Source organism: Rattus norvegicus, chromosome 3, assembly GCF_036323735.1.
Source record: "Rattus norvegicus strain BN/NHsdMcwi chromosome 3, GRCr8, whole genome shotgun sequence".
Classification (NCBI taxonomy): Eukaryota; Metazoa; Chordata; class Mammalia; order Rodentia; family Muridae; genus Rattus; species Rattus norvegicus.
The window spans coordinates 34,325,037-34,395,120 of record NC_086021.1 but is presented as its reverse complement, the minus strand read 5'-3'; the positions used below and the strand labels follow the sequence as shown (position 1 = coordinate 34,395,120).

General features: G+C 53.3%; 1 protein-coding gene and 1 long non-coding RNA gene across 4 annotated transcripts; one reads left to right on the top strand and one right to left on the bottom strand.

The window, feature by feature from the left end:
• Positions 1 to 34,077: 34,077 nt before the first annotated feature.
• LOC102554501 (uncharacterized) lies at positions 34,078 to 47,806 on the bottom strand. Of its 2 annotated transcripts, none has more exons than XM_063285239.1 (4): positions 47,667 to 47,806; positions 47,153 to 47,484; positions 45,787 to 45,830; positions 34,078 to 45,304 (listed from the first exon to the last, which is right to left on the bottom strand). In XM_063285239.1, the coding sequence occupies exon 4, from the start codon at positions 35,213 to 35,215 to the stop codon at positions 34,226 to 34,228; it is 990 nt and encodes a 329-aa protein (XP_063141309.1). In that variant the 5' UTR covers positions 35,216 to 45,304; positions 45,787 to 45,830; positions 47,153 to 47,484; positions 47,667 to 47,806; the 3' UTR covers positions 34,078 to 34,225. The 2 variants fall into 2 exon arrangements, with proteins under 2 accessions (XP_063141309.1, XP_063141310.1); XM_063285240.1 differs by having other exon boundaries at positions 47,395 to 47,484.
• A 245-nt stretch (positions 47,807 to 48,051) lies between these two features.
• On the top strand, positions 48,052 to 53,334 carry LOC120101517 (uncharacterized). 2 transcript variants are annotated; one of them, XR_005502073.2, is made up of 3 exons: positions 48,052 to 48,236; positions 50,564 to 50,723; positions 53,017 to 53,334. It is a non-coding gene; the product is annotated as an uncharacterized LOC120101517 (long non-coding RNA). The 2 variants fall into 2 exon arrangements; XR_005502074.2 differs by lacking the exon at positions 48,052 to 48,236 and adding an exon at positions 48,357 to 48,648.
• Positions 53,335 to 70,084: the final 16,750 nt, after the last annotated feature.

Below are 70,084 nucleotides of genomic sequence, written 5' to 3'. Positions count from 1 at the left end.
CTTTACTAGCCCGGTCTTCCACACCACAAACCTAGCTTGAGTTCAGCCGCCAGGTTGGAGACTGGAACTTTGGAGACTTGTTCCCTCTGCTCAACCTTCCAGCCTCAGGGTCTGTTAGACCACTTGGATCTGAGGCCTCACATCAGTGAGTTAGTCATCCCAGTAGGTCCTCAGACACCCTTCTTTAGAACACTTCTGACCCCTGCTGACACCACACACACACTCTCTCTCTCTCTCTCTCTCTCTCTCTCTCTCTCTCTCTCTCTCTCTCTCCTGGGTCTAGCCTGCCTAGACCCCTGATATTTCAGTCTGCTGCCTTCTTGAGGGTACCCAATGCATTTTTTATGACTTGCCCAGCCTGTGAGCTCTGTGGGTTAGCTGTCTCTGGCTAGTCCTGCACTGTGAACCCAGCTTCTCAGCCTGACAGCACCTAGAGGTAGAAGTGAGTTGGGGCCCTCCCCCATGAGTGAGTCCTTTCAGGCCCAAGCACGAAGACAACCTCTTTGTCCTCTTTCCCAGGGCTTCCATGCAGAGTCCCAGGAACCAGAGAGACCAGAACAAGGTTGTGTCATTGTGCTACCCACTGACCTCAGAGCACTCCCAGGACAGAGCTGGGACTGCCTTCTGCCAGTCCCCTCCCTCAAGCCCCTGCTGCAACTAGGTCAGTCCACAAGGAGAGGAGGATAGTGGGTCCAGCAGGGGTGGGTACGAGTAAGAGGCCGTGGCCCCACATCTATTCCTTCTCCAGAATCTGGCCCAGAGCGTTCTCCAACCTTTGCTGGGGGATATCTTAGCCTCTCCTCCCTCCCTGCCCTGTCTTTCCCCTCCAAATCCCTTCTCTTCCTCCCTCTCCTCTCCTCTCCTCTCCTCTCCTCTCCTCTCCTCTCCTCTCCTCTCCTCTCCTCTCCTCTCCTCTCCTCTCCTCTCCTCTCTTCTTCTTTTCTCTCTTTTCCTCTCCTTCTCTGAGTCCTCCCTGGGCCTCCTTCCTTTCTTCTTCCTGGGTTAAAAATAATCAACTTTCTGGGAAGCGGCAGTTCCCGCTGAGCCGCCCTCCCCACACTCGGGAGCCCCTGAGAATAGCTTTCTGCGGCTCTCCACTGAACCCCTCCCTCCCTCTCTCCCTCCCTCCCTCCCTCCCTCACTCCGCCCCCTCCCCGCCGGCTGACTAATAAGCCGGGCAGCCGGCTCTGCCAGCTCGCTGCAAGGGCGTTAACCGCTTCGTGCCCGGGCGGCCTGCAGCACATAGCGGGCGCGGGAGGGTTGTAGGGCACCAGGCCACCCGGAGCCGGAGTTCTGGGCCCATAGTAGACGTTTAACTAATCCAGCTCTGTTAAGCCGGTGGTTTGGCGAATTTGGTCATCTAATTACTGTTGCAAGCCTGCTGCTGCTACTGCTATGGTTAGTTCCTAGCCTAGGAGGAAGGGGTCAGGAGGATCAGTCAGTTGAGGTGCCCAAGGATGGTTCGGGGCTACGTGGAGAGTGTGACTGAGCCAGGGACCCCTTGGCCCCGGACTCTGGGAGCCGTCAGAGCAGGGAGAGGTCAAAGGCAAGGAAAGGCTGCCTGCTGCTCTGGTTCCCTGCAGGTCCCCTACTGGGAGGGACTTGGACAATTAAGAAATGACATCTAGGGAAACTGAGGCCGAGGGGGGGTGTAACTCAGGCCAGGATGTATCTGTACACCTGCAGCAGTGCTTGAGGCTCAGTGCTGCAGGGGGCTGGTGATCCCAGTCCCTCAAGGTTGGAAGAAGAGCCTGGATATCAAGGTCAAAGGTCAGGGGTTGCTAAGGAGAGCAGAAAGCCAGAGGGAGCAGAAGGGTCCACTCAGGCCCCACCCACTCCGCGCGTCCTGGCATTACCTCATCACCAAGCATGCCCATTGGCTGACTCTCCTGGAGGCCGGCCCAATGCGGCGGAGCGCATTAACCCGTTCCTCCCAGCAAGCTGCGCTCCGCCCACACCACCCACCTCTGTGGCCCCCATGTGGCCTGCAGAGCCTGAGAGTTGAGAGGACGCGGGATAAGTGAAGGAGTTGCAGGCCAACGGCTGCATAGTCCCGTGGGTACTGCGTAACTGGGACATCCCTGTCCTCTTCCGGGCTGTGTGACCTTGGGCAGACTGCTGCACCTCGCTGAGCCTCGGCTTGTTTTCCACAGCTGTAAAAAGAAGTGAATGATGTAACTCGCGCCCTTCCTAATCCCTGCCATGTGCTTGACAAATGCGGGGCACACGTGGGCTCTGCGTCCCACAGTGCGCCTGACTGAGTGCAAGTGTTACAGTTGGGAAGTTGGGGTTTTGGGAGAGCAAATGGCTCAAGGTTCTACCAGGCCGGCCATCTCAAGGCTGCCTTTCTTACAGGCTTCTGCTCTACAGGGAGGTGCTGCTTCCCGCAGGAGACTGTGCCCAACTGCTCGAACCCCAACAAATCCCCTGCAGTTGACCATTAACAGAGGCGAGCCCTACTGTCTTGGGAACTGATTCCCCAAAGGCAGAAGACCCCTGGGGCAGGCACAAAATGGGGACTGGGAAGGACGTAGGTAACTTAGGGTTCCAAAGGTGAGCTACTGGCCCAGAAGACTGCTTCTCTGTGGGCTATGGAAACAGGAGTATGTAGAGAGCCAGGCCTGCCTGAGTATTTACATGTTATAAATCAGGCTAGCAAACAGCTAAATCAAGTTCCTTCCCTCCACCCTGACAAATCCGCCTTCCTTAGGAAAGATACAGGCCCCCAAGGCTGTTTGTATTTCCAGCTCTCATTTTTCTGGTACCCAGAAGGGAACACCCGGTGTCGAGCTTCCCCCCACCCCCCACCCAGGCTCCTCAGCGGTATCTGTGCCACCTCTCATTGTCCTCCGAGGGCTGTGCACACACAGGGCTGTGCACACTCAGGACTGAGTGGGCACTGCAGTCGGAGAGTCAGCTTGGACCACGCCCCTGCAGACAGCCATCTGCTGGTCACCTGAGTGCTGAGAGTGCCCACAAGGTAGTTTAGACAACTACCAGGAGGTAGGCTGGGGCCTCTGAGGCCTGAACTGCAGGGCTTAGGGTGGGCGTGAGGCTCCAAGCACGCTGGTCCCTGAATCACCAGACTTAAGTGGAGAGTTCCAGCTAAGCACCATGGGCTGCAAATGTAGGGAGTGGTGGGGGGTGTCTTCACCGGAGCCAGGGGTTGCTTTCTCGGAATTTCCTTCGCCCTTTGCTTCTAACCACACCCACCCTAGCTAGATCGCCACCCCTAGCCACTGTAGACTCTTCCTCTGACCCCCCCAAAGCCAAGCTTCCCATTGCCCAAGCCTGTGATCATCTCTCCTGCTCTTCCCAGGATTCCTCTCCCACACTCCCTGCCCAACTCGTGTCCCTCCCTAAAGTCAGCCATGCAAATCTCCCTGGAACTCAGGCCAGGAACAGAGCTGGTTTCCAAGTCGAGTTCCCTGCCACTGCGTGTCCCCCTGATGGCCAGCTCTCCCCGGAAGCCACCTTCTTCATCATCCCCTATGGCTCTGAGCTCCAGCTCATTCTGTTCCTTTCTATGCTGGGTCTTTGCACTCTCCACTTGCTTGGCTTGGAGCCACGTTTTCTGCTCCTCACCTCCTGGGGGGGGGGTTGTCTCTGATCCCCACCCCCACCTCGGGCCTAGCAGAAATCACACAGCGGGAGCTGATTATCTGTGGAGCATCCGGTGGCCAACTAGCTTCCCTCCTGGCCAGTGTGCAGCAGGAAGGCAGCTCAGCAGCCAAGCTTGCAGCTGCTCCTCTGGGTCTCAGCAGAATGCCGGCATCATGGAGGGCCACTGGGCATTGGAGGGGATCGCTAGATCTCAGCAGGCCCCTGGGTTCCAGATTCATGTGCTCACTAGTCTTCCTCCTTGAAATAGGCTGTTTTTGCATCAGCACTGTCCCTGCACAGCCCCCTTTGTAAAGGGACCTCATGTTTAGGACACTAGGCACAAAGGTTCTTTGACACAAAAGGGGAGACACAGACCCATATCAGAAGCCAGGAGTTCCACTTCCCTCCTTCTAGCTACATACAGAGGGGCAATATCATGCTGTGGGTCTTTAGGCAAATGTCTCAACCTCTCTGAGCTGAAGGTTTTCTTTGTACAGAATAAGACTGGATAGGGGGTGATCCCTTGAGATTCCTCCCAGTTAACATGGGACTGTGTGTGTGTGTGTGTGTGTGTGTGTGTGTGTGTGTGTGCATGCCCGCTGTGTCTCATGACCTTCAGACAGTTCCTCTGATGACCTGACCTGCAGCTAGCACCTGCCACCAGCCATTCTCCCACGCTCTGCCTCTCTGCCAAATAGAAGAGGCAGGGAAGCCTGGTAGCTCGAACTCTAGCTTCAGTGTGGGCCAAGTGCAGATCCTGCCACCTCCTTAGAATAGCAATGTGGCTTCGAAGGCTCACCACCCACCAGCCTTTCTTCACCTGTCAGACTCATTGAGCTCTGGGTGCTTCCTGGGCAGTGAGGACAACTCTGGCACCTGGCTGTCATGTCAGAATGGACAGAAGGACCAACTTCCTATGTTCTCAGCTTATCAGTCAAGTTAACCACATGGTTATAGGACGTCATCTCCACTTAGACACATTCCCCAAATCCAACTGAGAGACTGGACCTGAGTACCTGGTCAGATCACCAAACTCTCCTACCACTCTGTCACATGTCTAGCCTGAGCTGCTAGCACTCTGTCACAGGTCCAGCCTGTGCTATTATCATTCTGTCACGGGTCCAGCCTGTGTTGGTGTTGGCCTACCACCTCCAGGACTGGCCTTGAGCTATCCTGTCCTGGGGTTCAGAGACACAAAGCTAAAGGTTTGGGGGGTGCTGAGGCTAGTTATTTTGGGGTGAGGTGGGCAGGAATTAGAACGGGATCCTTGGATTCCCACGACACAAGATTTATATATGTCACCTTTAGGTGACACTAGGATACCACTCAGGGTCTCAGCAGGGGATGGGGACTTGTCTGAGCCCACAAATAGGAGGGGAAACTCCAAGTTCACTGTGCTTTTAATTGTGTGTGTTTGTGTGTGTGTGTGTGTGTGTGTGTGTGTGTGTGTACATGTGCACACAGAGGCCAGAGGTTCAGGATGCCGTGGAGCTAGAGTTTTGGATAGTTGTCAGCTGGGTGCTGACTTGGGTGCTGGGAACTGAACCCAGGTCCTCTGGAAGAGCAGCAACTCTGAGCCATCTCTCCTGCCCCTGCCTCTGCTGCTGGAGTTTGCTCTGAAGCACCCAGCTCCCTGCTCAGGCAAAGGCACGCGCATCTATTGAGATGGGGAACTGATAAAGAAAATTTCACCATTCTCATTGGTCCATACCTAACATGCTTAAGGGATCCCTATTCCCCAAATTTTTTTGCTTTCAGTTTTTGAGTTATAGTCTCACGTAGCCCAGGCTAGCTTTAAACTTGCTAGGCAGCCAAGGATGACCTTGGATTCCTGGTCCTTCAACCTCCATATCCTAAGAGCTGGGATTGCAAGCCTAGGTCACCATGGCTGGTTTGATGTGGTGCTGTGGACAGAACCCAGGATGTTGTCCACACTAGACAAGCGATCTGCTAATGGGCCCACCATTCCTTGCTCCAAGACATGGTTATTAAGGAGCATGGGGGCTCCTGGGTCACATCCCAGCCGTCCTCCTTCCCACGTTCCTCACACTGTCTTCACTCCCTCGTTTCCTGTCTCTGCTCCACTCTGGATACACTGAGGGCAACTGGATCCTTGCTGCAGACCCTTCATGCACGGTTCAGATCCTAGTGAAGGGTGATGCTGACCTTCCCAAAGACCAGCGCCCACTCTTCCAGAATCTTGGTTTCCCCCATCTCTGCATATGGAAGGATTCTGACTATGGGTGCTAGGTTCCTGCTGGTCCAAGGGAGAGAGGGGCCTTAGTATTCACACAGGGAGAGGTGTGGCTCCTCTGTAGGCCTGTTGGCTGCTTGCACCTACATCTTCTATAAGCTCACTCACCTCACCAATGGGAGGTCTTGCTCATACAAGATTCCCACCATGACATTGCTGTGTTTTTCAAGGTAATTTTCAGTGTTGTCCTATTTTACAGATGAGAAGGTTGAGGCTCAAGGCAGACATGACCTTAGGGCTGTAACCTTAGAGGCCAGTCTCTGAGCAAGACTTAGCACTGGGTTCTAGCACTGAACCAGAAAAGCCTACTTCAGGGTTTCTGCCCTCAGAGGAGATCCATGCCACCAGGGGATAAGGCTGGAGGCCATGGGAGGCCTGTCTGACTTGAGAGCCAGGGTCCTGGGCCATGGTGTGCAGAATGGGCTGTGTGGTGGGGGAGAGGTGAGTCTCCTTCTGTGCCATGTGGATGGAGTGCTGTGTGTGGGTCTGTGTGGTGTGTGTGAATGTGTGTTCGTGGGGTGGTACTAACTGGGAGGCGGGAAGAGCTAAGGAAGATGGAGTCGGGAGAGTTAACTGGAAAAGCAGGGTGAGGCTAGGAGTGTTCCAGAAGTGAAAACCACACCTGCACATGGGCAGAGGCCTTGAGGCTTGAGGAGGAGTTCAGGCAAAGGAGCATGGAGGACTTGAAAGAGCTTCAACTAGGCTGGGGCGGGGAGGGGAGGTCTGGTACAGCAGCTGCCTACAAGGTCCGTTAGCTTCCACAGTGAGGGCAGGGAGCCCCAGCCGCTGCCCAGGTGAGGGGTTTTGCTGCTTCAGGGAAGGATGCTGGGCAGAGGCAAGAAACAGCTGCTGCCCATCCCCACCCCCAACCCGGCCTCATGAGCCTCCGAGGACAGCTCAGCTCAGTCTAGTTCTCCCTCTGTATGCTGGGTTCCCAACAGGACAATGGCAAACAGATTGAGTGCCAGCAAACTGGAGGTGCTTGGTGTGGTCTGTGTGGTCTTCCCTAGCAAGTCTTCCCAGTACCTCTGGCTGGAGGGCAGAGGAGGGGACAGGAGCTGAAGCCAGGACTTGAACCCAGACCTGACATTGGTAGTGCTCTCAACTATAGTCATCTCTTAACAGCTGGCCGGGTGCCGGGTTCCTTTCTCCTTCCAGCCTCTGTTTACCAAGCTTGCACAATCAGCTCCATAAGTCTGCAATTTTGTACTTATTTCCTCAAATTATTGACACCCATACAACCCACTGAGTCCTGAAGGGTTGGGGTTGGAATAACCTATCCACAGGCTCGCCCCTGGAGAATCTCCCCTGTCTCAGCAGTCGCTGGTTGTCCGTGGCTCTTTATCTCGGGGTGGGGCCACGTGAGACTCCTCCCCATCCCCTGGGCGTGCTGGTTTGTCCCAGGATGGTGTCATGAAGGCTTGTTTAGGTGACCATATTGTTGATCTCAAAGCAGACGCGCTGCTCCCAGGCTCTTACCGCCTCTCTGCCTTTCTTCCTCAGTTTCCCGAGTGTTAGATTATACGAGTCTCTGCTGTGGATGTATCGATTGAGGTTGAGCTCTTAGTCTCTAGATTTTGACTGTTTTGTTTGGCTTTTTTGTTTGTTTTGTTTTGAGACAGAGACTCACTGTACAACCCTGGCTGACCTTGAACATACAGCTATCCTCTTGCCCCTAGAGAGTTGGAATTAAAAATGCTCCCACTTCAACTAACTTTATTTCCCCCTCTCTTTTCTGTCTGTTTCTTTCTCTGTCTCTCTCTCTCCCCCTCTGTCTCTCGAACTCCCAGCAATGCTCCTGCCTCGGGAGTACGGGGTGGGGTCAGAGGCGGGAGACAACGCACCTCACAAGGCTGTGCAGACTTGTGGAGCATCTGCTACGAGGCAGACCTGGGAGTCAGAGTCCCCCAGGGACAGAAAGGCCCTGCCCAAGGTCAGGCAGCCAGCTTCGCATCTGAACCTAGAACCGCAGGTGCGCGATCTTCTCTAGCTCCCTCCCTCCGGGGAGTGGCATCGTCCCAGCTGTGCGGCCTGGCGGCCCCGGCCCTGACGTCAGGCGCGGCCAGCGGAGCCTGGTTCTGCACAAACACGTCGCGGGCCAGGGCTCCGGGGGCGGCGATGACTCAGGGCCCGAGGCCGCCGGGCGGGAAGCGGAAAGTTTTGAGCCTCTGACATCAGCGGCCGCGCAGGAAGGCGACTCCGGGAAGGCGGCCTGGCTCACGGCCCGCCCTAGGGCGCGGGGGGTGGAGGGGACCGGGACGCAGGTGTCCCCGGCCTCGCCTCGGCCGTGGAGCCGCTCCACCCGCCCGCGCCGCACAGCGCTCCGGAGGCACCGCATCCATCCTGCTGCGTCCCTGCATTTTAATTACCGCCGCATTAATATTCATGAGCCGGGACTCGAGGGGGACCGCGGGCTGTCATCTCCTCGCCCGCCCGCGCACCCCCGCGCCCCTCTTCCTCGCTGAGTCTTGGGCTTCATCCCCCGCCACCCCCACCCCCCCGCGAGCCAACAGTTGGCGCTCAGCGGAGCAGGGGTGTGAGTGTGCGCAGGAGTGTGAGCTGCTGTGTGTGTGGGGGGTGGGGGGTGCTGCAGAGCGTGGGTGTGCCTGTGTGCTGCAGGCAAGTGTGCCCGGCTCTGTGTGGCCAGTGTGTGGTGTGCAGATGTGTCTGTGTGCACCAGCACCTGGATGTGACCCTGTGCAGAGATCAGAGTGCTGGGGCATTGTGTCTATCTATACCTAAGAGGTAGGGTGCTGGGCAGTGGTCCCTGCCCAGGGGACAGAGTGCAATGGCGACTTTCTATAGGGAGACACGTCTGCAAGCATTGCTCAACACACCGTGAGAGTATAGCCATGTGTGTTCATGTGTGCTGTGGATGTATATCTATGTTCGTGTGTGTGTGTCCTTGTACATGGATTTGTGTGCTGTGGGCATGTTTCTGTGTACATCACTGTGTGCTGTGCGATGATGTCTGTGTGTTTCTGGGCTCTTCTGACATCTGTCTGCTCTTGCGGAAGAGCCAAAGCTGCCTAGGTCAGGAGAGCGTTACTGTGCATGTGCAACTGTGGCCTTCAGGGAGGCTGAGCCTTCTCCAAAGTCACCTGGTAGGCAAGTTTGTGGCACAGTGGGGTCAAAGACAGCAGTTGGCCAGCTCCATTTCCTGGACAGGTCCTCCCCACAAGCTGTCCAATCAGACCTGTACATGCCTGTTGCTGTCTCATTTGCTGAGGGAGAAACTGAGGCAACAGGTCCAGGAAGTAAGGGGTGCCACAGAAACGTCTGAACTCTAACCCCTATGTTTAACAGTACCCCCACAGTGCCACCCTGCTGTCACAAAGCGGCCTCCTCATCTTGTAGTCTGGGTGTAACTGGAAGCTCCTTGGGTGCCAGGCATCTCAGTAGCTGTTTCCCTCTTGAGGAAGCCATGCAGGCCAATGCCTTGTCTAGCTGTCACTGTCCCCTTCCTTGTTTCCCTAGCCCCTAAGTCTGACTGTTGGAAGCCGACTCTGCACCAGGCAGCACAGAGTGCATAGGTCAAGCCAGGGGTCAGCTATTCAGTCACTTGCTTTCCCTTCAATCCATCCACCCGCCCATGTACGGTCGGTCCACCCACCCACCCATCCATCCACCCACCACCCATCCATCCATCCTTCCACCCATCCATCCTTCAATCCATCCACCCGCCCATGTATTGTCTACCCACCACCCATCCATCCATCCATTCTTCCATCCATCCATCCATCCATCCATCCACCCTTCTTTCCACCTTCCTTCCAGCTTAAGTGTCTCCTCTGACATAGTTCAAGAGAGTCCTGGGACTCAGTCAGTCTCTTCCTTCTGTAATGCTTAATTCCCTCAGGTAAATGAGGGTCACAAGGCCCCAAGAAGCTTACTCAGTTCAGTTAACCAGCCCTGTGAATAAAGCAACATTCTGCTCCTGTACCAAGAACCCTTAATTCAAGCCCCTGCTCCTCTTGGTAACCAAGGAACTAACAAGACTTGCCCCTGGGAGGGAGGCCATGTGGCTCCAACAAGTGGGCCAGCCACCAGGGCAAACAGCTTTTTTCCAGAAAAACTGTGGCGCTCGGGTGTTTCTGGGCAGATCTTGTAGCCTGACTTCCACACTGTTTTCTAGCCTCTTTGTCGTTGATCTGACTCTCAGGGGCAGGGCCAACAGAACAGCAGAGAGCTTCTCTGGTGACAGGAGAGCAGCCTTTGTCCTGTGTCCCAGCTGCTTAGGCGGGGAAGTGGGGATTGGAAGCCAGCTTTTGGAGTATCTGGGGGTCCCTCCGCACCTCAGTCCCACTAAGCCTGTCCAGCTACACCTCCGAGGTGCACCCAAGCAAGCCCTTCCAGCTATGCCAAGGAGGCTGGAAATTTCTACTAAACAGCTCACTCTGGCTCCATTTCCACTCTGCTTGGCAGGGGATGGGGCGGGGCCTGGCTGTTCACAGAACAGGCCCTGCATTCTTGAAGTTACAGTCAAGGGTCACTGGGAGTGGGGCTTGTGGGGCCTGGTGAGCTTCTCAGCCATGAGGAACAAGTGCTCCGTGCTGAAAGCTCACCTCTGGTGAGGCCCTATGCTGTCTGGACAGGCTGGACCCTAGAAACTTTATATAGGGAGGCCAGATCTGTTATTAACCTATTTCAGGCTTGCTTCAAGGCTCTCCAGAGAGCCTGCCTGCAGAAGGGCAGAGCCCAGAGCCTCCAAGGGGGAACGGCTATGCAGAGAGAAGTCTGGCTCTGTGACAGGCCAGAAGGTACTGCTCAGTTACTGAGCTGGAGTGAGTGGTGGTCAAGGGGCCTGGCTGGGTAACCTAAGGGACAGAAGTTAGAGGACATGGTAGCTTGATGGGGATGCCAACTCTGATCCCTGCTAGCACCCAGGAGATACTTGTGCACAGAACCAACTCAGAGGTCCAAAGGTTCTGCATCCTGTCTGCTGGCCGGCTCTAGGACTCTCTCTGGAGAAATCTAAGCGTTTCTCACCCACCCAAGCTAGCCCTTGGCTATAGAGACCTCCGGGTCGGATCGGCTAGTGGCTCAGTCATTCTACTCTGTATGCCCTGTGTGTCACTAGGCCCAAAGACAATGGAGAAAAGAAAAATGGAGAGTTTGCGAAGTGTCCACTGGGTACCAACTGCCAGCAGAAAGAAGGGAGGGCATGAAAGGGTCCCAACCTGTAGGGAGATGACCACAGGCCTTGGAGGGGATGAGCTAGGATAGAAGAAGACCGAGTGCTCCGGTCTCTAGGAACGAACCAGCTGGGGGTGGAAGGAGCAGGCAGGGACAAAAGACCACACTAGGGTGTAGAGGGGACCAGCTTGGGGTGGGAGGGACTACCAGTCTGGGGTGAAGGGGACCCGCAGGGAATCTAAGAACCTCCCGGGGGTAGAGGGGGCCGATCCCGCCCCCGCTCCGCAGGCGGCTTGCCCGGGGCGCTGCGAGCGGGGCAGAGCTTCAGCGGAAAGGAATGCCTGGCTCGGCGGGGGCGGCCGCGCCCGGGGCCGGCCTGGTTCGCGGGGCTCTCGGGGCCGCTGGCGCCGCCGCCCGGGCCCGCGCCGGATCGGGGCGCGCCTCGCAGCGGGGGTGCGCGCCGCCCCTCCCCCATAACTCAAAAGCCTGTCAGGCCGGTTCCAGACTCCTGGCGCCGGGCTCCGCTCCAGGAAAAAAAAAAAAAAAAAAAAGGAACCAGAAAAAGGAAAAAGCAAGCGAGGGAGCGAGCAAGGCCCGCGGCGCGGAACGGTCTACCCACGCGCACAGCCCGCGCGCCCACCCTGGGGACAGGGCGAGCGACACTCGTCCATCTCTATACAGCCCCAACAATCGTTCAGTGGCCACGGCGGGGAGGGGGCACTGTGCAGCCAACGGGTCCCAGAACGCTTCCTCCGGGGCCTCGTGGGTCGGAAGGCGTCCCCACGCCAGGGTCCTGATGTGAGAAAGCTGCTTCGGGGCGGGCTCCAGCAGCACCATGGGGGTAGCAGCGCAAGAGGGAGAGGCGGCTGCGGACCTCCCAGCTCGACCGGGGAGGGGGTGAGGTGACGGGGGCGTGGGAAGACCCCGCCTGGTGCTTTTCCTTTTTTCCCTCCCTTCAACGTCCTTCTGGGTGCAACAGCGCCCAGGGTAGGCAGCCGATAGGAAGGGGTTAAGGGCAGCAATTTAGACAGAAAGCTGAGTCCAAATCTCCCCTGCTGTGTGGCCTTAGGCCAGGGGTTTGCCCCTTCCACTTCCTCTGGAGGGGACGGGGGAGGGGCTTGTCTAGAGCTTGACACTGAACACTGGAGTCCTATCTTCGGTGGGGTTCTTTCCACCTTCAACTGCAGTTCTCAAGTAAGCTCAACCATCCGAGGGTCATTCTCAAAGCCAAGTCAAACTTGGGAGCCCTCACTCCTGGCTGGTCTTTCAAAAGACCGTGCATTGGATAGTCAGAGACTCTGCAGGAGCGGATTAAGTCCAGGCCTGTCTCCCTGCTTTCTGCCTGGGTTCTAAAGTCAAGAAGGCCAGATGGCTCAGATAGTTGAGACAGTGGCTTAGCTGATTCTCTGGGGATGCATTTGGTCTGCCCAGGAAACCCTGGAGAGTTTTCTACCCAAGATACTAAAGTTCAAACGGCAGCGCCTGTCGGCAGACTCAGCCTATACAAAGCTGGCCTGTATCTGATGGGATTTTAAGTCCCTGGGCAGACCCGGGTTTGTGGGCCTGAAGCTTGAGTTCCAGGAGACTTAGTGGGCCATGGGATTCTGCAGGATCCATGGGAAAGTTGTATCTGCTTTCCCAGAGGCTGGTAGTTCAGCTTAAAGGCTGGAGAGATGGCTCAGTGGTTAAGAGCACTGACTATTCTTTCAGAGGTCCTGAGTTCAGTTCCCAGCAACCACATGGCAGCTCACAACCATCTGTAATGAGATCTGATGCCCTCTTCTGGTGTGTCTGAAGACAGTGATAGTGTACTCACATAAAATAAAATAAAAGAAAGAAAGAAAGAGAGAAAGAAAGAAAGGGGCTGGGGATTTAGCTCAGTGGTAGAGCGCTTACCTAGGAAGCGCAAGGCCCTGGGTTCGGTCCCCAGCTCCGAAAAAAAGAACCAAAAAAAAAAAGAAAGAAAGAAAGAAAGAAAGTAAGAAAGAGAGAAGTCCGCCACTCTCGGGTCATTCAGAGGGGAAGGACAAAACTGGGGCTCAAACCCACTTTTGACTCCCTAAGCAGTATGCTCAGTGGCCTCGGTACACGGGGCACCTTCCAAAGGACGCGTCTCACCTCAGCTTTGCTCAGAACAATCTGCTCTGGTGGTATTCCCTTCCGGGGTCTTTGTGTCCCCAGGCACAGTCAATGAGGCCTTTGTTTGTGACCTCACTATTCCAGACCTGCCTTTTTTTTTTTTAATTTATTTTATGTACGTGTGTGATTGTGTGACATGACCGGTGTGTGGAGGTCAGAGGACAACTTGGGGAAGACTGTCTTGTCTTCTACCATGTGGGTTCCTGGAGTCCAACTTTGATTGTCTTGTTTGGCGGAAGCACCCTTATCCTCTGAGCTGTCTTGCTCTGCCCCTCTCCCATCAGCTTTTCTAATGGTCCCCACAATAGGAACCCTCAGGTTCCAAAATACTTCACCAGTTGGCCTAGAGGCATGCGGTCACTGCATGTGGCCGTGAGGTGGTGGTCTCTGGAGAACTGGGACTCTGGTTCAGGACTCCAGCGTGTGCACAGTACTAAGCAGGCATGGGTTTTGCTGAAGGCCTGGCCTCCTGCCTTTCTCAGCCAGGCTTTCAGAGGACTGGGCCAGCCAGGTTCAGCAGCACACAGCAGCTCCTTGGGTGCCTGTCAAGCACAGGAACGGTTGAGATTCCTTGAACCAGGTTCCAGGAAGGGCTCATGGCATCTGGAACGCAGCCCTTCTCCAAAGGGCTCCCTAAATGGATGCCCCTAGCCGAGAGTTATACGCTTACTAAAGGACACCGAGCGGTCATTTTCACCTATGTAGCAAGGTCAAGGCCATCTTGAGCTAAGAGAGACCACCCCCAGCGCCATGTTAAACCAGACATGGTGGCATCTGTTTATCATCTCAGCGTTCAGAAAGCAGAAGCAAGAGGTCAAGGGCTGGCAGAGGGAAGCAGCAGAGATTACCCATGAACTCTTGGGAGAGCCAGCCCTCTCACCCTTCCCTAGAAACTCTCTCCCATGCTGCTGAGTGGGGAAGCCTGGCCTAATGACAAGAGTCTCCACTCCTTTCTTTTTTTTTTTTTTGGTTCTTTTTTTCGGAGCTGGGGACCGAACCCAGGGCCTTGCGCTTCCTAGGTAAGCACTCTACCACTGAGCTAAATCCCCAGCCCCCACTCCTTTCTTTCAGTGCTGGTCCAGCAACGGCCTCAGAAGAGGCTGTTGGACCTCAACATACCCATCCATACAATGGGGCCATGAGGACACCTCTTTCTGGGGTGAGTGGGAGGGGCCAGTGGTTTGTAGGGTGTGAGTGGCTTTGCATAGGACCCCATACACACAATGGAACAGAACTGCTGCTGTTACGGTTGTTACTAGGAAGATGCTCATGGGCTCAGGGGCTGGTGACAGATGGGAGGGGCTGGGAGTGCAGCGCTGCAGATAGTGTTTGTCGAGCATGCAGGAGGCCTGATCTATGGCACCAAATAAACCCAGCTGGTGGCAGACACTTGTAAGTCACACACACCTGGGGAGGGTGCAGACAGGAGGGACAAGGAGGCCAAGGTCTTCCTTGGCTGCAACAGCGAGACCCAAGGGACTTATACATGAGTCTTAAAATAAGTAAACAGGTAGATAGCCAACGCTGAGGAGGACCAGCTGAAGGGAAGACCGGTGCTGTGCCTTTCAGATGGGGATTCTGAGGCCGGAGGAAGCCAAGTGACGCAATAGGGCAGGCTTATCATGGAGGAGGAAGCAGGACGGTGAGGTAGACTGCAGTCATGCTGTCTCCTCCCTCAGTATATTCCCCTGCCTAGGTGCCCTAATTGTCCAGGGACCTCTAACTATCGCCAGAGCTATGCACTTTTATCCCAGCTTCAAGAAGCATAGCTTTCGTCGTGCTGGGAGCTGCTGTGTGGACAGTGGGGGGAGAGAAGACAGTAGGAGTTGGATCACGAACGCCACGAACACCAACTTCCCAAACAAGGGCTGCTGACGGGTGCAACCGTGGCATTTCTGTTAAGCAGGTAACCAATCGCTCTGTTTGGCTCTGAGGCCCATTTTGCAGGATGCTGTGAACCTAGTTTAAGGTTCATGACCGAGGAGATCATAGGTTCTTGGGGTAAACTCACTACATTGTTTTGGTGAACGAATGTGTTTTCAAACTGCCTCCTGCATATTTAATTTGGATTGATAGATTAGTTCAGCCTTAGACAAAGAAGCTTCTGTCTGCAGTGAACACCAGTCAGTACAGAGATTCATGACTGCAAGATGCTAAGAAAGGGTAGAAAGATGACGGGGAGGAGGGGTTTGTTGTTCTGGGGTGTTTGTTTGTTTGTTTGTTTTTGAGCGGTCCTGGAATTCACTACCTAGGCCAGGGTGGCTTCGAACTTAGAGAGATCTGCCCTGTCTCTGCCTTCTGAGTATTAGGATTAAAGTAGTACACCACTATGCCCAGCTTTTGAAATACTATTTTAGGGGCTCGGGCATTTCTGAATTCGTGGGCACCCCCGTTATTTGCATAGGGTCAATTTAGGACTGAGTCTGGCTGGGCAGTGGTGGTTCACGCCTTTAATCCCAGCACTCAGGAGGCAGAAGCAGGAAGATCTCTGTGAGCTCAAGGCCAGCCTGGTCTACAGAGTGAGTTCCAAGACAGCCAGAGCTACAGAGAGAAATCCTGTCTCAAAAAACAAAAACAAAAAACCAGCCTAAAACATTCAGTCAGATGTGAGAGGGGCTCAGGGGGCCAGGGAACTCTTGGTATGGAGAACTGCTGAGAGAAGAGGAAAAGCCGAAATAAATAAAATAAAGATAAATTAATTAATTTTGTAAAATCCCGATCTCTCTCTCTTTTTTTTAAAGAGACTTTTAAATTGAAAGGATGACTTGGTGAGAGGATAGGAAGGTCAGGGGTTAAAGGGAACAAAGAAGAAGTCCGGGGCATGGATGTTACCCGAATATACATGTGTGTGAGATTGTCAAAAAATAAATGAAGAAAGCCTATCAGACACAGAGGGCTCTCCATGAATTTAGGCAGGAGGCTCTGCAGCAGCCTTATCCAAGTCTTTCCTCCCCGGGGGTCTCTGGAGCCCTGGTCTAGGGGGAGTTGTGTTTGTAGAAGGACTTGATGTGTTTGCTTTGGGCAAATCTTTGTCTTTCTCCGCTGCTGTTCCGGTGAGAAGAGATCCTGTAGGCCAGCCAGCAGGAGGGAGAAGCAGATCTGGGCCCGGCTGCCTGGGCTTCTCAGCAGTGAGCATTCTGTCACCGGCTCCCGGGAGCCTGCACTCTGTCCTATTCCAGGAGAGGAGTTGCTCAGGGATCCAGGGGGGAGAAACTGATTTCATGGTTGCTGCTCTCAAGACAGAGGCACTATCTGGTCTGGCTGGTCCAAGAGAGGCAGAACCAGAGATGAAAGAGTTAAAAAAGGGCCGGATAGCCTCGTAGGTAGTGAGTGCTTAGCCTGGGGAGATAATCAAAGGCAAGTTGGGGCTCAGGATGCTGTGTGAATGGCAGGACCCTCTCTCAGAAAAAGAACTGAGAGCCAGTGGGGAGAATTTGAAGCTCTGTTTTTAATATCATTTTTAGGAGTTTTAAATTCTGTGTATGTATGTGTCTGTGTGTGGCTGTGTATGTGCAGGTGAGTGTCCTTCCTGTCCCAAAGAAGCTGTAGGATTTCCCCAGAGCGGGGGGGGGGGGGGGGGGCTAGAGGCTGTTGTGAGGCCTCTTCAGGAAAGGAGTGTGTCCTTGACTAGAGAGCCATCTCAGGTCCAGATCATTTTAGTTTTCTGAATTTTGCAATGCTGGGGATAGACACTCAGGCCCTGTGTGTGCTGTGGGGGGGTCCATCCCAAGCCTGGGGGTTTCTTCAATATTGAGATTCCTAATACACTGTGACCAAGAGGAAGGCTGCATGCTCAGACCCAGGCCCCGTGAACCCTAGAGAGGCACACTAGGGTACAAGGTCAAGTTCCAACCCTTTCTACTGCCACCACCAAAGACTGCATAACCACATGTATTCCTTTCTCTTTAGTTGGTTGGAAATGAGTGTTAGCCCTCGTTATATGAGTCATATCAGCAGCACTGATACTTGACAACCTAGCCTGGAGTTAATGGGACATTTCTGGATCGGGCTGTATCGAAGCTGTATTGGTATTTGTATCAGCCACCCACTCGTAAGACTATGAGGAAGAGCTGCAGTTTGCCCGTGATGCCCTGCTGTGAAGGAGAGAGAGACAGAGACCCTTTTAGTCTCTGGGACACTTCTGTCTCTGTCACTCAGCTCTGAAGCAGGGTTAAGGGTCCCTGAATATCCACGTATTATGAGGTCTTATAGGAAGCTCAAGAGGGGAACTGGGACATTGGAGCGGGGACAGGAACAAGAAGACGCATGTGGCTCCTATCACAAGTCTCTTCCTGAGGGCCAGAGAGAACTAGAACCCAGAAAATGTACAGGGAGAGCATGGCTTTACTTATCCCAGGGAAGCAGGTATCTGGCTGCAAGAGATTTAGCTAGATCATGGGCAAGCCAGGCAGCTCCAGAGCCCTCCTCCTCTTCCTCATCTTCCTCTTCCTGTGTCCCTGTCTTAGTTAGGGTCTCTATTGCCCTGATTAAACACCAAAACCAAAAGAAGTTTGAAGACGAAAGGGTTTGTTTGAGCTCAGAGCCACAGATAACAGTCATCGCTGAGGGAAGTGAGGGCAGGAGCTCAAGGCAGGACACTGAAGGCAGGAATTGAGAGAGAAGCCACAGAGGCATGCTGCTTATAAATGTCCCTCTTGCCGTCCTCAACCTGCTTCCCTATACCACCTAGAACCACCTGCCCAGAGATGGCACCGCCCACAGTGAGCTGGGCCCTCCCTCATCAGCCATCAGTCAAAAAAGAATGCTCTACACACAAGCCCACAGGCCAAGCCTCTGGAGGCATTCTCTCAATTAAGACTCCCAGATGTCCCTAGCTTGTGTCAAGTGGACATAAAAACTAATCAGGACACACCCCTCCCACTTCCACTGCTACACACACACACACACACACACACACACACACACACCCTTAAATAGTATCTGAACACTAAGAAAGTGTTGTTTAAGGACTACAAAGGCCCACCTTGTGATGAGCCACTGTTCAGGTGAGGTAGTTCCTGAGTGTTCTCTCACTGTAAACAGGACAGCTGGATGGCTCCTCCACTGACTTCCAGGAAAGGGGCAGGGTCAAAGGTGACAGTAGACTGGGATGGCATTTTATAAACACCACTGCTCCTCACAGCAGGGACACCTAATGACATTTAGGGTTTAGAAGTCACCAGTTCTTCCAGGCTTGGTCCCTCCCTGGGACCACCCCAGACCACTGACTGATTTATTACATGCTCAGCACCTGCTGTGGTCAGGGCCCGTTCCCATTCAGCCCAAAGACATATGTGCATACATGTGGCTGGCTGGCTATCCGTCTATGGCGTCTGTAGACGCCAAAGAATTCAGGCTGTCTTTAATTCTTTTGTAGTTGGAGCTGGCTTGAACTCCTCCTCTTCTTGCCTCCACCTCCACAGCCTGGACCCAGTCTCGTTCGTTTGCTATCCTTACTGAGGCTCTGGGTCTGGCTTTGGAGGCTGTCCCACCACCAGTTGTTCTGCCTGTTAGAGGCTTTCCTGTTGTTAGTCTCGGAAAATGGGGCCCAGAGCCGAGGCTCTTTCTTTATACACCATCTTCTGTGCACTAGGCCAAAGCATGTCTCCTCTTCCTCCCATGCATGCTGGTGGGGACCCAAGCAGGGCTCCAAAGTTCCCTAAAGTCACAGGTACTTCCATTTCCTTTTAAAGGCAAACTGGAGAACGCTGAAGTCATCACCCGTGTCCCATTGGTCAGATGTGATCACATGACTACCCCTAGCTGCAAAGGAGGCTGGGACATGTAGTAGTTAGACTGGCAACGAGGCGCCTCATTGGAACTGGCGGGTGGGGAGCTCTGTTCTATGTTACCAAAGGTGAAATGGTAGAGAGAATACTGGGCAGAAGGCCCACAGGTTCGGGTGACACAGCAGCACAGCACAGGGAGGCACAGGCTGAGATCACTGGTTTTACAGCTGAGTCCCTCACGTTTCCAGGGGCACAGTGCGTAGGCCTGAGCCTGGGATGGCTTTGGCAGCTTTGCAGAGGCATCACCCCATGTCTTGGACCCTCTAGGTAACAAGCAGACTGATTAGAGGCTAGTGTTCAGAACCCACTGCCGCTTGCAGAGAAATCCTCAGACTTCCAATCTCCTTCAAAGGGAAAACAGGGCAGACTTTAAACGCCTCATAGCCTCACATCCGACCTGAAGCCCAGGTAGGTAGGTGTCTTTGCTGACTGGCTCCTAAACACTCCAGTCTGGGCTCAAGGCCATTCCCAACCCACAGAGCACAGGCGAGGGTGGGGGTGGGGGGAATGAAGGACAGGACCTCCAGTGTCCCAGCAGAGCTGGCTTGCTTGCTGTGGAGTACCTCTCTATGCTGTAGACACTAGAGCATCCTCCCCACACAGACGGACCCTCACTCTCCCCAGCACAGGAGCCTGCTCTCTGGCTGCAGGTAGGATGAGAATTGCATCCAGTTTAGTCTGAGTCTCATCCATTGTAGACATCAGTAAACAGCCCAAGCTGGCCAGCAGCTCTTGGACAGAGCCACGAGACTTCTCCAGGAAGGCTGATGGCTGGTTTTCATTTTTTTTTTTTCTTTTTCCTTCCTCATACCTTGACTTTCTGTCTTCTGGACAAACCTCCCTGCTGGTGACACCCTTCCAGCCAGCAGGGTGCACATTTAACCTCTGCCAGTCCCCCTGAGCCACCAGGTTCCCATGGCCTTCTGCACCCCGGTATTTCGCTGCCAGCCATGTCTGAGTGACATTCTGACGGGAATGCCAAGTTTTTCCTTCTTTGCTGCACACACAATGCCCAGGCCGGGGGCGCCGCACCCTGAGGATTCCTGGAAGACGCTGGGAGGATGAATGAATGAGTGAGTGAATTAGTGATTGGCAGGTGAATGAATGAACTCTGCCATCAGTCTAGGAATGCGTGCTTATGAAAAGCTTGTGGACTTGGATGCAAGTGGGAATCCCACCTCTGTGGGTGGCTGGCTGGGCCACCAGAGTGACACCGTCTTCTCCTCCCCTGGCAGACTGTGGTTAACAGCACCTTCAAAAGACAGTAAGATGGGGGCTGGGGATTTAGCTCAGTGGTAGAGCGCTTACCTAGGAAGCGCAAGGCCCTGGGTTCGGTCCCCAGCTCCGAAAAAAAGAACCAAAAAAAAAAAAAAAAAAAAAAAAAAAAAAAAAAAAAAAAAAAAAAGACAGTAAGATGTTAGGGTGTGGAGCAGACCCTGACATCCTGCACCTGTGGTAATGGCCTTCCTGGAGCCACACTGGGGCCGATTCTACAACCCAATGTCAAAAATCCTCCGGCCTGGCTGCCTTAAGGGTGGGAAGAGCTGACAGAAGTTTTTACTGGGCCAGTGAGATGGTTCAACAGGTAAAGATGCTTGCTGCCAAGCCTGAGGACCTGAGTTCTATCCCAAGGACCCACAGGGTGGGAGGCTGGACTAACTCCTGCAAGCTGTCCTCTGACCTTCACTTGTTGTGTGTGCACGTGCGCACGTACAAACGCACACACACACGCACATATACACACAGATAAATAAATACAATAAAAATGAAATTTAAGTTTTCACCCATTCATTGACTAACTCACACATTCACTCATGCCCAGGATGAGCCACCAAATGGTTTCTGCACGTTCTTGGTGCCCGCTGGATGCTGATGGAGGCAGGCAGGGCCAAAGTCCTGGGGCTAAGCAGAAACCACCATGGCCAGCCTCTCTCTGTGTGGAGGGAAATGGCAGAGACCCTCTGCAGCCAGAGACTTGTGGCTCACCTGGCCTCCTGTCTGTCAGGTCATTTCTTATCTCATCCTTCCTTCCTGCAGGGGCCCTGCCTGACCCTGCTGTGACCTGGCAGGCAGGCCCTCCTCCTGCTGTGCTTCCTCCCATCCTCCTGCCAGCAACTCCTGGGATTCTGTGAACCATTGGTGACCCTGGTTGTGGGGTGATTCCACAGGGTCTGGGCTAAACCCAACTTCTCCTGGGATGCGAGTGGTGTGTGACTGCTGCAGAAGGCCGCTGACTGCAGGAGAGCTCTGTGGAAGGTTCTTCACGGGAGAGCATGAAGAAGGGACTCAGTTACATAGCAGGCCCTTGGGCAGTAACGCTCACCCATTCTGTGTGTGTGCGTGTGTGTGTGCGTGCGTGTGCATGCGTGTGTACGTGTGCGTGTGTGTGTGGCCACACACAGTGTATCATGGGCCATGTGTGTCAGTCAGAGAACAACCTTCAGACGTTGGTTCTCCCTCGGCTGAGCCATCTTGCTGGCCCAGAGCTAATCCGGTCTGGGAGCACAGCACCTACAACTCTGCCCTGTCTGGAAGATCCTGCTTCTCAGTGAGTGGGACTGGGATTCTAACACCTAACCTTGGGGACACGTTGAAGCGATGTCCCTAGAACCTCTTGACAATGTTCCCATACTGCCACCTTTACCATGGAAACCAACACGGGTGTGCTCCTTGCTGGTACCACAGAATCCATCAGCAGCTTCTTTCCATCATTTTTAAACTGCCTGACATCCTTAGCAGTCCCAGGACCATCTCCAGGTCTGCTTCCCACACAGACTCCCAGGGGAGACATCTGATTAGCTTAATGCTTGTCTTGTTCCCTTGGTGCGGTAGCGGCAGCCATGTCCTGTGCTTATCCAGTGTGCACTGCAGCTTTTGTAAAGCCCCACTTTGTGGGCAGTGAGTCCAGGCCCGGGCATCAGCTTCTGGGAAACACAGAGATCTGGAAATCTCACAAATACAGGGGAGATCTGAGAACCTCACAAACAAAGGCTCTGGGGCCCCCTGGAACCTGCTGGTTCACAGTGCTCCTGTACATACACACGTACACACAAACATGGTACATGCGTGCCCATGGCACTGCCCACACATACATGTTAAATGTATGTGCATGCACGCACGCACGCACGCACACACACACACACACACACACACACACACACACACACACACGCAGCCTTCAAGGGGGTGCACTGCTTGTACATACAGAACACCATGCACATGCTGCAGACATGGACACACACTTGTCCTGGGATGGGTAGACATAGACAGTTATGATGGAGTCATAGAATACTAGTCCTGGTGACAAGGACGTATGTGAGTACATGCAAGAGCACCGTGGAAGAGAGGGTGACCACTTCTCCCAAATCTAGTTTGGAGCCTTCGGTCCTTACCGCTCTCTTCCCCTTCCCACCCGCTCGCCCAGTCAGACCCGCTGTCTGAATCTTCTGTCAGTTCACTCTGCCTGCTGCCAACCGTCCCAGCCCCCATCTGTAGAGCCTCCCTCCACCCCCGATAATGTGGCTGTTTCCACCTTTGCCCCTGCAGTCAATTTCACTCACGACAGCCAGAGAGATTTTTCTGGAAAGTGCTTCTAAATGTGCCACTCCCCCTGCCTAAAACCTTCTGTGGTGTCCATTACTCTCAGTAGGACACTGAAAATAACATGTCTACCAGCCCAGTGTGTCCAGCCCTCACCGACTTTCGCCTCCCAGAACTCTCCACTTCTGAAACAACCCCCTTTCAATCGTCTGGTTCTCCTCTGCTGTCAGCCCAGCCCTGGACCCTTGTATATGCCGTGTGTGTCTCTCTATCTGTCTCCAGGGCACCAGGGCACCCTCAGCTTGGGGCCTCAGGCTAGACCTGTCCGGCCTCTCTTGCTACCTGCCCCCGATAGGGTGGCTCAGCAGTCTCCTCCCAACTCAATCCTTGCCACCCCAGGCCCTGGGCTGCCCTGGCTTCCCTCCCACAGCAGCGCTCTGCTCGGGAAGGGCACTTGGAAGGGCATTATGGGAAGGATGACCAGAGCTCTCTAGCCAGATGGCCACTGTTGGGTCTCTCTTACTTCTAACTGCCACAAATCTGGATACCGATACCGTGCAAGCCCAGAGGCAAAGAATAGCGAGGGGTTCTCAGGCTGGCCCAGTCCCAGGGGAGGCTCTGTACTTGTCTCCTTGCTTGTCTGTGAGCCTCGGTGGGGACTGACTCAGCCCCTCCTTGAGGTAATGTCTGTGCACCCTCCTTGATGGTTCTATACAGGGAAAGTGAGGTCTGGGGCTTCTGATGGAGTCTTCCCTCACCACCAGTCACGTGCCCAAGTGAACAGAAGATGGGAACCCATCTGGCCTGGCAGAGGATGGCAACATCAGCAGGAAGAACCAGTCCCAGCTCAAGAAAGAAAGAAATGACCCCCTGCTTGCTGTGAACAGGGTTGGTGGCTTAGGCTGGAAGTCCAGGTCATTGTCAACCTGCTGAAGACCACCTGGACCCCACCTACCAGCCACGGTGGCTTTGGCCTTCCCTCTTGTGGTGGCCCTCCTAGATAGCTCTGGGCACCTGGACTGTGCCAGCTTCAGAGGCTTGGAGTGGGAGCAGGGAGACTGCCCCCCAGAATCTCAGGCAGCTGGGGCAAAGGTACCCAGAGTCTCACAAACCAAAGGCAGATGTGGGGTTAGAACTGAGGAGTAGGGAACATCCTAGGCCTCCACCAATGAGCTCTGATTGGGCCCCAACAGGCTGCTCTTCCAAAGGACCTGGGTTCAATTCCCAGCACCCATAAGACAGCTCACAACTGTCAGTAACTCCAGTTCCAGGGGATCTGCTGCCCTCACACAGACAGACACACAAACACACAGCAGTCAGGACACCAAGGTACATAAAATAAAAAAGTAAATAAATAATTAAAACATTAAAAAAAAGAAAAACAAAAAACCAAAACCTAGTATGATACTGGCATGAAAACTGACAGGTTGATCCATGGAATCAAGTTGAAGAACCAGAAGAAAATCCACACATCACCATTTACCAGATAAGACTCCGAGGCCCAGGAAGGGCAAGCAGCATTCAGAAGAGTGGGTATAGCACAGACTCAGGCAAACCACACCCAAGGGGGTTACAGTCAAACAGGGGCCACAGGATATCCTGCATTCATTCCCCTCACTGATCCCACACCTGTCTGGTCACTGGACCTTTGCACATACTAGGGCCTCTCTTCCCTGTGTGCGACTGTACAAGTCGGGTCCCCATGAGGATGGAACCTTGTTTCTCCTTCATTCACCTAGGAAGCAATCAGCCTAGCCCAGTGGGATTTCTGAGCCCCTCTCAGGCCCCCAGCACCCCCAGAACTGATTTCTGCTCTCGTACATCAGGCAGCATTTTTCTAGAGTGTTAGAGAAATCTGAGCAAGCAGGTGGGCTGGTGGGCACACCCTGGGGGGTTTCTGGAATTTGTAGTGTATTCATAGCATGCTTTGAGCATACATGCCCCCTTCTTTGTATGGTTATCCTACCTCTGATACATTTACCTAGGAGTGGAATGACTGGGTAACTAACTGTGTATTCTAATTTTTAGGTATGATGCTGAGATTTGAACCCAGGGCTCCCCACCAATTCTAGGCAAATACTCTACCTCTGACACACACCCCCCCCCCAGTCATAGTTTAGCATTTTTCAAATGCCAACCGGTTCCTAAAGTGGCCTGTTCACTTTACTAGGCAGTGTGGGGGGTGGGGGTGGGGTTAGGCTGGGGATTGATCCCAGGCCTACCCAACCCAAGGACCCTCTTCCCTTCCTGCCAAGGCTGGACCCCTGCTAACCCAGTCTCATCTGGCCTTGCTCATCTGGCTGCTGGTTGGAGAGGAGCCAAGAACAGCAGGGGTCTAGCTTTCTCCCGTAACCCAGCAGAACCTTCTTCTAGGCTCACAGGGCTTGGAGACAGACTCAGGCTCATGGTGGGTCTGTAAGCTAGCCACTGCGCACCTGTCTCCTGCTGGGTCACCCTGGTAATGACAGAGGCTGGGGGTGGGGGTGGGGGATGGACAGGGTGCTGGAGTCTCCTTAGACAACTGGCTAAAGCTGGTGTGGGGTAGGTGGGCGCACGCAGGGGGAGGCAGCTGCTCTCACGCGGCTGGGAGAGAAGAAAGACAGAACCCAGGCGGAGGGCGGATACCTACACCGAGCCCGGGGAACCGAAACCAGGAGCAGAGACTCTCTCCTCGCAGCCCCGGGAGGGGCGCGGGCTCCTCATTAAAACCGCAACCCGGAGCCGGGCCGCAGCGCACAGAACCGGGCTGCAGGCGGCCTCCCGCGCACCGGGGCCCGCGCCGGCTCCAGCCGCCCGCGGCCGACCTCGCGCGTCCTCAAAGCCAGCCTGTCCCACTTCCCCCGCCGGTTGCTACAGCAACTGAGCTCTGAGTAATCAGCTGCACCGTGACCTTTCTTCCCCGGGAGAGAGAGAGAGGGAGGGAGGGAAAGAGAGAGAGAAAGAGGGAGGGAGGGGAGGAGAGGTTTGGAGGGAGGATGGAGAGAGGGAGAGGAGGGAGGAGAGAAAATGAAGGGGGGAGGGATGAGAGAGGATGGAGGGAGGATGGAGAGAAAGAAAGGGAGGAGGGAGGAGAGGATGGAGGGAGGAGGAAGAATGTGGGAGAGAAGCGGAGAGGAGGGAAGGAGGGAGACAGGCAGGGAGGCAGGCGAGGAGGGAGGGAGGAGTCGGAGAGGCTGAGCGGCTGGTCAGAGCTGTAAAGACACCGCAGCTGGGGTCTGGGGCCGTGTGGGGAGGGGCTGGCAGCCAGAAGGCAGGAGAGAGGAGGGGAGGGAGCTGGCAGCACCGTGTTGGAGGAGGGGGAGCCGGGACCGACCAGGACAGATTCCTCCCCCTTCTCCCCTTCCCTCAGGGGAGGTGAGGGGGCTGAGAAAGGGTGGCAGGACCCCTTACCAACAGGCCTGACCCCTCTCCCATTCTCCAGATAGGACAACAGAGGCAAAGGCACCACCTCGCCCCTCACTGCAGGGAGCTGACAGAAGGGTTGGGGTGGAGTCCTAAGAGCTCCTCAGCACACACACACACACACACACACACACACACACACACACACACCACCTGCCCTCTGGCCTCAGTTTCTCTGGTGGTGGAGTGTGGGTCCCCAGGGCACTGAACCGGCCACCTCACTCCAGGTAGAGAGAACCTGGCAGCCTTTCACACCAGATATTGACTTGAATTCTCTGAAGGTAGCTGGAGGGCGTGTGTATGTGTGTGTGTGTGTGTGTGTGTGTGTGTGTGTGTGTGTGTGAAGGTTGGAGCTGAAGACTTGGAGAAGGGGTGGACAGCCGCAGTGACCACGTAGGTCTGGAGTGCCAGGGACAGCACACAGCCATGACTTTCTGACATGGCAGGAAATCTTCCCTGGTCCCCAGAATCCATCTCCACTCCTCCTCGGCATGCTGCCCTGGGGTTGGTGCCAGCACCAGGCCTGTCACCCACAGGCCCTGGGGACCTGCCAGCCGCCTGTTTACCAGACACGCCAGCCCCCAGTCACAGCCGGGCCTCGGAGTAGGGAGTGGGGGAGGGATAAGAGATGGTGGAGGTGCCATTCTAATGAGAGTCTGAGGCAGTTGAGGAACAAGAGAAAACCCTCCAGGACTGAGGGGCATGTAGAACCTTACATTACTCCCTCCCTCCCCCAGTCCCCACTGTACACAGCAGCACAAGGACACCCTGGCCAACCTCAGATCAAAATGGCTCCAGACCCAATAGCTTGCCATTTGTACTGACAGCTCAATCACTCTTGTCCTGGCTTCCTGAGGGAGGAGGTCCCCAGAAAGCAGGAGACCCACCATCTGAATAGAACTTCTGGGGTGCTCCAGATAGGTCAGAGTCAAAGACTAGGAAAAGGTAGGCACCTCCAGAACCTGCTTGATGGGCTTGGGGTTTTTCTGGTTTGTTTCCTTTGTGGCTAGGGGTAGACTCTGTGTTTCAACTCTCACTCAGCCTCCTAGGGGCCTTCAGGCCCTCCTCAGCCTTCAGGCAATTGCATTATCTTCCAAGGTTCTGGCCTTCACCTCAACTTCTGGGGTGTAACCAGACAACACCAGGGTCTGCACTGCAGTCCCCAGAGGGCCAGAATGGGCCTGGAACCCACTTTGGTTTTACTGGGGGCCGGTGCTCACAAGCATTTATGAGCCTTATATCCATGCTTTATATGTGTGTGGTAGTTGGAACATCGGGTGTTGGTCCTCGCCTTCAGGCCTAGTCAGGATTTTTGCTGCAGTGAAACACTAAAAAACGAGAAGCAAGTTGGGGAGGGAAGTGTTTATTCAGCTCACACTTCCGCACTGCTGTTCATCACTAAAGGAAGTCAGGACAGGAACTCACACAGGGCAGGAACCTGAAGGCAGGAGCTGAAGCAGAAGCCATGGAGGAGTGCTGCTTACTGGCTTGCTCCTCATGGCTTGCTTTCATATGAAACCTAGGACTACCAACCAGCTCAGGGATGGCCCCACTCACAACGTGCCCAGCCCTTCCTCCCACATCAATCACCAAATAAGGAAGTTCTCTACAGGGTCGCCGACAGCACAGTCTTATGGAGGCGTTTTCTCCAGTGGGGTTCCCTCCTCTCACAGACCGTTAGCCTGTGTCAAGTTGACATAGAACCAGCCAGCTCACCTCCCACCCATTTTGAGACAGGGTCTTGCTCCCTGCTTTGTATGCCTGAAACTTCCTGGGCTCCTCTCCCCTTCCCATCTCTCTGAGTACTAAGATTACAGGTGAGCACACTACTGTGTGGGTTCTGGGGGTTCAATCCTCTTGCCTTACACCTGCCTGGCAAGCACTTGCCCCCTAAATCTTTTTTTTTTTTTTTTTGGTTCTTTTTTTTTCGGAGCTGGGGACCGAACCCAGGGCCTTGTGCTTCCTAGGTAAGCGCTCTACCACTGAGCTAAATCCCCAGCCCCGTTGCCCCCTAAATCTTATCTCCCTCCCCACTCCTTTAGATTTAAGTCCTAGCTCAAGGATGCCTTTGAACTTCTTCCTCACCTGCTTCTAGCTCTGAGTTCTGGGACTGAGGCCTGTCCCACCACAGCCAGTTCACAGGAGTCTGGAGATCTAACTCGGGGCTTCATGCATACTAGGCAAGCACTCAACTCGGTGGGGATGACCCCTCCCCCACTCCCCGAATCCACTTTTGACTTTAGAGACAGCTTCCTAACTCCAGCCTGAATGAACCAGGCAGAAATATTCTCGAACGTGGGTGTTCTCTGCTGGATTCTGCTGTGAGCACAATTCCCAGGAAGTGTTTCCTGGAACCATACAGAAGGGCCTTGTGGACACAGGGAAGAGGAAGCTAATCACAGGACAGGATGTGGTAGGGTGGGGTTTGGAGGGGGTGGTGTTGGGAGGTCACGGTGCTGTCTGCTGTCGACACACACACAGTCAAGGGTCTGTGTGCACATGTGTGCGTGTACATGAGTGTAGAGGGAGAGGTCACCTTCTCTTGTTCTTCACCTTAGTTTTTGAGACCAGATCTCTCACTGAACCCAGTGCTCACCAGTTGGCTAGACTGACTGACAACGCCTGTCTCCCTCTCTGCTACAGTTAGGGACTATGTGAGGCTACACCCAGCTTTTTAGAATGTGATGTTAGGGATCCAAACTCAGGTCGTTCTGCTTACAGCAGGTCCTTGGATGCCTGAGGGTTAGGAGTGTGTGTGTGTGTGTGTGTGTGTGTGTGTGTGTGTGTGTGTGAAGGATGTATTGTGTGTGTAGTGTGTGTGTGTGTATGTGTGTTGTGTGTGTTCTGTGTGTGTTTATGTGTGGTGCGTGTCTAGTTTGTGTGTGGGGGTATGTGGGATGTATGTGGTGTGTGTGTGTTTAGTGTGTATGTGGTGTGTGGGTAGTGTGTATGGGGAGTATGTGTGGGATGTCTCTGGGGTGTGTGTGTAGTGTGTGTGGGGGATGTATGTGGGGTATGTGTGTAGTGTATATGTGTATATGTGTAGTGTGTGTGTGTGTAGTGGGGGGAATGTGTGGGATGTATGTGGGGTGTGTGTGTATGCATGTGTGTGTCCACATACTATTGTCCTTTTTAGACACATGAGGAAGCTGAGGCCCAGATGATTTTCCAAGTCTCACAGAGCATCATGACAGGCTGAAGGCAAAGCTACCATTTTCTGAATGTGGTCTTCACTGGTGGTCAGGGTCACCTCCATTTACAGACTCCTCCTCCCATCCTTCCTCCCGTCCGTCTGTCTCCCCTCTCACTCACGCAGTTCCCATCTGCCCATTCACCTCAGAATCCACCCATCCACCCATCTATCCATCCATCCATCCATCCATCCATCCATCCATCCACTTACACACGGCCTCAATTCACTATCTCCAGACACCCGCCCACCTCACATTCTACCCATCTGTTCCCCTATCCATCCACCTGTCCATCCATCCACCCATCCATCTTCCCAGGTGCCCACCCACTCACCACCCATCCAGCCATCCTTCCCCACCTTTTGCCTGTCTATGTTTCTCCCCACCCTCATCCATGCATTCTGATTTTATTTCACAACCATTCTGTGCCTCAACCCTGTGACTCCCATTCAGAACATTCCTTGGTGAGTGAGATGCCAATCCTGGACCTCACTGGATGGACACCACCTTCTCCCAGTTTCACACCCACTCTGCCTGGTCCCAGAGAAGCTACATCTAGGGGACGGGAAGTCCATGCAGCCACCTTCCCCAGCACATCTTCCTTGGGTGGGGACTGAACTCTGGTTTCCCTTTCTCTGAGGGGGGCACTGGACGCCTGAGAAGTTGGGTGGTCATGATCATCGGTGTCCTGTGGGTGGACGGGAATCTTTGGGAGAGATAGCAGCCTCTGTCATAAAAGTGGTTAGAAAGCTGCAGGGAAGAGGGAGCAGGCAGGAGAAAGGGCAATTTCTTGGGGTACCCACCACATACCCCATAAGGCTGTTCCTCTCTTCATGACCCTGGAGCCCCGGCAATTCTATACCAGTGTTCTAGCCCCCTGAGCACTCTTCTCCGATGAGAGGGCTGAGGCTCAGAGAGGGCCAGCAACTTTCCCAAGGCTACACAGCTCTCACTACAGATCTGAACACCAGCTAGGCCAAAGTTTGGAGCCTTCCCCATATCTCCTCTCCCTAAATATGTCCCTTCAAGGTGAGGAAGGAGAAACTGCCCTTCTCTGCCTGTTGGGCAGCACTTAAAGCTGTATTTGGTCTATTAATGCCTGGCCCTCTTGGCTTCCAGCAGGGGTCCTGCTACTCAGCTCCTGGCCTAGCCTGGTTTTACCCCAGGCTTCAAAATGAGTCCAGGCCCAGAGCGGGGCTGCAGCTCTGCAAGCTGGCTGGGGAGGCACGAGCGAGGCTGTCAGCAGCGTTCCCTCGTCAGCGCCGGCCCCAGCCTCCCCGCTTAAAGATCGCCTCGGGCGCTCTCTTAAAGACGCGAATGCTGCTGCTGACATTTGGGAGATCCTGGCAGCCGATCAAACCCAAGCTGAAAATCGGAGCTGCGGGGAGGGGCGGGCACCAGGCGCGGGACCCGAATGCCTGGGCCTGCCAGAGCCAAGGGCGCCAGCGTTAGTGCAGGTCTTGGCTGAGGCTATACCTGCCCACTGGCCCAGCCCATCTGGGTGCTCTCCTGGAAGAGGACAGAGCCAGGGAGGAGGGAGGAGGGAGGAGGGAGGAGGGAGGAGGGAGGAAGATGGGGAAGAAGGAAGAAGTGGGGAGACAGCAGAAAGCCAGGAAGGAAGTGAGTGGAGGGTGTGGGTGGAGAACACCTAAACTTCCTACTTCTGCCCCAGTCGCCCCAGTCATGAGCCCTGACAAATAACTAGGCCTCTCAGCCAAACCCAAAGCCCTGAGTGAAGAGTTAGGCTCCACACAAAGGGACGGAAGTCCCGGTGTATGTGTAGGGTGTCCAGAGCTGTGCCCTCCAGAAGTAAGGAGGGAGGGGCTCTAGGGAAACTAAGAAACCAGAGGAAGGGTCAACACAGGACTGGCTGTCAACAAATATCGAGTTCCTTGGGTCACCCTGTCCTTGTGTAATGCCCATCCCCCCTACACTATACATCGTTCACCCAGCCACTCCTCCATGGATCTCGTCTATGCTCTGGGCGAAACAACGGCTCCTCTGCTCTCAGGCTTCTGTGTGTCTAACGCACTGTCATCTGTGCCCTTGCCCACTAGTCCTCAGAGCCTAGCCATCCCTCCAGCAGCCACATCCACCTATGTCCCGCAGGACCAGTCAGAGGGTATCTTTCCAAGGAGGAAAGCCGGTGCACCCCAGTGTGGGGGTCAGTGAAGTAGGAGACACCCAGGTCAGTCAGTGTGAGAGGGTGGGTGCTCTTAGAGGCCAGCCTGAATGCCCTGGAACACTAGAGAAGGTCAAGGGCCGGACCTTTAGATGCCTGATATCCACCCTCCAGAAAGGCACCATTCTGCTCTTACCCCCTCACACTCCCCCACTGCACTGTCAAGCACATGTGAAACACACACACACACACACACACACACGCACACACGCACAGCCTTACAGACCCCTGTGCAGGCTTTGATTTCTATGGATTTGGGCCTTTGGGGATCAAAGCTGTACCTTCTTCTTGGTGTCCTGACCAATAGTACCTAAGGCTCAAAAGAGGAAAAGAGGGAGGGAGGGAGGGAGGGAGGGAGGGGGAGAGAGAGAGAGAGAGAGAGAGAGAGAGAGATCTCCAGTACACCCACACAATCTCTTTCCCTTTGTCTCCCTTTTCTTTTTTTTTTTTTTTTCTTTTTTTTTTTTTCTTTTTTTTTTTTTCCGGAGCTGGGGACCAAACCCAGGGCCTTGCACTTCCTAGGCAAATGCTCTACCACTGAGCTAAATCCCCAACCCTGTCTCCCTTTTCAAACAGCTCCTTGTGTCCAGTGTCACCTGTACCTGTGGCTCTGCCCCCATCATGTTTCGATCATGTCCACTCCCGCTCCCTGTGAAGCCTCTGGACACTGATTGTGGAGCGGACCTTCCTCTGCCCTTCCCCAGTCTCTGGGCCTGAACCCCCACACACCACTGTTCCTTCTGAAATATAACGTAGACAGCTATGTTCCCCCATTGCCCTCTGGATAGGGTCTTACACATCCCATCTTGGCCTGTGCGACCCTTCCCAAACTGGCCGATGGTTGACATCTCTGGGCTCCTGTAAAAAAAGGGTCCATCAAGTTCATGGCTTTCCACAGTAAATCCACAAAGCCATAGTCCCAGCTGAACTGCTGGGCGATCTTGGCCAAAAGCCCAGAAAATTCTGGAGTCTTCGATTCTCTGCTCATTCCTCCCCTTGACTCTACTTAGGCCCCATGAGCCTGGTCGCAATCCCAAGCTCTCTACGCCCTGTCTAACATCAGGCCCCCAGGAAGAGAAATATCAGTAGGGCTATAAGAATATTCTAGTTTCCCACCCCCAGACCTTTCCTGCTCAGTCTAGCTCTTTGTATGCGGTATTTGTGCCTTAAAACAAAGCCGACTGTTTGGCCTCTTTTTCTGCCTACAAAACGTTTTCACTCATTTCATGGCCGCAGAAAAATCTCCTTCCGGTCGCCACATTCTCAGAAACGCAGTCCCTGGCCCTGACTCAGAATTGGATTGGAGCTGGAGGCTGTCTCCCTGCTGGCTCCAAGGACAGGGTTTATCTGTTTGTTCCTTGACCTTGAGCGGAGAGCTGCTGCAGCCCAGAGAGGATGCAGGAGCTGTAGATGGGCAGGAGCGAGCTGGTTGGGGACCACTGCTTCTGTGCTGTGCCCGGAGGGCCAGGTGGTTGACAGGGGAGAAGGCAGGCTGTGTGCATGGAACACAAGCTTCCTCTGCCCTCTGGGGAACCCCAGGCGGTGGGGTCTGCTGGACAGGGACACAAAGCAGGCACTCCAAGGGATGTTGGGAAGCTTGAGTGCTCCATGCAGAAGTCACCTCTGACTCTTTTGGACCCGGAGCTACGCCTGGCTTTATGATGGAGGGGGACAGGCGACAGATCAGGAAAAGAAAGCCATCTTCTTCCTCTCACTCCAGTAGGGGAGAAGAGGGATGGTGACTGATGTCTTCTGATCACCAGGGTCTTCCCCACGGTGAGGCAGACAAACAACTGGTGCTCACACGGTCTATCAAGAGAGCCCATCCCCACTGCAAGACAACCTGTGCTCTCTCAGGGGTGGGGATGGGTGGGAGGGGAGGGAATATGGCTCTCGGTCTGCCCTCGGATTCCTCCATCGAGTTGGAGATGACCTTGATCAAGATCCTGATCCTCCAGCCTCCACTTCGGTGTGCTGGGATTACAAGACGAGTCACCGCTGCGTTTTCACAGTGCTGGGTGGTGTTGTAAAGATCTGTTCCATGGGGTCAAACCACCACCAACCCAACACCCTGCCTCCTGGATGCCATGGTGTGTAGGCCACAGTGATGGCTGTGTGTCCCAAACCCTGGGCCAGGGACTAATGCCACTCTACGAACCGTTTGTTGAGGTGATCGTATTGAAATGGGAAAGCCACATTTACAAGCTGACCCAGAGTGTGTCTCTGCCTACCTGCAGCCTTGACAGTCCTGAAGCCAGGTGTGTGACGCACTCTGGTATAGAGTGAGCCCCAGCCCAGTGAGACTGCCTGCGGTTCAAACTGCACCCCCTTCCCTCACATCTCACCCCAGAAAAATCAGAAAATGTTATTTCATCATTCTAATAAATGTTACTTTTTATTTACTGCTTATCGTGCAGAGGGATCTCCTGTATGATAGGTAAGCTACTGAGCCCCTAGCCAGAAACCATGTGGAGAAGCATAGACTGTGGTGCCTCAGTTTCCCCACCAACAAAATGGGATGATCAACGACTCTCCTGACCTCCGCCTCCCGCATGATAAAATGACACATTCTAAGGGAAATGGTCAGGTGATGCCATCTCCTGTATGCATGTGTGTGTGTGTGTGTGTGTGTGTGTTTGAGTGAGCATGTGTGTACATGTTTGTGTTTCTATGTGTGTCTCAGTGTGAGTACATATGTGTGCTGATGTGTGTGGAGACCAGAGGTTGATATTGGGTGTCTTCCTCAGTTGCTTACCATATTTTATTATTTACTTTGAAATTCTTTATGTGTATGAATAAGTGTTTCACCGTCATATATGTCTGAGTGCATGTGTGCAGTGCCCACAAATGTCAGAAGAGGCTGTCGGATACACTGGGACTGGAGTTACGGATGGCTGTGCAGCCATGTGGGTGCTGGGAACCAAACCCAGGTCCTCTGTGAGAACAGCAAATGCTGTTAACTGCTGAGCATCTCTCCAGCCCCACAGCCTTATGGTTGAGACAAGGCCTCTCCCTGAACCTGGATCTTACTACCTGGCTGGGCTGGCTGCCAGTTAGCCCCAAAGATCCTGTTCCCTAGCCTCTGCCTCCCCAGTGCTGGGATCTCGGTGCTCCAGCACACTTCTGTGACTCCCCAGTGCTGGGATCTCGGTGCTCCAGCACACTTCTGTGACTCCTCGGTGCTGGGATCTCGGTGCTCCAGCACACTTCTGTGACTCCTCGGTGCTGGGATCTCGGTGCTCCAGCACACTTCCGTGACTCCTCGGTGCTGGGATCTCGGTGCTCCAGCACACTTCCGTGACTCCTCGGTGCTGGGATCTTGGTGCTCCAGCACACTTCCGTGACTCCCCGGTGCTGGGATCTCGGTGCTCCAGCACACTTCTGTGACTCCCCGGTGCTGGGATCTCGGTGCTCCAGCACACTTCCTGTGACTCCCCGGTGCTGGGATCTCGGTGCTCCAGCACACTTCCTGTGACTCCCCGGTGCTGGGATCTCGGTGCTCCAGCACACTTCCTGTGACTCCCCGGTGCTGGGATCTCGGTGCTCCAGCACACTTCTGTGACTCCCCGGTGCTGGGATCTCGGTGCTCCAGCACACTTCTGTGACTTCCCGGTGCTGGGATCTCGGTGCTCCAGCACACTTCTGTGACTCCCCGGTGCTGGGATCTCGGTGCTCCAGCACACTTCCTGTGACTCCCCGGTGCTGGGATCTCGGTGCTCCAGCACACTTCTGTGACTCCTCGGTGCTGGGATCTCGGTGCTCCAGCACACTTCTGTGACTCCCCGGTGCTGGGATCTCGGTGCTCCAGCACACTTCCTGTGACTCCCCGGTGCTGGGATCTCGGTGCTCCAGCACACTTCTGTGACTCCTCAGTGCTGGGATCTCGGTGCTCCAGCACACTTCTGTGACTCCTCAGTGCTGGGATCTCAGTGCTCCAGCACACCAGTCTTTTCACCTGGATGCTGGGGATCTGCTCCATGCCTACAGTAAGGGTATTTCACCCACTGAGCCTCTCTAGCTCTATCTATCACATGATCAACACTGTGAGAGACTGAGTCCTGCTAGGGGGCTGAGGAGACAGGGATGGATGGATGCATCCTCCTGTCTCCTCAATTTTTACATTAGTGCAAGTGGCTCCTCTGTGACCACACCCAGACCTTGGTGTCTTCCCTAAGGTCTCCAGGTCACTTCATGCATCGGTTCATGAATACCTGCCACCTACCCATGGTCTAAGGGGCATGGGAACCCAGTGGTTAAGGGTTGGGGCATGAGGCATCTTTGGGTTCAAATCCAATTAATAGCCAAGAGGGCCTTGGACAGGTCCCAGCAGCTTTGCTGAGAGCCACAGTGCTCTCAGGTGTCAGGAATGTTACAGATAACTTGCTCATCTGCAGAGAGAGCGCCCCTCCCCACCTTCACTAGCAGGTGGCTTGACACCTTTACCCAACAGGTGGCTCCTGGTAACCCCCAAGTTTCCCTGAGCATAAGGAAGAACAGATAACTCCTAGCTTGCCAGGGGTTCCTTGCAGAACAGAGGGATGGGCTGGAGGCTTCTGAATGCTAGAGAAGGGAGAGAGGGTGCAAAACCAACCATTAAGAGGCTTGGATACTGTTCCTCTCTGCTTAGACTCCCGGAAGCTGAGAGCGTCTCTCTGAGCAAAAGCAGAGTGGACTGCCCTGCCCGCACAAGGCTCTCGAAGCTGTTCTTCAGTTGGCTGACCCCAGGGTAAGTTCATTGACTAAAGAACGTCTCAAAGCTGTGGTATTGGGGTGTCTGGGGGTGGGGTTCAACCTGCCAAGTGGAGATAGGACAGGCTTGGATAATTCTTATTACAATAGATAGGAACAATGACCAACCTACTTGCCATCTGCCATCTTGGTTGCCAATAGCAACGCCTCATTCCCACCCCCACCCCAATCCATACACAGGGTTCCTCCCCTTTGATCTGGGCTGGCCTGGAGCTGGTTCAGAACAGAGGACACTGTAGCTGTGTCATATGACTCCCTTATCTCAGTGTTTCTCCCAGGAGCTAACCACTCTTTTGAGACAGGGTTTCACTGTGTGGGCTGTCCTGAAAGTCTCTATGTAGACTAGGCTGGCCTTGAACTCACAGAAATTCACCTGCCTCTGCCTTCAAGTATTGGGAAACCTGCATCTTCTCACTCCCTTGTGTTTTGGGAGTGGTCCCTCCAGATTTAACCCCTCAGGATTTCCCCTTCTGCTTTATTGATAGCATAATTTCATTACTCTTGTGTCTTGAAAAGGTTTGTTTATTGCAGTGCTAGAGAGGAACCCAGGGCAGGAGGTCCCTGTACTGAGCACCATTCCAATCCTTAGTGGTTTCGTGGTCTCATATTTAGTCTAGGCTACCCTCAAATGGGGTCCTCTTCCCCTGGCCTGGGATGACAGGCAAGTGACACCTAGACCCTGCAGCCTCAACAAGGGGTATTATGACCACACAGGCATGACATTTTCCCAAGAGTGCTGCTGACCAAACTGACTGAAAAGACATGCTGGCCTGCATGTCTTTGTCCTGTTGTTTTTCCTTTAGTCTAGAATATTCTTTATTGACTCTCCATGGGTGGCTTTGGAGAGTCTCTATGTATAGTTTAAAATTCACGGTTAGGCTTCTCCAACAATGCATTTCAGGGGACACAGATGAAGTTAAAATTAAAACTCTTATCTGCTCCAAGATCATGTCATGTGTTCCAAGCACAGATATGTCAGGAGTCTTACTAAAATGTCATTTGTCACTTGAATTTTGTAGACTCAGTTCACTGCCAGAGGGGCCAGAACGGTGCCTGCCTATTTGTCAGAAGATGGCGGAACTCCAGGCCTGGCCCTGGTGTGGGTCATGAGCTGTCAGACTGGAGGGGTGGGACCTGCCCCAGCTGCTCCCAGCTGGAGGTCTCTCTGCCTGCACCGCGTGTGTGGGACTCTGGACACTAGCACTAGCGGCTGGGATTTCATTTAGTGGCCTTGAACACCCTGTATAGATGAACTCCTGATAGCCTCTACCTCCATGATGTCCCCAGTGCTGGGAAGACAGCGCTACCACTTCCATGTCCTGTTTACTCAACACCAAGGAAGGAATCCAGGGCTTCTTAGGTACTGGCAAGTGTTCAGCTCCCTGAGCTGCATTCCTGGTCCTCTCTCTCTTTCTTTCTTTCTTTCTTTCTTTCTTTCTTTCTTTCTTTCTTTCTTCTTTCTTCCTTCCTTCCTTCCTTCCTTCCTTTCTCTCTCTCTCTTTCTTTCTTTCTTTCTTTCTTTCTTTCTTTCTTTCTTTCTTTCTTTCTATTTATTCTATTTATGTGAGTACACTGTAGCTGTCAAACACACCAGAAGAGGGCATTGGATCCCATTACAGATGGTTGTGAGCCACCATGTGGTTGCTGGGAATTGAACTCAGGACCTCTGGAAGAGCAACCAGTGCTCTTAACCGCTCAGCCGCCTCTCCAGCCTGCCCTGGGGCCCTTTTACTGGTTAGTTATGGACACCAGCTATACTCTCAACCCCCAAATCTAAAATTTCCCACATCCCCTTGACTTGCAATCAGGCTTCTTCCTTAGAAACCCATTCTCCCTCCCTTTCCCTCCATGGCCCTGAAACCCCACCCCCACCCCCCAGGGTCCTCCAGCGCCCCCAACCCCCCTTTGGGCCCTGCAGCCCTCGCTCCCTCTCCACCCCAGAATCCTGCAGCCTAACACACCCTCCCAAGCCCTGCAGCCCTTCCTCCCCACCAGGCCCTGCCCCCTAAACCTTGGTTAGCTGCTAAATAGCAGCCAACCCCCACAGCCCAGCCCCACAGGGATGGGGCTTCCCAGTGGTTGGAAGTTAAGATCAAAGGCCAGCAGGTCTGTGACCATGCGTGGCAGCCATTCTTTTTCCCCAGCCTCTAATGAATGCTAAAGCCACAGAGGACTATCAGCTTGGCAATCCCTCCTTCCTCCCTCTCTCCTTGCCCTCCTCCTCCCCACCTTCCTTATGAGACACTGTCTCTGAAGCCTAAGGTAGCTGGAAGTTTGCTGATTGTCTCTGGGTACCTGATCCTCTTGCCTGACTCTCAAGTCCTGAGATCATAATGTCCTCCAGTGTCACCCTAGTTTCTGTGTTACTGGGAACTGAGCCCAGGGTTTCGTGCATGCTAGACAAGCACTTTACCAACTGAGCCACATCCCCAGCCTTGTTTTGTTTTGTTTTGTTTGAGAGGAAAGATCTCATTTAGCCCAGGCTAGCCTTGAATTACATAGTCAGAGAAGACCTCGGACTTTTGGCCTTCCCGTTGCCACCTTTCAAGTGCTAGGATGACAAACATGCACAATCTTGCTCAGTTTTTGTTTGCTTGTTTTTGTTTTTCATTTTTTTTTTTCAGCTTTGAAACACACACACACACACACACACACACACACACACACTCACTCACTCACTTTTTCAATGTTCATTGGTGTTTGGCCTGCATGTATGTCTGTGTGATTGGCCAAGAAGCTCCAGAACTGGAGTTACAGACAAGTGTGAATTTTGGGAATTAAACCAGAGTAGTCAATGCTCTTAACTACTGAACCATATCTCCAGCTCCAGGAGAACTCTTTTTTTTTTTCTTTTTTCTTTTTTTTCGGAGCTGGGGACTGAACCCAGGGCCTTGCACTTGCTAGGCAAGCGCTCTACCACTGAGCTAAATCCCCAACCCCCCAGGAGAACTCTTATAGCCAGGAGCTTTACTGACTATTTACTGTTGTGTAACACAGGCTACCAAACCAACTTTCTGGCCTTCAATAACTGTCTCCTTGTCATCTATTGTCTGTCCCCTGGAGCCCATGACACATACTTGGCCTACTATTTCTAAGTACCAGTTTCTGCACTGGTCAGCTTATGCTAGGTTATGCTACATAACAAACATCCCCTGGCTAAGAGTAGATTCCTATGATTAAAGTCTGTTAGCACCTCAGGTTTAGTATTGACTGTACTTTGGCTGCTCTATCCACTGGTCTGTTCCACATGCATAGTCTCTATTCAGGGATCCAGGCAGTCCTTCACAGAGCATATTCTTCAGAGAAAAGCCCCAGCTGGTGTCAAATTGTGCTGAGCTTTTAAAGCCTCCATCATGTACCAGCATGCTCCTGGCTCTGGTTATGTTCCATTTTGTTACATAAGCACACATCAACTACTCCTGAGTTCATTTTGTATGTGTGTGTGTGTGTGTGTGTGTGTGTGTGTGTGTTGTTTGCTTAATATGCTTAGAATCATACTTTGTCATCCTTATCTTACAGGGTAACTAAGGCCCAGAGAAATTAGAAAGGTGTATTGATAGGTCTGCTGAAAAATCGCAATGCCCTCTGGGGGCAGAGTATGGACACACAGAGTGGTATGGTGGTTTAAATGAGAAATGTCCCTTGTAGCATCATTTCTACACTTGGTCTCTTGTTGGTGATGCTGTTTGGGGAACTTAAGGAATCTTTAGGGAGTAGAAACTTACTGGAGGAGATATATCACTGGGGGCATGGCTTCAGAGTTTACAGCCACCCCCCCGCCACTCTCTATACTTCCTGTGTTCAGCTGATATGTGATCTCTCTGCTTCCTGCTCCTAGATATTATGATCATCTACTCCTTTGGAACCAGAAGCTAAAACAAACTCTTCCTTAAGCTGCCTTTGATTATGGTATTTTATCACAGCCACAGAAAAGCAACTAAAACAAGTGTGGGTGCTACACTCAAACAGAGTGACAGACATGCACGTGTAAACATGCATATGCACATACACTTATGTACACACATGTGCGCAGTTGTACGAATTTACAAGCAGATGTGCAGCCACATGAACACACATATGTGAATGCAAATGTCCACACAGGCACACACACACACACACACACACACACACTCACACACACACACATATACCACACTCTCTTTACTGAGGTGGCTCCCTGGGAACTTAGCAGTGTGCTGAAGAGCCTGCTGTGGGTTTTTCTTGGACTCCTTGTGAGTTCTCAGAACTCCTGCCTGGTGAGATAGGTGTTGCCAATATTCACATATACAGACAGGCAAACTGAAGCTACAAGGAGTTTGGCTCCCAAGTAAAGCAGGCACTTCAAGCTTGGGGCTTCCTTCCTACTTCCTCTATGGGCCCGAGACCCCGAGAGATACCTCCTTTCCTGTAAAGGAAAAGCAGGGCAATGGGCATATCAGTAAGGAAAGAGGGGAAATTGGGGTGTTTTGCTCTGCCAGGGTCTGTGCATGCTGGAACACTGGAGGTCCCAGGAAATCCTCATCCCAAACCAGGACCTTAGGGAGTAGACTGAGGTGGCCCTGGGTTCATGGAGAAGGGGAGAGAGGGTGTTTGGAGGGCCCTTGCTCCATTCTGGTCTCAATCATGCTCCACCCTTTTCAGACTCAGTGAGCCGCCCTGCATAGCTCTGCCTGGGTGTTACCTTGAATTTGAGGGCCTTCCTTACCTAGGTGGACATCAAGGGTAGGTTCCTGCCATGCTTCCTTGCCTGAAGCCATTTCTCTTATTCTGTTCTGGCTCTAGGAAAATCCTAGCCAACCTCTTGCTTATGAAAGGGGAGAAAGTTCTCCAGAGCGATTTGCCCTCTCCCTTGTGCCTGCAGGGGTACTTGATGGCCCTCATGGCCCCTCCTGGAAGAGACTAGCCTGTGCTCGGAGGCTTGGAGGTTAGAAGACAAGTTTGGCATAATCTGTATGGCCCATCTACTAAGGATCAGGTACCTCATGCAGATATGCATGACCAATGGAACATTACGTAACTATAAACAATGCAGTGAAATAACCTGCCACACAGAAGCCATAGTGTTAGCTGATTCTCCTATAAATAAGGCTTTTTAAGTGTTCAGATGGACAGGAAAATTCCAGTCTCTACTGTTCTCCCATCTTCCCCAGCATGGGAACCTTCCAAGGGCTTGGGTGGGACTCACCTAAATTAGAACTGAGAAGCTCCTGAGAGACACTTCCTGTCCTGGGAAGGAAGAGCAAGACTGAGAGGTTACATCAGTAAGGAAAAGAGGGACATGTTAGGTGTTTTGCTGTGCTGGGCACTGTGCATGCTGGAACACTGGAGGTCCTAGGAAGTCCTCATTCCATCGGGGCCTTGGGGAGTAGACACTGCCATCTTTTCCTGGGGGTTTGTGTCTCAGCCAAAGGGTCTCCTTGGAGACAGAAGCCCCATGAAGCGAGAGAGACTGGAGGCTGGGGACAAAAAGAGTGGGGCTGGATAGATTAGATGCAGAGTTGACATCCTCAGCAACTCGGCAGACCTGGTTGCCCAGCCTTGGCCAACCCGCTTCCCTGGGAGGTGGCTAACATGCCACGTGAAGGTCAGAGAAGGGACAGTGGGTAAGGTCACCGAGCTGGAGAGCTGTCCTTCTACCAGCTCCCTCTCCATTTCCTGAGGTGCTGTGTATTGCAGACACCCTCATCACCAGCCTCCCTCCTAGTCTCCGTCTGCCATTGAATGACCTTGGCCTTGCTGATCTCCTGAACTCAGTCTCAGGGCTCAGTGTCCGAATCTGCACAAGGAGGTGCTTGTCCCTCGGTGCCCTGAGCACATTTTAGGCTCGAGGGGAAGAGGTTGGCAGGAGTCTTCCGAAACCGGGGCAAATTTTGGGGGAACCAGGATTGCTTTATGGGATAAAATGCGGTGCCTCAAGATAACCCTCGCCAGCACCCTGCACTCAGCAGGCCTATCTGCCACCCAGAGCCCTGGCTGTGGCGGGGCAGTCCCGGGCGCGGACCGCTGGCCTCTCCCCACCGGATCCAGAAGGGCGGTGGGAGCCGGAGATGTAAATGCGCTCAGCCTCCTTTCTTCTAAACGCCGAAACCAGCCTTGACAGGCTCTGAAAATAAATGGCACCGACTCGCTGGGATTTCAAATTCCGTGATTAAGGGCTGAAGCAAACACTTTCCCTCCCTCCCGCCCGCCTGCCGCCCTCCCTCCGTGGGCTGATAGCGCTGGCGGCCGGGACAGCTTCTTGCGCGCCTGCCAGCAGCTCCGATAGCAGCCGCCAGCGCGCCGCTCCGGGCTGTTTATCAGCGGCTCTCACGCCGCTTCAAATCCCTGCCCCGCCTGCACGCGCGCCCGCGGGCACTCACTCACTCACACGGGCGCTAGCAAGCACACACCTGCACGGATGCACACGGCCGTACAGGCACGAGGCTCGTGTGCACAGAAAAGGCATGCATGTGTGCACACAAGGCACGGTGCATGCATGCATGCACACTGGCCCACTTGCATGTGCACACACACCCAACACACGCACATTTGCAAAAGCACCATGCATGCACACCAGCCCACATGCATGCAGATGTGCACACAAGGCACCTGCAGGTATGCACACTGGTGTGTACATTCAACCCCAAGAGAAATTTCGCTGAGGAGGGCTGCGGAGTTGAGGGAGAGGAGAGGAGAGGAAGGGGGGAGAAGAGGAGGGCAAGAGGAAGCTGGGAGAGGCTCTGAGCTCATGGTTGGTTGGATACCTTGGAGGACCAAGTCCAGGCAGCTGCAGTGTAACAACATTCCCCAGCCTCCCTCCCTGGGAGTCTGACTGCTGGAGCCACCCAGCGATTCTGAGCTCCCCTGACCTCCCTCCTCCCTTCTCCCAGCTGAGATTCTGTGACTGGGGTGGTGGTGGTGGTGGTGGTGGTGGTGGTGGTGGTGGTGGTGGTGGTGGTGGTGGTGGTGGTAGTGGTGGTGGTGCTGGTGCTGGTGCTGGTGGTGGTGGTGCTGGTGCTGGTGCTGGTGGTGGTGGTGGTGCTGGTGGTGGTGCTGGTGGTGGTGGTGGTTGGTGGTGGGAGGTAGTCTCCTGCTAGCCTCTAAACTAGGAAGTCCTGGCTGCTAGGAGACAGGCCATCTTTGTGCGGTTTAGTCTGAAATCTAGGAACTTGCACAAGATGTTCACCATGGGCACCAAAGCAGTGCACCTCCCAGGAATCCCTCAGCAGAGCTGTAACCTTCCCTCAGAGGCAGTGCTGACAGGTGACTCCCCAGCTCCCTGATACTGTAACTACCATATCAGTGATGCCAGCCCCCCCAAGTCCCACACCCTCATCACCCTGAGCAAGATTCTGCTGCTGTCCCTGGGTGTTGGAACTGGGTGCCAGGTGGAGGAAGTCCCCCTGCACAGTGGCCACTCCCATCTCACCAGGAATGACACTTGACTCACTTAGCATGGGTGACCTCTGGGTGTAGAAGCCTATGACGTCCTCAAATCACCAGCTGCACCCCCAACTGGAGGAGCAACTGACAGACAGCAGGGATCCTCTTCAGCACCCATCAAAGCCTGTCCTTCCCTTAGGGAGCTAATACGGTACTGATCTGAATCATGCCCACTCCACACCGTTTTATAGAAGGGGAAACTGAGGCTGTTAAAGCAGAAGCCCGAACTTGCCCGAACTCACTCTATGTGGACTGAGTCAGACGCCAATTGACCTCATTTTACCCCAAAGATGTCACAGAAACTCAATTTTGTTTTGTGTGTTGGAGATGGAGCCCAGGCATGTGCAAAATCCCCATAAACATTTGGATTCCAGTGAGGATCTATGAGGACCTGGGGAGCCGCTTTTTTATTTGTTTTTAATTTTATTTGTGTGTACATGTCCTGTTTGTGTGTGCATATGGGAGGCCAGAGTCCAGTCTTGCTGTTATTCCTCAGAAGTTCTCTACGTATTTCAGTTTTATTTATTGCTTTTGCTTGGTTGGCTTTGGTTTTCCAAGACAGGGTCTCTCTGTGTGGCCCTGGCTGTCCTGGAACTCACTCTGCAGACCAGGCTGGTCTTAATCTTAGAAGTTTGCCTGCCTCAGCCTCTGAGTGATGGTATTAAAAGCATGTGCCACAACCACCCAACTTTATTATTATTTAAATGTTTATATATTTGTGTGTGTGTGTGTGTGTGTGTGTGTGTGAGAGAGAGAGAGAGAGAGAGAGAGAGAGAGAGAGAGAGAGAGAGAAAGAGAGAGAGAGAGAGAGGGAGGAGGGTGTTGGATCTCCTGGAGCTACAGTTATGGGTGGCTGTGAGCTGCTAAAGTGTCTGGCTCTTTACATAGTTACAGGGATTTGAACTCTGGTCCTCAAGCTTGCAAGCTGAGCCATATCCCCAGAGCCCAGTCACCTTGAAGCAAAGTAATCCCAAACTGAGATTGGGCTGCCCTCTCCCTCAGGTGATCCAGGGTGGGGTCAAAGAGCCAGCTCTGCCCTTTGAGAACCTCTAGAAACAGAACCCTGGAATGCAGGGAGGGAGGAAAGGCACATTCTCAAGATCACGAAGCAGGGCATTTTGTGAGGACATATGCTCCCTCATCCCTCTGCCGGGCTGAGAGAATAAAAACTCCAACCACTGCAATGAGTTTCTACCTTGCCTTCTTCCTCCAATCCTCTTCTCTCTCCTCCTCTTCCTCCTCCTTCCTCTCCTGCCTTTCCTCCCCTTCTTCCTCCTCTTCCTCCTTCCCCTCTTATTATTTGATTTTATAATATGTGCAGGTGTTTTGTCTGCATGTACGCTAACACACAGTTCTGTGTGCCTGATGCCACAACGACCAAAAGGTGTCAGACTCCCTAGAGCTGAGGTTCCAGGTGGTTGTGAGCTGCCATGTTGGTGTTGGGAATGAAACCGGATCCTCTGGAAGAGCAGCCAGTGTTCTTAACCACTGCACCACCTTTCCAGCCCCTCTTATTTTTTATGACAGGGTCTTATGTGGTCAAGGCTGGTCTGGAACTCAATTGTAGCTGAGGATGACTTTGAACTTCTGAGCTTTGGGTGCCCAAAGAACAGAGTCAGATTCAGCTTCCCACCCATGGAAATACAGATGGTTAGAACTTACCCACTGTTCTTAGAGCTCCCAGAGTCCTTGAGGGTTACCCCACACTGGGAAAACAATGGCTTCTCTTTGCAGACAGCAGGCAGGGGGCTTTCTCTGGGACTGCTGAGTTATCCGTGGAGACAAGACAGACTACTAGAAACCCTGGTGACACAGGAGAGTTTGTAGTCCCATTCAACTGCACACTGTGAGCAGAGGAAGAGAAGCAGGTCCAGACAGCCAGGGGTACACAGGAGATCTGAAGCTAGGCAAGGAAGGCACAGTCATGACATCATTGCTGAGGCTTGCCTGACCCAACCTGTGTGACCTCTCGCACACAAGTTCCATGCCTCCGGTCTCTGCCTGCCTCTACTCTAGGACCCAGACAAGCTTAACACTTAACCTCTCAGCATCTCTTGCAGCTAGGGTGGCCCAGCTCTGGGCAATGGAAGAAAGGCAGAAGAAATTCCTTCCTGAATCTAAAAGTAAAACTTTCCTAGAAAACAACTGTCACATTACTCCTTTTATTTCTTTCCGAATAGAATGTGGATGTAGTAGCAAAGGTGAGGCAGCCATATTAATACTAAGAGGATAAAAGCCAGACACATCGGCTGGTAAAACAGGAAGCCAGATGAGCCTGTATCTTTTGTACCGATGCTGTCTGACCTCAGCCTGTACACACACAGGAAACCCTGTTCACTTAAACTATCTGTTGCCCAGCAAAAGACCTAGAAGACTCACCAATTTTAGGGCCAGAGGGAGAATCCTGGACCTTGCAGATTACACTGGAAAAGGAGTTAAAAGGCTCAAATTAAAGGGCTGGAGAGATGGCTCAGTGGTTAAGAGCACTGGCTGCTCTTCCAGAGGACCTGATTCAATTCCCAGCACCCACGTGGTGGCTCACAAACATTTGAAACTCTAGTTCCAGGGGATCTGATACCCTCACACAGACATGCGTGAAGGCAAAACATCAATGCACACAGAGGCAGAGGCAGGTGGATCTCTGTGAGTTCAAGACCAATCCTGTTATCTGATCTATCTATCTATCTATCTATCTATCTATCTATCTATCTATCTATCTATCTTTTTTCTTTTCTTTTTTTTTTCTTTTTTTCGGAGCTGGGGACCGAACCCAGGACCTGGCGCTTGCTAGGCAAGTGCTCTACCACTGAGCTAAATCCCCAACCCCATCTATCTATCTATCTATCTATCTATCTATCTATCTATCTATCTATTTATCTATAGTGTGTCTTGATTTTCAAGACAGGCTTTCTTTGTATAGCTCTGGTTGTTGTAGAACTTGCTGTGTAGGCCAGTCTGGCCTTGAACTCATAGAGATCCACCTGCCTCTGCCTCCCAAATGCTGGGATTAAAGAAGTGCTCTACCAGTGCCCAGCACCACTATATTTTTGAGACAAGGTCTCCTGTTGAACCCGGAGCTCACTGGCTCGGGCAGACTGGCTGGTCAGCGAGACCCAGGGATCCTCTTGCTTCTGTGCTCCTGTCCCTGGCACTACAGGAATGCACCTTCACACCTGACTTGTCACATGGTGCTGGGGATTGAACTCAGTCCTCTGTCACACTTGCACAGCAGTCAGTCAACCCACTGAGCCATCTTGCCAGCCCCTGATGGTGGAACTTTTCATGTCTGTGGGGCTTTGTTGTATTTTGGGCCAGTTTTGTAGCCATTGCTATTAAACTTTATTATTAGTGTATGTGCATATTTATTATGTGTGAGTGCACACAAGCCATGGTGCACATGTGGAGGTCCGAGGACAGCTTGGGGGAATTGGTTCTCTCCTTCCACCCTGTGGGTCTCTGTGGATAGAACAAGGCTCTGCTGCAGGCATCGTTAGTTTGTGACTGAACCATCTCACCAGACCTAGTGCATTCTGCTTTTCTGAACGTCCTTCTCCAAAGAAACAAATAAACAAAAAATTCCATTGCATTGTTGTAACCAGTCCGGGGCAGTTAGTAGGGGCTGCTAGGCTCTGAGCTGGCAGGTAAATGATGGGGGATGGGGGTGGGAGATGGGTGGCCCTGGGACAGCAGCTGCCCCCTCCCCCCCCCCCCCGTAGGGAGGGCCCTGCTCTGCTGTTACACTTACAGACACCGCCTGCTGACACATCACTCTGGGAGGAACAGCAAGTCCCGGCTCCCCAGGAGGCTCAGTACATTCAGTGCCTGGATTGTGGAAGGGCCTGTTCTGGACCTTGGTGGGCGGGTCAAGTACATCCACCTGCCCCCAGGCGGGCAGCTTGGCCGGTCCGTGTTGTGGGCAGTCCCCCCAGGATATTGATCTGGGAGATGGTGGGGGACTGTAGGAACCCATGGGAAAGTCCAGGTCACCTCAGAGGTCTGCCAGAGGTCCAGGAAGCCCTGACATTTCTTCTGCCGCAGGGAGAGGAAACTGGTGACACTGAAGAGTCCCGCTTGGTGCTGAAACAGGGGAAGAAAGCCAGGCTGTGCTCACAGCATTTTAAACCCAGAGCAAGCTCAGCTCTGCTCTAATGAGCAGCAGAGGCAGTGCAGCATGTGTGTAGGAAGGGGGCTGCAGGGGGGGGGGGTGGCAGGGCAGGGAGCTCAGCCAGACCACCTTACCTGGCCATCCTGGGCCTCACCTGTCCTTGGGGACTCCAGCGAGTGTTTCCAAGCAAGGGCAAGAGGCAGAGTTTCTGGGCTGCATCTGGAGGTCACACCAGTGAGTCCCGTGGGAGGCTTTCACAGTCCTGTGAAAGAGTACTGGAAATAGCTCTGGGTCCTACCAGGAGGTCCTACAGCCCTCCCTTTGCTGGGGATCAGCAGAGGGGCACCCCGTCTTCTTAGGTGAGGCCCAGCTGTCCTACAAGGACAGCCAAGGCTGGCACCCTACACGGTTATGTCCCGCCTCATCCTCCCACTTGGCTCTAGCTCCTGGCCCAGCCTGTGTTGACATTGTGTGAAAGATGCGGCTATTGGAGTTTCTGGCATCAGGCTGGGTGACCTTGAGCATGTAGCTTGCCCTCTCTGAGCCTCAGATTCCTTCCTTTCCTGAAGACAGATGCCTGTCCAACATGCCTGGAAACCAGGCACCGAGTAGACCATAAGCAAAGCTCCGGCCAACCATTTAGAGCAACAGCTAACTTCTTCTAGAAGTTTCCAGCACTTCCTATCAGGCAGTACTCCTGGGAGCTGCGTCCAGATCTCTGAAGGTCCGGGGAAAGATGGGCTTCATTTGCAGCATGTGTGTGCATGTGATGTGCACGCTCGTGCAAGAGTGTATGCGAGTGTGTTCGGAGGTGTTTGCATTTTAAAGGAATCAGGCTGCTCTGCAGTCACGGGCTGGTGGCTGCTGGTGGGGAGGGAGTTTAGAAGGGTGTTAATCACAAAGGGAATACACAAGACAGGGGAAGCTGGTAATTGAGGGCGCTGGTGAAGAGAAAGCTGGGAGCCCAGTGATTCAGGCCCACTAGACCTGCTGCCCTCATGCTGTCCTGGGACCAGGGACAGCAGGCAATGAGTGAAGGAAGGGCAGGGAGAGAGGAGCCATGATGGGCCTGGGGAGAGGCCTGTGGTAGGAGCCTCTGTCTCCCAGCTGTTGGAGGAACTGGCGTTGAGTCCAGGGTGAGTTCTCTGTTTCCTTGCCTGGCCTGGATGCCCCTGCTCCCTGAGGCATGAGGTAGGGGTGTCTTAGAATTCACGCTGAGCAAGACTTATGCCAATTTAGTGTGAGTGAGTGTGTGTGTGTGGTGTGTGTGTGTGGTGTTGCACACATGGGTATGCACGTGCCATAGCACACAAGAGGAGGTCAGAAATAACCTTTGGAAGTTGTTCTTCTGTTTCCACTGTGTGGGGTTTAAGGATTGAATGCAGGCCTGCAGGCTTGGCCACAAGCACCTTTAATGGCTGAGCCATCTCAGTAGCCCCGGTTCTTTTTTTTTGGGGGGGGTTCTTTTTTTTGGAGCTGGGGACCGAACCCAGGGCCTTGCGCTTCCTAGGCAAGCGCTCTACCACTGAGCTAAATCCCCAACCCCCGGTTCTTATTTTTTTACAATGATCTCGTGTTCCATTTGTCACCCACACGGCCACTTTTCCCCCCTCTTTTTCATGGAAGTTGCTGGCAGCTGTGGAAGTGCAGCCCAGTGGTGAAATCCACTGAGCACTGTGAGGCCCTGTATTTGACCTCCAGCACTGGGGTAGGGGTGGGAGCAGAGCCGGGAAGAAGAGGGAGGGAAGGAGGAAGGGAGAGGACTAAGTGGAACAATGCACATCTGTCATCCCAGACTGAGACAAGAGGATCAGGAGTTCAAGGTCAGCCAGGGACACTAAGGAAGTTTGAGTCCAGACCAAACTACATTAAATCCTGTCGCAAAACAAACTTGCTGGCTGGTTTTATGTCAACTTGACTCAGCTAAAGTCATCTGAAAGGAGGGAACCTCAATTAAGAAAAGACCTCTACAAGATTGGCTGTAGGCAAGTCTGTGGGGGCATTTTTTTAATTAGTGGTTGATGGGGGGAGGGCCCAGCCCATTGTGGAGGGTGCTATCCCTGGGCTGGTGCTCCTGGGTACTGTGGGAGAGCTGGCTGAGCAAGTCATGAGGAGCAAGCCAGTAAGCAGCATCCCTCCATGGCTTCTGCATCAGCTCCTGCCTCCAGGTTCCTGTCCTGACTTCCTTAGATGATGAACAGCAGTGTGGAAGTGTGAGTCAGACAAGCCCTTTCCTCCCCAACTTGCTTCTTGGTCATGGAGTTTCATTTCAGCAATAGAAACGTTAAGTCAGAGACAGAGAAAAACCCAGAAACCTAGGACCTTAGCTCAGTTAGTGGAGTGCTTCTCTAGCATGCGCAAAGCCCTGGGTTCTGCCCCCAGCACTGGGTAAGCCAGTAATATCACACGCCCATAATCCTTTGAATGTGGAGGCAGGAGGATCAGTTCAAGATCATCCCCAGCTACATATCAAGTTTGAAGGCAGCATGAGATACACAGGCTATCTCAAGAACAACAATAAACAAATACGTAAACGAGGAGTAAGGTGAGGTCTGTTTTATGTTGCCTCGGACTGGAGAAGTGCCCATAAACTGACCACACTGAAGAGGCAAGCAGAATGTCAATAGCTTTCTCTTCTCCAGGGCTGGATTTGGCTCTTGAATGCATTTAGCAGAACATGGGATTTTCAGTCCTGTGACAAGTCAGGATTACAGCTAAGAAGCTAGGGCTCAGGGTGGGACAGCTCTGGCCTCGCTGTCATTTCAGGTCCCCCAGCCACAGATGAGCAGAACCAGGTCCATTGCTGAAGGGAGTGTGCAATGGCCACCTGGTTATCCTCAGTCACGTGTTGGACCAGGAACACTCCAACTTCTCTTTTGCACACAACTCTGAAAATCATGTCACTGGTCCTGCCGGGTCCCTGAGGGAGGCACCTAGCTGCTCAGTAAATCCTGGAGGAATGAGTGAGTGAGTGAATGAATGAATGAATGAACCAGTGCACATCCCAGTTGCTCCCTGCTCTGCTTCTTGCTGATTCTCCACTCTCATCAGAATCTGGAGAGACCCACCCACCAGGGAGAGCATGATGTGGAGGCGTTCTCCTAACATGAAGGACAGTGCGAGCCAATCAGCCAGTCTTGCAGCTGTTTCCAGGGTCACCTTGCTCTTGGCCCTTCTGTCCTGTGTGACCCTCGACAGAACCTCCCAATGGGTAGGCATCACCCTTTAACCCTTCCAGGCTGTGCATGTGGAAATGGACCCCATATCTGTCCTCAGTGTCTCTGCTTATCTTCCTGGGCTGGATCCCCTGAATTGCTCAGAAGGTGGGAGCACTAGGGAGAGGGTGGCACTCCAATAAGTGTTCTGGGTGGCGAAGTCCCTGTTGGTCTCCAGCTCCTCTTGGGGCTGTGGCATTGCTGTGCCTCCCAGGGGTGGAGGTGGCAGCCAGTGACTTGCTAGTGGCTGCAGCAGGAGTGAGCAGGCAGGGAGGACGATGGAGTCCAGGCACGTCCTGATACCAATTAAGGCAACCCTGGCACACAGGGGGCCTGGAACGGCATTTATCAGCCAGCCGGGAGGGGCTCGGCGAGCTGTCCTCTGTTGATAGATTAGACAGCACACAATTAGGTTTCAGACGCTGCTCGCCTGTGCCCCCCTCCTCCATTCTCTGCAAGGCACAATGACAGAGCCCTACAGGGTCCCAGCAAGAATCATGAAGGGAGACCTTGCAGGTCCCTTCCTGTCCCACTCATGGCTTCTATTGGGTCAGGAGTGGGCTGATCTGGAGGCCACGGAAACGTGGGTGACCGTGGCAAAAGTGGTCTCCATCACTGAACAAAGGGTGAGCACAGGATTCGTCCCCGGGTCCCAATCCTCAGAAATAGCCACTGCCCTTGGCCAAGTTCCTTTGGTCCCCAGTTCCTTGGGAGGGACATGTGCAGCAGTCACAGGAAGCAGAGGAAACATCCAAGCCTCTGTGAAGTCTTTCACTGCTGATGTCCTGGGGCAAGGCAAGGCTACCCCAACAAGGTTGACTGAACCCTTGGCTGGGGATCCGAGTCAGCTGTCATGTTGGCTGAAGGCCCTAGCCTGGTCTCACTGGGTGGGCTTTCCTCTCTGATTGATTGAAGCATCCACACAGGGCAGTCCAGGGCTCAGCTGACCACCTGCCTGGCCCTGTCCTGTTGGCAGGCCAGAGTCCTACCAAGTCCCACCTCCTCACCCCACCTCCTCATCCCACCCTCACCCCCTCCCTCACCCCCCACCACCTCACCCCTCACCTCCTCACCTCTATCTCCTCACCCCTCACCTCTTCACCCCTCCCTCACCTCCTCCCTTACCCCCCACTTCCTCACCCCTCCCTCACCCCCTCTCTTACCTCCACCTCCTCACCCCCCACTCCTCACCCCCTCCCTCACCTCCACCTCCTCACCCCACCTCCTCAATTCCATCCCTCACCCCTCTACCTCCTCACCCCCTCCCTCACCTCTACCTCCTCTCACCCCCCACCTCCTCACCCCCTCCCTTCACCTCCTCACTCTCCTTCCCTCCACCTCTACCTCCTCACCTCCACCTCACCCCCACCCCTCACCCCCCACTTCTCACCCCCCCACCTCCTCACACCCCCCACCACAACCACATTGTCCTTAGCCTCAGCACCAACTCCCTCTGCCTTCTAGGGAAAATGTACATTCTGCCCCAGAATAACTGACCCTGACTTTGTCTCCTGCCCAGATGCCCTACCCACATCCACTTCAGGTCTCCAGCTTCAGCACTGACCCCTCCCCCAAGACTCATGACTTCCTTAACACTGGACTCTGCAGTGACCTTGTCCGGTTAGTCACTTGGCCGATGTCACCCATCTCTGTCTCCTGTCATGAAATCCCACGGGGCAGGGACCAGTGCCTTTTGCTCATCCTTCCAGCATCTGCCACTTATGAGGGACGTAAAGACACAAGGCCCATGCCTGGGACCTGTCGCAGGGCGTTCTCAGGACCTTTCTGTCTGTCTCACCTGCTCCACCTGTAGCCTGCATGATCCCTGCTGCCCCACCCCTAGCCTCAGCTAAGAAGCCATTCCTCCTGAGGGCTCCTAACTGCCCAGCTAGGTCTGCCCCTCCTGAGACAGATGGGAGCCTAAAGGCCACCGAGCCAAGATGTCTGGTTTAGTTGGTGGTATCATCCAATGATGTGGGCTCTTGGGACTGTCTCATTCACAGTCTCTGACACATAGTAGGTCTCCACGAACACCTGACAAACTCCCTAACAGAGTGCCTGCCTTGGGGTTGGCTGGGTCTCCCATTTGCTCACAACTCTGAGTGTTCAAGAGCTGGGGTGGACATGACCAGGGCCGAGGCCAAGTGACTTAATGCTCTGGGGACATCTTCAACTGACTGGAGCAAAGCCTTCTGGGAGAAACCATATTTTGAAGGACAGGGAGCTGGGCTGGAAACAAAAATGCAGAATTCTTCTGTATTATTAATGAACAATTGTGTCTTTAAACAGGTTCACAGATTTGCTTCTTCAATGCCCCTACCAACCTCATTTTCTCTGTGCCTCAGTTTCCTCATCTGTATAATGGCCACATAATGGTATCTCCTTCATATGGAGGATAAATACCTTTAAAATGCCCAGAGCAGGGGCTGGAGAGATGGCTCAGTGGTTAAGAGCACCGAATACTCTTCCTGAGGTCCTGAGTTCAAATCCCAGCAACCACATGTTGGCTCACAACCATCTGTAATGAGATCTATGCCCTCTTCTGCTGTGTCTGGACAGCTACAGTGTACTCAGATATAATAAATAAATAAAGTATTTTTAAAAAAATGCCCAGAGCAGTGACTAGTATAAAGAAAGAAAACACTGTCTAAACAGTTTATAAGTGGGATTGGGGGTTAGGGGTTGGGAGTTAGGGGTGAGTCCAGGAAGTTGTCCGAGGTGTATCTCCCCTGTTCTGGATTGTGAAACCTGTGGACTCTTAGGAGGAGCAGGCATGACATACAGGTGCAGGGGTGGGGAATGCTGAGTCCCTTCCCCAGCCAGTGCACGAGGCAGATAGGTCTCTGAAGAACCATGATGTGGCTTGTGAACCCCCAATCTTGGCATAATCAGGATTCCCCCCTAAAGTCCCTGCACTCTGCAAACTCTTAAGTGACCCTGGCTATGGCAAGTTAGGTGGGGGCAGTTTCCTAACACTCTCAGGGCCACAGTTTCCACATCTGTAGGATGGGGTTGTTAATGAGCACAGCGGCAGGCCCCAGTATTGTGGAAGGAAAGGGGTCATCCCTAGGCACCAAATGGTGCAGTGATAAGGACAAGGTCAAAGGTCAAAGGCCAGGGAGGCCCATGCTGTTCTCTGTGGGTTCCCTTGGTTTTAGCTTCCGTGTTGTATTACTATGATAAATGCCAGGACCAAAAGCATTTATCCTCCTGGGGAGGATAGGGTTTATTTCTGCTCACGGCTTACAGTCCACTGTGAAGGGAAGTAGGAGCAGGAGCTGAGGCAGAGGCCGTGGACAAATGCCGCTTTCCGGCTTGCGTCTCCTGGTTCTCTCAGATACTTTTCCTCTGTCACCCATTCCTGCCCTGGAGTGGTGCTGCCCACAGCGTGTGAACTCTCCTACATCATCTCTCAAGAAAATGCCCCTGCAACCTTTACAGGGCCGTCCTGCGGAGGAGTTCCTCTCTTGAAGTTCCTCTCACAGGTGAGCCCAGCTTGTGTCACATTGATAAAAGACAAAACAAAACAAACAACAACAGCAACAAACCCAGGACACCAGGGCACAGCTGGCTCCTCCCACAACACCTGCCTTCGCCCCTCCTTCCTGCTATCTCAGTCCCCGGGAAGGAGACACACCAGCAGGACCTGAGCCCCAGGGCCTGGTGTCCCCTCTCGGACTGAAGGTAGGGAGAGGTCAGCCCTGCTCACTCCCCTCCCATGTTACCACCCCACCTTTAGAGCCTTGGTGAAGCCCTTTATTAAGAAATTGGTCGGGTTGGGGATTTAGCTCAGTGGTAGAGCACTTGCCTAGCAAGCTCAAGGCCCTGGGTTCGGTCCCCAGCTCCAAAATAAAAAAAGAATAGAGAGAAAAAAAAAAAAAGAAATTGGTCAACTTAATGCAAATTAGGAAAAACACTATTCCCATTACGGGCCAATCAACGGCCCCGCCAGGAAGACACAGCCAGAAACCCATCACCTTGTTCTAGCACCATACCCCGAGTTGCACCAAGATGCAGCAGGGTCCAGACCTGGTGAAGAGTCAGCAATAGTGATTCTCACAATTCCAGTGATCTTTCTAGAACAACAACAAAAAAAGGTGAAAGCACCACATTTGCATAAAATTCCATCTTATCGACAGCCTGAACCCTAACCCGAGCTCTACTCCATTGAGACTTAAAGGTGTGTCTGGACACCTGCACCCTGCACAGTTGACCTTCGCCCCATCCTCACCAGCACCATGAGGCTCAGAGGGGTTAGGTAACACACCCAAGCCCACACAGCCTGTTGCTCACACCTTAACTAAGACAAACTCCTGTCTTCAAGGCCCAAGGTTTTCCATTTCCTATGGTCAAAGTCAAGGCCTTTGGATCCTCTCTTCTGGAGGATGAAGGACCGGGGACAGAGCACTTCCTCTGCAGTCCTGGGTTGACTACCTCCCCTTTGAGGGGAGCTCCCGGTTCCTGTCCATCAAACCAGAGGGCTGTACTCACTGCTCCTGCATTGCTCAACCCCAGCATTCCGCCTGGGATCTAAGCTTGAGTCCTAGAGGGAGATATGGTGGGGACACGGAGCTCTGTGGCCTCAGAGTGGCAGGCCCTCAGCTGTACCTATGGGCAGTTCAGATCTGCACACAGGAGTTGGGACTGGCTGGAGAGGAAGTGAGAAGGCATAAGCAACTGGTCTCACCCAGCCCCCATTCCACCTCTCCCTCAAAGAATACAGACCACAAGCATCTCAGAAACGGGTCTCATTTCAGGACTCCACAGCAGCCCAGGTCTTGAGAGAGCTCTGCCTTCTCTCTCCTCCCTAAATGTTCTAGAACAGGGTTTGGTTTGGAGCTTCCGTCAGCGCCCATTGCTCCTGGGTTCCAGGTTAGTGCTGAGGCTTTTGCCAGGACCTCCACAGATTCCCACCTACTAGGTTCTGCCCACTCACCTCTGTTTTTCCCCTCAGTAAGTTGACTTTTTTTTGCTAACCCACATGGACCCAGGCAACCTCAGAAAGTGCTGCATGACCCCTGGCCCCACCCACCCTGTCCCACCCCTCTGTCTTCCAGCCCTTTGGGGCAGGGGGAGGTGAGTTACTTTCCAAAGCTGTTTTCTGGGATTTCCTGCCCCTTTTGAGGTCTCAGTTCTGTAAGCCTCATAGAAGAGATTGTTTGGGGGACCTGTCGGTCTCTCTTCCTCCACCACCCTGCGGCCATACGAGGAAGCCATGGCCCAGACTTAGACTATAGTGTTGAGTTGAAATAGTTCCTGAGCCCCATGAATGTGAGCGTCAACTTGTGATCCACCAGATAGCATGAGTCCTCGGTTAGCATATTTGCTTCCCAAAGGGGTAAACTGAGGCAGGCAGTAAGTCAGAAACTTGCTCAGGACCCTCTAGCAGCAGGCAGCCACCACCACAAGGATCTCCCATTTAAATGCCTTCTTAATCTGAATTCACAGCATGGCCAACCAATGTCCTGGCTTGTGCTCCCCTCACCATGCCCGTGACAGGCATTACTAATGGATCACAGCACTCTTTCCCTTAAATCCACAGAAAGCTTCAGGATCCTCCGCACAGCCTCAACCAGCTGTGGGACAGGCACTAACAGTGATCTGTTCACCTTCCTCCCAGGATGTGGCTTTCATTATTCTAGTACCTGGACCCAGGACAAATCAGACATTTTGCTTTTGTTTTCCTGCTTTTGATTTTGTTTCTTTGTTTTTTTTTTCTTTTGTCTGTTGTTTCTTTGTTTTTTGTGGGTTTTTTTTTCTTTTCTTTTTTCGGAGCTGGGGACCGAACCCAGGGCCTTGTGCTTGCTAGGCAAGCGCTCTACCACTGAGCTAAATCCCCAACCCCTCTGTTTCTTTGTTTTATTTTATTTTATTTATCTATTTTGTAACACAGTCTCACTATGTCCTGGCTGTCCTGAAACTCACTAGGTAGACCAGCCTGACTTTGAATTCAGAAATCCACCTGCCTCTGCCTCTTGGGTGCTCAGATTAAGAATGTGCACCACCAAGCCCAGTTTGCTTTTTTCTTAAAAGAAAAACTACAAGTAACCATAAAGAATGTCACTTTAGAGCCCCTTCCATGCCGTGGAGTTCTGTGACATCAATAACAGCACTGTCCCAACAGCCACAGGGTCCCAAGGCATCTTGTCTGACCTGACAACTCTGGAGGAGAGAGGTATTTTCCCAGGGTCATAACCTGAGGCCTGGCCCTGGCTCCTGCCCCGAGCCCAGTGCTCAGCCAGTCCCTTCCCTGTTCTGTGAGCTTCCTGTAAACGTGTGTGTCTGTGTTTTTGATCTGTGGGTTCAAGGGAATCTGGGGGGGGCTGGTAGCACAGCTGATTCCCGGAGCTTAGGTGGGGTAGCAGAAGCAATAGCCAGGCTCCACCTCAGTTCAGTGGCTAAGCTCTCATCAGTCTGGGTTTTAGGTCAGAGCTTTAGGATCCAAATGGGTCCTTGGAAGAGCGCTTACTTTAAGGGTTAGTTACCATGTGCAGAGCTGTAGAACTGCAGATCTTGGAATACCACAGCCCACTTCTTCTGCTGTGATGTGAATGCACAGCCATACATGTTGGAACATGATCTTATGATGGGGGTGTTAGGAAGTGGGTGGTATTAGGGGCTGGCAAGAAGGCTCGGCAGGTAAAGGAGCTTGCTACTCACCTGACAGCCCAAGTTCAGTCCTCCGAACCCACGTGGTCAGAGAGACCCTTCTCCCAAGTTATCCTCTGTCAATGTGGCGTGTGCATGCCTGCACACACATGCACACACTCGCATGAGCACACACACACACACAGACACACACACACATACAATGCAACAATAAAAAATCTTTTATGGAGGTGGCGTTAGGAAATGGTACTTTAAGGCATTTGGGGGTTGGGGTATGGGGGCTCCCCTTTACCGACTGATTAGTTTCCTCATAAATGTGGCTTGAGATGACAAGGAAACCCATCAGTCTGCATAATTAATATGCACTAATAAAAAAAAGACAAAGAGACCCCAGGGACCAAGGAGAGGTGGGCTGCATCCTCCTGCAATCTCGGGAAACTGAGGCACCGAGGGTGTGGAGTTCAAGGCAAGGCTTGGCTACATGGTGTGTCTTTGTCTGAAAGAAAGAGGAGGGGACACAGAAAGGCAAGGAGGAAAGAGGAGATGCAGAGAAGCCTCCCACCCCCGCCCCCTTACTACACTCAGGTTAGAAGGCCTCACCTAGAAGAACAGGCCCTGACCAGACTCAGCATGATTGTGGCATTCCCCTGCCCCAGAATTCAGGGAAATACATTTCTGCTGGTTGGATTAGAGTAAGGCATTTTGTCACAGCAGACTGACTGACAAACAGGCCGAGAGAGTGTGGCCCGGAAGGGCAGGGATCTGACAAGCACCCTGGAGCTTGGCTAAGGCTGCCCTGCAGACCCTGCTCTCACAGACCCTCTGGCGTCCTCTCTTCCTCAGTTGTGCCCAGTTGTATATAACACAAAGAGAGGAACCTGGACATCTAATGGGAGCCTTGGCCAAGAAGGATATTCCATAAACACTGGGAGGTAGTAGGGTGGATGGATGGAGGGATGAATGGATGGATGGATGGATGGAAGGAGAGATAAGTGAGTGTCCCTGCATCCAGTGACTCAGCTGAGGACAGGAAGATGGGGCCTGAGACATGAGCAGGTGCTCCCCCACCGCCACAGTCCTGACATTTTCATTAGGACGCATCTGCTGCACCTGGACCCCGGCCCTGCCCCGGGAAGCCGCTGTCTCTGCAGCTTTATTAAGGACCTATTAAGGCGTCTTTTCAGACCTGGGTTGCACAGTGGCTCTGGGCAAGGTTAACAATGCTTGGCTGTCACTGCAGACATAGGCAGAATGGCCTCAGAGGGTCTGGGGAGGGCGGGCCGACTGGAACCCGAGGTGAGGTCTTTAGTGTCACTCTGGCCTGCCAGGCTGAAGCCCTGCTCCTCGCTAATTGGCTGTGTGGCCTTGGGCAGCTTGCTTTCCTACTCTGGCTCTCAGGTTCCTGTACAGGTCAAGGAGGTGAGAGGCAGCTTGTGGGAGGATCTACTGAGCTAGAAGCCAGGAAGCAGCCCTGGCAGAATGGTCCACATGTGAGACTTCATCTTGTTCTGGGGACAGCATGTGCTGTGACCCCCCGGATTTCATGGATGTAGAAACTGAGGCTAACAGGGAGACCAGGGCTTCAGCAAAGCCATACAGTCAGGCAGTGACAGGGCCAGTATTCAAACACAGACACTGGCCACTGACTGGGAACAAAGCCCGGGGCTGGTGGGCGGGGCTTGAGGGGCGGGGCTGGAGGGGCTTCTCACACCAGCTCCTCCTCCAGGTGACGGCACTGCCAAGAGGAGGGAGGCTGGGACAATACCGCTGATTTACGGTTCCAGCGCGATTAACCACACCATCTGGATGCCACACGCCTGCCTAGAGAGTGAGGGCCCCCAGCCCTGCCACATCAACGGCAGGAAAGGGACAGGGGAGATGGTAGGCAGATCTCAAGCTCTGGGGCAAACTGCAAAGCTGTGCACGGTGCACTTATCCTTGGAGACCTACCCTCCCAGTCACCCCTCACTCTTGACAGTTAGCGGCCACCACAGAGATCTGGTCCCTTTGCTAACCTCAGAAAGGAAGGCTGGGCGTCCCAACTCCATACAAAGGGAAGGCTCTGGGTGGAGCCGTCAAAACGGGAAGGGCTGAGCAAGGGAGGGGGGGGAGTGCTGACATGTGACTGTAGCACTCACAGCGTGGTTCCTGCTCTCCTGCGGGTGTGACAGACGCCTATGCTACCTTCTAGCTTATCCTGGCAAGTGACTTCACTCCTCTGGGCCTCTCTCCCTGAGCCTGACTTGGGGACCATGGCTGTATCTGCCTCGGTGGGCTGGTTTGAATGTCAAATTAGACAGGACATACAGACCTCAGAAATACTGACTGGGTAGCTATGAGACAGTGGGTGACTGCCTTGACACTCTACCTGTTTGCCAGATGGGAAACTGAGGCCCAGGGAAGATAAGTGGCCCTGCCTCAGATTCCACAGGGCTTTGGTGGCAGAGCCAGGGCTCATGATGCTTCTTAACCCCTTAACTCAGGAGTCATTTGCCTCTGGACACAGTCGGCCTAGGTCTCAGGGCCCAGAGGACAGCGAGGGAGCCCCTTCCCGCTGCAGTAAATACCCATCGGATTCTGGGCACCTACCTCCCTCAATGGACAGTCACAAGCCACGAGGACCTGCAGTTCTCCGTCTACTTTGGCCTCGGGGACAGGGGCTTTCTCTGGATTACAGCCCAGTCTCTCTGCTCCTTTTCTCCCACATCTCCTTGGCTTCCCCTAAAAAAAGTTAACTGCGATCCCCAAATCTCTATGGCAGATGCAGTGTCTTTGGACACCCCATCTTCAGGGCAAGCACACCCCCTACCCCCATCTGTACAGGGTGAGGAAGGAGGGAAAGACACACAGCTAGGCTCTCCTGGGTGGAGATGCTCTTCTATAGCCTGTAGCCCTTGGTCCTGACGCTGGGCTGGCTGGCCAGGAATCTGAAGTAGCTGGGGGCTCCCTTCACTTCACACAGCCAACCTGAAAACTACATACATAAGCCCACCCTGAATAGTGCTGTAGAAAGAGCCAGACAGCAGCAGCTCCCTTCTCTCTCTCTCTCTTGGACAGAGTTGAGAAATGACAGCTGTCCTGCCCAGGGAGACCAGTTGCCGTTCCAGGGTGTCCCCCCTCTGGGGCTCCACTCTAGGGAGCATCCCAGATCCTGGCTGCCTGTGCTTGCCTGCCGGGAGCAGAGCCAGATGGAGCAGCTTTAGCGGCTGGCCTTAGCTAGCATTGCAGGCCCCATGACCTGCCCCCCTGGGACACTTTGGCCTGGCCATCCGAGGTGACCCTTCCCCCTTCCCCACAGAAGCACAGACCTCTGACCCTTATTAAAAACAAACCAAACAGAATCTACAGAGAAGAAAATTCTCCACAAACGGCCTCAGATCTAATCACGTGTGTCCCCTTAACAAACACACACACACACCAGCTTCAGACCCCCAAGGCTGCAGCCGCTTCCACATAAACAAGCTATTACGGGATGTGGGGGAGGGCTTTTGTTATGAAACATCTAGGTTTCCCTTAACTTTAAGGGGGGAGAACGTTGTTTTCTAGCACACAAGGGGACATAGAGGGTGCCGGGGCTTCTGTGTTCTATGCAGGTTGTATCTGGCAAAGGGACACGTGGAGAAAGGGACCAGGAACAGGCATCCCAAACGTCACTCAAGTGCCCCATCCATGGTGAGGGAAGCCAGGTCCTGGCTCTGTAGTCATTCAGAACACGTCGGGGACTCCGGTACCCACGTCCTTCTGCATGCTTGGAAAGCATTGCCTCTGCCAGAAGCCGAAGCGAGACGGCTCCCAGAGCAGACACCGGACCCTCGAGTAGCTCTGGTCTCCACGGGCCACCCTGGGAGCTGTGGGGCGAGGCCCACCCGCATGTCGTACTGCGCATGCGCCAGTCGGCTGAGCAGGAGGCCGCCCGCGCAGCCTCGCTCCCGCCCGGTCGCCGTGGCAACGGGCTCACGGGGGGAGGGGCCGCACCGCGGCGGCTGCTATTTCTGCCGCTTCCTGTTCCTTGCGGCCACGTCGCCATGGCAACGGAGTTACTCAGCTCGGCCGCCTCTCGGCTCGGCTGGCGCGCGTGACCCCGGCCGCTCGCGCCCCCTCGTCCCCCTCCCGCTCCCTCCCCGGTGCCCGCGGCCGGCAGGGAGGCAGATTGATGGGCGACGCTTATTAAAACACAGTGGAAGCGTTTCCGTTTTTATGACGCTGACGAGGCAGCGTTATTTACTGTTATTGTTCGCCCTGGCCGCCCGGGAGCTCACCTACAGCCAGTCCCGGGACGGCGCGTGGCGCCCCGGGGTTCCCCTATTCTCAGAACCCCTTCTCCCCGCGACAGCCGTGGAGAGGGGCCGCACAGGCCCGGAGGCTCAAGCTTGAAGGAGAAAAAGGCAACAAAAATAAATAAATAAAAGGAAAGCAGATGACTTCATTCTCGGGAAGGCCAATTTCCTGGGGACGCTGGTGGAAACAGCCCCCGAGCCGCTGAATGCTCTCAATACTAAGCCAGATGGAAACCAGAAAATCCTCGGCCCTTCCTGAACGTGTGACCCCAGGCTAGGCAGCCAGGCAGTAACAATTCGGCCACCCAGTAGGGTCTAGCATCCCAGATCCCATAGCGTTTGTCCTGAACCTCCCCACTTAGCCTCCCCTCCTGGAGAGGGTGAGCAACCGACTCAAGGTCACACAGCCCAGTCCCTGATTTTTCTGCTTGAGGCTTCTGTAAGGAGGAAACCAGTGAGTACTGTTGAGCCAGAGAGACAGCAAGTTCGACCCAGGGTTCTTTGAAGCCTGGCTCAGCTTCGAGGCGAATAAAGATTAACTCAGCACGTGTAAGCCTTGCTGTGCGGTCTCCTGCACATCCTGTATAGGGTGCTCTTCACGGGAGGGGGGTGTCTACTGGGATCAGATAGCTCTGAAGGAGGCCCCCACCCCAGGCCCCATGCTAGGATGTTAATCTCACCAGGCTAATTAAAGTTTACAGTCCTGCCCATATCCACCCCCAAACTCCCAGGTCGTTATTAGCCCAAATGCAAACAGTTATGACTCCGGTCCTAGACAGAGAGGCCAGAAAGAGTGGATGGAGGGGATGGGCCTCGGGCACAGGAAGTGGACTTTTAATAAAAAAAATATTTGCACATACAAACCGCTCGAATGAATGACCCAGGTTGTTTTTTCTTGTGTGCGGGGAGGAGCCTAAGGCCTCCAGCAAAGAAAGCCCAGTTACCTCCAGACCACATCCAGCCCTTGCTTTGGCTCAGAAACAGAAGTCAGGGTCCTCCTAGGTTGGCCACAGGGTTTTAGTTTGATTTCATTGCCCTTACAAGGCCAGAGCTTTGGGCCCTGGGCCTCCTGGTCACTTCTTGGTAATTAGCAAGGGTCCCTTCAGCCCCACCGACACCTTCTCAGACACTCTGGAGTCCAGTACGTATGGCTGGTTCCTAAGTTGCCTGGGTCATCACAGAAGGTGGTCTTTAGCTCTGCTGGGTGAAGAAAAGGTTCCCAGAAATACTTAGAAAGTGTCCTTGTTGACGGTCCAGAATAGGGCAGGCGGGGGGAAGGGCGTGTGTGGACTTCTTCACTATTGCAAATCACCAATGTGCACCCCATAAACTCATACCCTCGGAACAAGCTGCCGGGAGCAGCAGGCAGTGAGGATGCCATCTATACCTCCCGGCAGTCTAGGACTGTGACTGCCGGGCTGCTTTCTTGACACATGCGCAAGCAAAGACCCCCCAAGAGACAGACTGGTTTACTCAGAGGGACACCTCAAGAGAGACCCCAGAGCTTGACTGTCCTCATGACAATTGTTTCTTCTGTGATGTGTTCTTTCACAGGGGAAGTTCTAGAGGCTGAGGCAGGGTGAGCTGAGGAACAGGTAGCACAGAGGCTTCTAAATGGACTCTCCACTGAACACCTTTCCCTGTCAAGAACGCCGTGTGTGGAGGGAAGGTGGTCTGAGGAACAGGGCACAGGAAAAGTTTCTGAGCTAGCGCCATGTGTCCCACAGCATGGCCGTAATGAGCTGTGTGTGCCCCCAAAGGTATGTCTCTGTGTTAATCCCAGGAGGCTTCGAACATGGCCTCATTTGGTAAAAAGAATCTTTGCAGACCTACTTAAGGTCCTGGAGCATCTTGAATCAGCCAGGTGGGACCTAATGCCATCCCTCATGTCTTAATGAGACTCGAGACAGTGGCTGGAGAGATGGCTCAGCAGTTCAGAGCACTGCCTGTTCCTGCACAGCACCAGGACTTGATTCTCAGCCCCTGCTTGGAGATTCACAACCATCTGTTAATGCCAGCTGCTGGAGTCTGATGCCCTCTTCTGACCTCTCTGGGCACCAAGCACGAATGTGATGCTACACAGACATGCAGGGAAAACACTCACACATAAAATAAAACAGGGACATTTAAAATAAGTGTGAGATGACTCAGCAGGTGAGGTAGCTTGCCGCCAAGACTGGCAAGCCTTGCCTCACCTGGCACCCACATGGCCAAAAGGAAGAGATGACCCTCACAGACTGTCATCTGACTTCTGCCCACGTACACAAGCGCTGTGACGTGCACACACACAAACAAGCCGGGAGAGCAAGAGGAAATTCAGACTCAGGCAGAGAAAAGTGGTACAGAGCCACAAGCCACAGAGCACAGAGTGGAGGCAAAGAAACCCCTCTCCAAAGCCTGGAGCACAGTGCTCCTGGCACCTACTGCCCATGGCCAGCCTCCAGAGCTGGGAGGGATCGGTGCCGATAAATCCACCAAGAGTAACACAAATCCAGAGATGATTGGTGGGGGTGTGAGGTTGGGGTGATGACCGTGTGGTGATGGTCATGTGGTGATGGTGGTGGTGGTGGTGATGGTGGTGGAGATGGTGGTGGTGATGGTGGTGGTGGTGGTGGTGGTGGTGGTGGTGATGGTGGTGATGATGGTGATGGTGGTGTAGTGGTGGTGGCTGCAGTGATGGTGATGGTGGTGGTGGTAGTGGAGATGGTAAGCCTCTCCTGGTTGTATAGATGATGTGGTGGTGGCGGTGTGGAGCTGGTGTGCAGGTGGCGATGGGTGTTGTGCTGGTGATGTTGAAGATGATGTTTGCGATGGTGATGGTCATGCTCATGTGGTTGTATGAGTTTCTAGAGCTGGTTCTGGAGACCATAATGAAATGGAGGCCCCAGCAGGATAGTCCCAGGCCTTGCTCCTTGCTCTAACACTCAGTGGTGTCCTCCATCTACACTGGGCTGCCTGTTCCTCCTTTGGAAATGTCCACCCCTGTGTCAGATACCCCTGATTGCATGAAGCCAGTGGTCTTTGTTGGAACCTACCAGGGTGACTCATTTTAACTTAATCACCTTGAAAAGACTTATTTCCAAACAGGGCCTCCTGAAGGGCCAGCATCAGAACTGGACCCTCTCTAGGGGCTGCCATTCTTGCCAGTTCCATGATAGTGGGATCTTTGAGGTGCTGGGGATGAGAGCCATAGAAATTTGCAGATGGTGTTGGCTGTGGACCCCAAATTCCTACAAATGCTATGTGATATGCAGTGGTCAATGCCCACAGCTCTCTGGAGGTCAGCAGGACTGTGCTGGAGGGTAAGGGTTGGGGACCATATCTTCTCAAAGCTCACTCGCCAACTGCAAAGCTTCAGGCAGCCTTCTGCTCTCCTGGCCTCAGGTTGAAACCTGTCGTCTGGGCTGCAGGGTGCTGAGAGTCTAGGGTTCCACATGGACCAGAGGTTGGAGCTGGTCAGACCCAGTGGCAGGGCGCCAAGGGGTGAGGAGAGCAAAGAGGGCAGGAACGTGGCCATGTTCCCATTCCTCCCTCCTACCTACCCGCTCCGGTTGGTCATGCTCACGCGTGAGCCCTTGCTGTTTTTACACACTACAGTCCGTCCTTGGCTCCTCCCAGCTGCCAGCAGCTACCCTGAGGGTAGAGACTGGCGATCTGCAAATCTCTGAGTCTAGTGGAGCCCAGCCTGGCCCTCCAGAAGTGCACAGGGAAAATGGACCGTTTTATTGACCTTACATCCCTCCTACTTTACAACTGGGCTCAGTGGAGACAAGGTGAAGACAGCTTTGCTTTTGAATGGGCCACATTACCACATCCCCTGTGCCTGGCTGGCCTTGCCTTTCTTTGGCCCAGCTGTGCCTGGTAACCATAGCAGCAGAAGCTCCTGGTCTTTGGTCTTTGGCAGAAGACAGGCCAGGTTAGTCTGCAGTTGTTTTTTTTTTTTTGCTTGTTAAATACAATTGCATTAGGTCCTGCCGTCACCTCCGCCATCCTCCAGCTTCCGCCCCGGAGCTAACAGTGGTGATAGCGTTCACTGTTTCCCGTGTCCCATCCATATTTATGAGCACGGACTCTTGCCAGAAACTCCTCTGCGCGCCAGGAGGCAAAGTTGTGGTGTCTTTGAGGCTTACGGTCTATGGGAGAATAGACTGGCGACCTGGAGATGCAGACCAGTGCTGTGGTCCAGGGAGACACACGGATGGGAAACAGCCGGAGTGGACATTGCTGAGGGCCCTGCCCAGAGAGCTGAGGACCTGACATTTGGAAGGGGGACGTATTACAGGATATTTGATCACACTGTGAACCCCAAGACTGTGATACTTACTGGGAAAAAATCCTGTTTTTAACTGTGGTTTAATTGTGGCTCAGCACCTTTAATCCCAAACAATGAAGGTAAAGTTAGTTTGTAGAAGGAAGCAGCCATGTTTGAGAGTGATGTCTAATTGAGTGGCAGAAACAGTGGCGATTCAGGGAAAGAGTAGGATATGGCCAACTCTCATAAGAAGAGAGAGGAAAAGGAAGCTGCCCGAGGGTCAGTGCCAAGAGAAGGAGGAGGCAGTTTTTACTGGACTGTTTTGGAGAGACAGGTTGTAGAGAGAAAACAAGCTAGACACACGTGAAGACAGAACAACCCAGAGAACAAGGAGCCAGAAAATTAGAATGGATTGCCAGAGATAGTTTGAGGTCAAGCAGAGCAATTCAAGAGAAGCCAAGAGAAGCCAGATTGAATCAGTCAGCTTTGGGAGGAGTTTGAGCAAGAACAGCTGAGTTGACCAGCCATCCAGAGTTCAGAGAGAACAGGAAAGGGTGAGCTTACTCAGCAGTCAGTCTCAGAGGCCGAAAACATTCTAGGCCTGGATTGGATTGAACAGAGGCTAGAAGCTTCCAGGACTAGGCCTAGGTTAGCACATGGAGGCAGTGAGCCTCCAGATGACAATTATACCAGGTGAATAAAAGATACTTTTACATGGCTAACTCGGTAAAGTGAGAAAAGGGAGGGTTCTGGGGAGGGTGGGGAAGAAAAGTCCAGGACAGGAACAATGGGTTCAAAGATCCTGAGATGGGTCGGGTACCTGGTGTGTGTGTGCGTGTGTGTGTGTGCGTGTGCGTGTGTGTGCGTGTGCGTGTGTGTGCATGTGCGTGTGTGTGTGTGTGAGAGAATGTGTGTGTTGTATGTGTGTTGTGTATGGTTGGGGTGTGTGTTGTGTGTGTGTGAGAGAGAGAGAGAGAATATGTGTGTATGTGTGTGTATGTATGAGAGAGAGAATGTATGTGTGTTATGTATGGTGTGTGTGTGTGAGAAAGAATGTGTGTGTTGTGTGTGTTGTGTATGGTATGTGTGTGTGTTGTGTGTGGTATGTGAGTGTGTGTTGTGAGTGTGTATGTTGTGTGTGTACATAAGTATGTGTACATAGATGTGTTGTGTAGGTGTGTGCAGTGTAGGTGTGTGTAGTGTAGGGGCTGTAGTATGGGAGATGTAGGTGTGGGGGTTTTATATGTGTAGTATATGTACATAGATGTGCATATGCATGTGTATAGTATAGGAGTGTGCAGTGTGCATTGTGTGGTGTGTGTGTGTGTGTGTATGTGTGTGTGGTATGAGAACCTGTAGCCTGGGGCCCTTCCAGGTGTGCTGGGTGAGGACAGCCACGTTGTCCCTCAGAGCCACCACGTATTTGCTCTGTCATGCAGAGTGACAAGTGTTGTTCTGTAGCACTAACACTGGCTCTGACATGAACAGACAGGTAGGTAAGCTGTGAAGTGCTCAGCACAGTCGAGGTGTGTCCACACGGAGGAGACACGGGTGGAGGCTGTATGGGGAGGGCCGGAGGAGACATCTGAGGGTTATTGACTGCCCTGGTCAGGAGGCTCTGTTTCAGAGACAGCTTAGAGACCCACGGGGACCAGGCTGGACAGTCCTAACTCTGGAAATGCCGGGGGCCTTTCTTACTACCTTGTTCTGTGTCCCCCGGAGGCTGCCAAAGGCAAAAGGAGACAGGGGAGCAGGATGGACGGACTGAAGAGAAGCCCCATACTCATTAAACATCAAGAGAGCAGGCAAAGAAGCTTGGAGAAGGGAGACTTGGACAGAGGGCGGAATCCTGGAAAGGAAAGCCAGGACAAAAGGAGGGAGAGGGACTAGGGAACCAGTATGGTAGGCAGTTCCAGCCAGGAGCCTTCCAGGGACAAAGGCCAAGCCAGGACAGAGGAGGAGATGGGGTCCAGTGGGCCTGGACAGAGGCAGCTGGCTCCTCTAGCAGAGACTGGCCCTGCCTCTGAGGCTCCGCTGAGAGAGAAGCACCCCAACTCAAGAAGCAAAAAGCCTTTCTGCCACTGCCCTTGGGGCTGTCACAACAGATAAAACCTCATCCAGGCTTCACCGGCCCTGCACACTGATGCTCTGCAGAGCTAAAAATACCGGCTTGGGGTGGGAAGGAGGGGAAGGGGGAGGGGGCGCTTCGCCCGCTCAGGCAGCCTCTTGATTTCCAGAGCGTCCTAAGGATCCAGATGTGCAGCCTCGGAGACGACCGCCCTGGGAACCGCAAATCACGGCCCGCCAGCCCCTCCCCGGGACAGGGTGAGGCGGAGAGGAGAGAGCTGGAGAAGAGGAAGGACCAGAGGAGAAATCTCAGAGAGAGCTGGAGCCAGATGAAGGGCAGGGCCCAGAGCTTGGAGGAGAGGGCGGGGAGGGGCAGAAGGGAGGGAGGGAGAGGGAGACAGAGGTGAGGGGTGAGGATGGGGAGTAAAGAGGGCTGAAAGAAAGACAGGCGTGAGGAGGGGATTTCTGGGGCACAAATATTCTGAGGATTAGTCATCGGATGCCCCCAGATGTTGGAGAGCTAGCAAGGCAGGGGTTCCAGGATGAGTAGGTAGCCAGACACATTGAGGGTGTCACTCACACTCACCTAAGGGTGAACCTGGCAGAACCTGGTGAACCTGGGTTCCATGGAGCTATACTGAGTCCCTGGCTAGTCCTTGATATGTGACAGGGAGTCAAACTGTCCTCCTTAATAGATTCAAGTCATAGAATGATACCCTCTGAGCCTTTCTGGGCCTGCTGGGGTTCTGGACAAAAGAGGAACTCACAGGAAGGTTCCTGGTCCATGAGGTCTCATCAGGGTGATGGACAGGGCCGGGGATGCTTCACCAAGGAGGCATACCTGAAACCCGAATAGTGAGCAGGCAGGCCCCAGAAGCGTGTTCTTCAGAGGGGACCCAGGACTGAGTTACAGCAGAGTCTCCAATTGTCAAGTAGGATTCCAAGCCTGCAGCCAGCTGTCCCCAGGCTGGGCAAGTGACTGGGAAGGGTGTCAGCCAGGCTGGGCAAGAGGTAGCACCCGGGTATGTGGAAGAACCCCTCCCATTGGCTCAGGGGTGGCTGGTGACCTCCTCCCCCTTCCAGAAGAGGCAGATGGGCTCAGACACACCTAGCCTGCAGTGTTGTGCATCAAAGTGGTAGAGAGTGGTCTCTGCGCAACTGAGGCAGCCGAGCCTTACAGCTCATGTGACTCTGGTCAAACTATGGAACTTCTCTACAGACAACCTGTGTTTCCTTCCCCCAGAGTTTCCATTCCAAGCCCTCAGTGGTTACCTGGAACCTTCTATGGCCGGCAGACAGAGGTGGCATTGTGGGTAAGTGGGCAGGTGAGAGCTAAACTGTCACACCATCTGGGTGTCCCCTTGCTGGGGTATGCTTAGCCGCTGATCTTACGCTGCCTGTTAGAGCTGCCCCACATGCCCTGGTACTGTCCGTCTTCTCTGTCTGTCCTTAGCCTCTCTACAGCGGGGACCTTCCTGAGGTATCACCTATGGCAGATAAACCTCTTGGCAAATCCTTTGGGCAAGGTTGTCAGGGTCTTGGCCACTGACTTCACAGCATAGTGTGAAAGGTCACCCATCAGTGTGAAAGGTCATTCACTATAACTGCTCTGCCTACACCTTACCCTCCCTGTACCTGTCACCTGGATGCCTTGTTTTTTACTCACTTAGGCCACAGAGAGGTATTGGGGGACCATTGAACCGACTGGGTTCCTCCACTCTCCTGCTTTTCTCTATGTGTCCTTCCCAGACACATACCATCATTGAGAGGTAACTTTACACACGAAGCCAGTGACTGGATCCAATGGGAGTGGAGAAAGGAGCCCTGGGGGGACTGAGAACAGAGCCAGCGTCCTAGTGTCCCACATCGTCTCCAAGGCCCCAGTTTCTCCCAACACCTTCTTATATTTTTGGTTGTGAGCCTAGCCTTTAATAGCTGAGCCATCTCTCCAGCCCTCCCAACACCTTCTTACTAACACATTTGTGTGTTTCTGTGGAGTGCTTGGTGTGTTTATGTTGTGTGTAGTATGTATGTGAGTATATGTGTATGCATGTGGTATATATGAATGTGTGCGTGCTGAGTACATGTGTATTATGTGAGGTATATGCTGTGTATGCTGGGTATATATGTGGGTGTAGGAATATGAGTGTAT

Coding starts and splice junctions, on each gene's coding strand:
- LOC102554501 (XM_063285239.1), bottom strand. CDS start 35,215: ATGGAGCAGATCCCCAGCATCCAGGTGAAAAGACTGGTGTGCTGGAGC.